The 72,089-nt window shown below is 43.8% G+C and overlaps 1 protein-coding gene across 2 annotated transcripts; it reads left to right on the top strand.

Moving 5' to 3' along the window:
* The first annotated feature begins 29,493 nt into the window (after positions 1–29,493).
* Positions 29,494–40,222, top strand: LOC123053856 (CLIP-associated protein). Of its 2 annotated transcripts, XM_044477439.1 has the most exons (21): positions 29,502–29,970; positions 30,601–30,756; positions 30,834–30,896; positions 31,249–31,317; positions 31,529–31,694; positions 33,064–33,225; positions 33,798–33,895; positions 34,084–34,158; positions 34,237–34,305; positions 34,382–34,467; positions 34,538–34,655; positions 35,496–35,594; positions 35,695–36,052; positions 36,204–38,005; positions 38,107–38,205; positions 38,603–38,707; positions 38,797–38,871; positions 38,970–39,038; positions 39,141–39,209; positions 39,471–39,572; positions 39,760–40,222. In XM_044477439.1, exons 1-21 carry the CDS (start codon positions 29,635–29,637, stop codon positions 39,919–39,921), a joined length of 4,338 nt encoding a protein of 1,445 aa, XP_044333374.1. In that variant the 5' UTR covers positions 29,502–29,634; the 3' UTR covers positions 39,922–40,222. The 2 variants fall into 2 exon arrangements, with proteins under 2 accessions (XP_044333375.1, XP_044333374.1); XM_044477440.1 differs by lacking the exons at positions 38,107–38,205; positions 38,603–38,707; positions 38,797–38,871; ... (2 more) ...; positions 39,471–39,572; positions 39,760–40,222 and having other exon boundaries at positions 29,494–29,970; positions 36,199–36,642.
* Positions 40,223–72,089: the final 31,867 nt, after the last annotated feature.

The raw sequence follows: 72,089 nt of genomic DNA, 5'->3' as shown, positions 1-72,089 counted from the left end.
GTTAGGTTTTTCTCTTGAACAAAGGCTTGTGACTTTTTGCCAAAAGAATGCTTGTAATGATGAATTGGTTGTGCAATATAAGGGGCCAAAGGAGGAACCCATACCTCCCGAGATTGATCTTGGGGACTTTTGTCCCATTAAATTCAGCCCTTTTGATTATTTTTGCTTGCCTCAAAGAAAACTTGCTGCTGAACGTAGAGAATATGAGAGAAGTTTTCATGATTTGCCTTATCACTATTATGGCAATACCTAGATCTATCCTTGCTTTTATGCCTAGCTAGGGGCGTTAAACGATAGCGCTTGTTGGGAGGCAACCCAAATTTATTTTAGTTTTTTGCCTTTTGCTCCTGTTTAGGAATAAATCTTTGATCTAGCCTCTGGTTAGATTTGTTTTTGTATTTTAATTAGTGTTTGTGCCAAGTTAAACCTATAGGATCTTCTCGGATGATAGTTATTTGATCTTGCTGAAAATTCCAGAAACTTTCTGTTCACGAAAACAATTGTTAAAAATCACCAGAAAGTGATAAAATACTGATTCCAATTGAAGTATATCAATAAACAAATTATCTAGGTCTTCCTATTTTGGTAGATTTTTCTGAGTTCCAGAAGTTTGCGTTAGTTACAGATTACTACAGACTGTTCTGTTTTTGACAGATTCTGTTTTTCGTGTGTTGTTTGCTTATTTTGATGAATCTATGGCTAGTAAAATAGTTTATAAACCATAGAGAAGTTGGAATACAGTAGGTTTAACACCAATATAAATAAAGAATGAGTTCAATACAGTACCTTGAAGTGGTGTTTTGTTTTCATTCGCTAAAGGAGCTCACGAGATTTTCTGTTAAGTTTTGTGTTGTGAAGTTTTCAAGTTTTGGGTAAAGATTTGATGGATTATGGAACAAGGAGTGGCAAGAGCCAAAGCTTGGGGATGCCCAAGGCACCCCAAGGTAAATCTAAGGACACCAAAAGGCCAAAGCTTGGGGATGCCCCGGAAGGCATCCTCTCTTTCGTCTTAGTCTATCGGTAACTTTACTTGGAGCTATATTTTTATTCACCACATGATATGAGTTTTGCTTGGAGCATCTTGTATGATTTGAGTCTTTGCTTTTTAGTTTGCCACAATCATCCTTGCTGTACACACATTTTGAGAGAGACACTCATGATTCGGAATTTATTAGACTACTCTATGTGCTTCACTTATATCTTTTGAGCTATATAGTTTTTGCTCTAGTGCTTCACTTATATCTTTTAGAGCACGACGGTGGTTTTGTTTTATAGAAACTATTGTTCTCTCATGCTTCACTTATATCATTTTGAGAGCACTACAAAACAGCATGGTCATTTTCTTAAATTGATAAATTAGTCCTAATATGATAGGCATCCAAGATTAGTAAAAACTTTCTTATAAGTGTGTTGAATACTATGAAAAGTTTGATGCTTGATGATTGTTTTGAGATATGGAGGTAGTGATATTAAAGTTGTGATAGTTGAGTAGTTGTGAATTTGAGAAATACTTGTGTTGAAGTTTGCAAGTCCCGTAGCATGCACGTATGGTAAACGTTGTGTAACAAATTTGAAACATGAGGTGTTCTTTGATTGTCCTCCTTATGAGTGGCGGTCGGGGACGAGCGATGGTCTTTTCCTGCCAATCTATCCCCCTAGGAGCATGCGTGTAGTGCTTGGTTTTTGATGACTTGTAGATTTTTGCAATAAGTATGTGAGTTCTTTATGACTAATGTTGAGTCCATGAATTATACGCACTCTCACCCTTCCATCATTGCTAGCCTCTTCGGTACCGTGCATTGCCCTTTCTCGCCTTGAGAGTTGGTGCAAACTTCGCCGGTGCATCCAAACCCCGTGATACGATACGCTATATCACACATAAACCTCCTTATATCTTCCTCAAAACAGCCACCATACCTACCATTATGCCATTTCCATAGCCATTCCGAGATATATTGCCATAAAACTTTCCACCGTTCCGTTTATCATGACACGTTTCGTCATTGTCATATTGCCTTGCATGATCATGTAGTTGACATCGTATTTGTGGCAAAGCCACCATGCATATTTTTCATACATGTCACTCTTGATTCATTGCCCATCCCGGTACATCGCCGGAGGCATTCATATAGAGTCATCCTTTGTTCTAGTATCGAGTTGTAATCATTGAGTTGTAAATAAATAAAAGTGTGATGATCATCATTCATAGAGCATTGTCCCAAAAAAAAGAGAAAGGCCAAAAAAAGAGAAGAAAGGCCACACAAAAAAGGGGGCAATGTTACTATCCTTTTTTCCATACTTGTGCTTCAAAGTAGCACCATGATCTTTATGATAGAGAGTCTCTTGTTTTGTCACTTTCATATACTAGTGGGAATTTTTCATTATAGAACTTGGCTTGTATATTCCAACAATGGGCTTCCTCAAATGCCCTAGGTCCTCGTGAGCAAGCAAGTTGGATGCACACCCACTTAGTTTCTTTTTGTTGAGCTTTCATGCATTTATAGCTCTAGTGCATCCGTTGCATGGCAATCCCTACTCCTTGCATTGACATCAATCGATGGGCATCTCCCTAGCTAGTTGATTAGCTGCGTCAATGTGAGACTTTCTCCTTTTTTGTCTTCTCCACATAACCCCCATCATCATATTCTATTCCACCCATAGTGCTATATCCATGGCTCACGCTCATATATTGCGTGAAAGTTGAAAAAAGTTTGAGATTACTAAAGTATGAAACAATTGCTTGGCTTGTCATCGGGGTTGTGCATGATGAGAACATTCTTGTGTGACGAAAATGGAGCATGACCAAACTATATGATTTTGTAGGGATGAACTTTCTTTGGCCGTGTTATTTTGAGAAGACATAATTTCTTAGTTAGTATGCTTGAAGTATTATTACTTTTATGTCAATATTAAACTTTTATCTTGAATCTTTCGGATCTGAGTATTCATACCACAAATAAGAGAATTACATTGAAAATTATGCTAAGTAGCATTCTGATGACCCACAAGTATAGGGGATCTATCGTAGTCCTTTCGATAAGTAAGAGTGTCGAACCCAACGAGGAGCAGAAGGAAATGATAAGCGGTTTTCAGCAAGGTATTCTCTGCAAGCACTGAAATTATAGGTAACAGATAGTTTTGTGATAAGATAATTTGTAACGAGCAACAAGTAACAAAAGTAAATAAAGTGCAGCAAGGTGGCCCAATCCTTTTTGTAGCAAACGACAAGCCTGGACAAATTCTTATATAGAGAAAAGCGCTCCCGAGGACACATGGGAATTATCGTCAAGCTAGTTTTCATCACGTTCATATGATTCGCGTTCGGTACTTTGATAATTTGATATGTGGGTGGACCGGTGCTTGGGTGCTGTCCTTACATGGACAAGCATCCCACTTATGATTAACTCCTATTGCAAGCATCCGCAACTACAAAAGAAGTATTAAGGTAAACCTAACCATAGCATGAAACATATGGATCCAAATCAGCCCCTTACGAAGCAACGCATAAACTAGGGTTTAAGCTTCTATCACTCTAGCAACCCATCATCTACTTATTACTTCCCAATGCCTTCCTCTAGGCCCAAATAATGGTGAAGTGTCATGTAGTCGACGTTCACATAACACCACTAGAGGAGAGACAACATACATCTCATCAAAATATTGAACGAATACCAAATTCACATGACTACTAATAGCAAGACTTCTCCCATGTCCTCAGGAACAAACGGAACTACTCACAAAGCATATTCATGTTCATAATCAGAGGAGTATTAATATGCATAAAGGATATGAACATATGATCTTCCACCAAATAAACCAACTAGCATCAACTACAAGGAGTAATCAACACTACTAGCAACCTACAGGTACCAATCCCAGACTTAGAGACAAGAATTGGATACAAGAGATGAACTAGGGTTTGAGAGGAGATGGTGCCGGTGAAGATGTTGATGGAGATTAGCCCTCTCCCGATGAGAGGAGCGTTGGTGATGACGATGGCGATGATTTCCCCTCCCGGAGGGAAGTGTCCCCGGCAGAACAGCTCTGCCGGAGCCCTAGATTGGTTCCGCCAAGGTTCCGCCTCGTGGCGGCGGAGTCTCGTCCCGAAAACTTGCTTATGATTTTTCTTCGGACGAAAGACTTCATATAGCAGAAGATGGGCACCGGAGGGCCAACAGGGGGCCCACGAGGCAGGGGGCGCGCCCCCCACCATCATGGCCAGGGTGCGGGCCCCCTCTGGTATTTATTCCGCTCAGTATTTTTTATTATTTCCAAAAATAACTTTCGTGGAGTTTCAGGACTTTTGGAGTTGTGCAGAATAGGTCTCTAATATTTGCTCCTTTTCCAGCCCAGAATTCCAGCTGCCGGCATTCTCCCTCCTTATGTAAACCTTGTAAAATAAGAGAGAATAGGCATAAGTATTGTGACATAATGTGTAATAACAGCCCATAATGTAATAAATATCGATATAAAAGCATGATGCAAAATGGACGTATCAACCCCCCCAAGCTTAGACCTCGCTTGTCCTCAAGCGGAAGCCGATAACGATAAATATGTCCACATGTTTAGAGGTAGAGGTGTCGATAAAATAAAATACGAACATGAGGGCATCAAGGTTAATCTTATAACAGCAACATATATGGATATTGTCATATGATTTCTTATGCTCAAGTAATAATCTATTCACAATGCAAAGTATGAATCAAAAACTTTATGGAGAACTAACAAACTATAATCTCAGTCATTGAAGCAATTGCAATTTATCATAACATCTGAAAGAGTCTATGTCAGAGCTTTTTAGCAAGTCCACATACTCAACTATCATTTAGTATTTCACAATTGCTAACACTCACGCAATACTTGTGGTTACGGAGTTTTAATCGGACACAGAGAAAGATAGGGGCTTATAGTTTCGCCTCCCAACCTCTTACCTCAAGGGTAATGTCAACAATAATAGTTCATGCTAACCCACATCCAATTAGATATATATATATATATATATCAGGATCTTTCCAACATCCTGTGCTTGCCAAAGGATAAAATGTAAAAAGGAAAGGTGAAGATCACCATGACTCTTGCATAAGGTAGAAGGTAATAATAAAAGATAGGCCCTTCGCAGAGGGAAGCAGAGGTTTCCATGCACTTTCAGGGTTGGATGCATAAAATCTTAATGCGAAAGAACGTCACCTTATATTGCCACTTGTGATATAGACCTTTATTATGCAGTCCGTCGCTTTTATTTCTTCCACATCACAAGATCGTATAAAGCTTATTTCCTCCACACCAATCAATCATACATATTTAGAGAGAAATTTTTATTGCTTGCACCGATGACAACTTACTGGAAGGATCTTACTCAATCCATAGGTAGATATGGTGGACTCTCATGGCAAAACTGGTTTAAGGGTATTTGGAAGCACAAGTAGTATCTCTACTTGGTGCAAAGAATTTGGCTAGCATGAGGGGGAAAGGCAAGCTCAACATGTTGGATGATCCATGACAATATACTTTATCTCAGATATAAGAAAACATAACCCATTACGTTGTCTTCCTTGTCCAACATCAACTCTTTAGCATGTCATATTTTAATGAGTGCTCCCAATCATAAAAGATGTCCAAGATAGTATATTTATATGTGAAACCTCTCTTTCTTTATTACTTCCTATTAATTGCAACAATGACCAAAGCTATGTTTGTCAACTCTCAACAAATTTTAATCATCGTACTCTTTCTATGTGAAGTCATTACTCTCCATAAGATCAATATGATCTCTTTTTATTCTTTTTCTCTCTTCTTTTATTCCCTCAAGATCATAGCAAGATAATCAAGCCCTTGACTCAACACTAATCTTTATTATATAACTCACGGACTCGATTACATAAAGGGATTATAAGGCAAAACTCAAAACTAAATTATACCAAAAACATTATTCTACTTTATCAAGATACTACTAAAAGGATCAAACTAAGAAAAAAATGGTAAAGATAGGAGTGTGATGATGATACGATACCGGGGCACCTCCCCCAAGCTTAGCAGTTGCCAAGGGGAGTGCCCATACCCATGTGATTATGTCTCCTTTTTCGGAGGTAATGATGATGGAGTTGTTGATGATGTAAATTGTGCTTTCAGCTTCTTCATATTGTAATTGAGGAGAGCAATTTCCTCCTTTAAATCATCGACCTCCGATTCCAACTTCAAGATCTTGTCACATAAATCTCCTTTGCTTTTCTGTCGAAAACGAGAAGGAATAGATTGGTTGTTAGATAGTTTAGCCCTCTTAGGGAGACTAGATTTCTTGAACTTGACGTGCATATCCCCAGGTTGAGGTAGAGGGACATCCTCCTCCTCCGAACTTGAATCATTGATCCTCATCAAATGAGCATCCTCCTCCTCATCCGTAGTTCGACCACAAGGAGATAGATCCCCATAGGTCTTTGGGTCGGCAATGAGGTGTGAGACATAGCTCTCTCCGTCGGAATCCTGAGATGACATCTTGCTTTGATCTGCTACAGAAACAGCTCGAAACAAAAACAGAGGATATTGCGTGATACAGGAGTCAAAACCTTCGGGAGATTATATAATGAATTTTTATCGACCAGAATACATATCGTGCAAAAAAACGGAGTCCGGAGAGCACACGAGGTACCCACGAGGCAGGGGGCGCGCCCTCCACCCTCGTGGAGGCCTCGTGTCCTTCCCGGACTGCTTCTTATTTTTCTATTTTTCTAAATATTCCAAAAATGAGAAAAATTGCCATTAGAGCTGTTTTGGAGTCGGTTTACTTACCGTACCACATACCTATTCCTTTTCGGAGTCTGAAACGTTCCGGAAAGTGTCCCTTATGTATTCCTCCGGGGTTACAGTTTCAATAACATTGGTTTCAACATTTATAGGATTACCTGAGATATAATGTTTGATTCTTTGGCCGTTCACCACCTTCGGATTTGTGCCCTCGAAGTTGTTGATTTTTATGGCACTGGAACGATAGACCTCCTCGATAACGTAAGGACCTTCCCATTTAGTGAGAAGTTTTCCTGCAAAAAATCTTAAACGAGAGTTGTATTGCAATACATAATCACCTACATTAAACTCACGCTTTTGTATTCTTTTGTCATGCCATCTTTTAACTTTTTCTTTAACCCATAGGATTTTTATATGCAGTTCTATAGGCCCATAATGCATCATCGAGTTTCTTGGACCAATTCTTTCTAGATCTATTAACAGTATTTTGCAAAATTAATTTGAGCTCTCTATTACTCAATTCTACTTGACCACTAGACTGTGGGTGATAAGGAGATGCAATTCTATGATTAACATCATACTTGGCAAGCATTTTACGGAAAGCACCATGAATAAAATGTGAACCACCATCAGTCATTAAATATCTAGGGACTCCAAACCTTGGAAAAATAACTTCTTTAAGCATATTAATAGAGGTGTTATGATCAGCACTACTAGTTGGAATAGCTTCTACCCACTTAGTAACGTAATCAACAGCAACTAAAATATGTGTATATCCATTAGAGGCAGGGAAGGGTCCCATATAATCAAAGCCCCAAACATCAAATGGTTCAATAACAAGTGAATAATTCATAGGCATTTCTTGACGTCTACTAATATTACCAATTCTTTGACATTCATCACAAGATAGGACAAACTTACGGGCATCCTTGAAGAGAGTAGGCCAATAAAAACCAGATTGCAATACCTTATGTGCAGTTCTATCTCCAGCGTGGTGTCCTCCATAAGCCTCGGAGTGACACTTGCGTAGGATATGTTCCTGTTCATGCTCAGGTACACAACGTCTAATAACACCATCTACTCCTTTATAAAGGTGTGGGTCATCCCAAAAGTAATGTCTCAAATCATAGAAAAACTTTTTCTTTTGTTGGTATGTGAAACTAGGTGGTATAAATTTAGCAACAATGTAATTAGCATAATCAGCATACCATGGAGCAGTACGAGAAGCATTTATGACATTTAATTATTCATCAGGAAAACAATCATCAATAGGTAGTGGGTCATCAAGCACATTTTCTAACCTAGACAAGTTGTCTACAACGGGGTTCTCAGCTCCCTTTCTATCAATAATATGCAAATCAAATTCTTGTAGCAAGAGAACCCATCTAATAAGTCTAGGTTTAGCATCTTTCTTTTCCATAAGATATTTAATAGCAGCATGATTAGTGTGAATAGTTACTTTAGAGTCAACAATATAAGGTCTGAACTTATCACAAGAAAATACAACTGCTAAGCATTCTTTTTCAGTAGTAGCATAATTTCTCTGGGCATTGCCTAGAGTTTTACTAGCATATTGAATAACATTTAATTTCTTATCAACTCTTTTCCCTAGAACAGCACCTACCGCATAATCACTAGCATCACACATAATTTCAAAGGATAAATTCCAATCAGGTGCCTAAACAATAGGTCCAGAGATCAATGCTTTCTTAAGTATTTCAAATGCTTCTACATAATCATCGTCAAAGACAAATGGTATATCTTTTTGTAATAAATTAGTCAGAGGCCGAGAGATCTTTGAGAAGTCCTTAATGAACCTCCTATAAAAAAACTGGCATGACCAAGGAAACTTCTTATACCTTTGATGTCCTTGGGGCATGGCATCTTTTCAATAGCATCAACTTTAGCTTTATCAACTTCAATGCCCCTTTCAGAAATTTTATGCCCCAAGACAATGCCTTCATTAACCATAAAGTGGCACTTCTCCCAATTCAAGACAAGATTAGTTTCTTCACATCTCTGCAAAACTCAATCAAGGTTGCTCAAGCAATCATCAAAAGAGGATCCATAAACGGAGAAATCGTCCATGAAAACCTCACAAATCTTTTCACATAAGTCAGAGAATATAGCCATCATGCATCTTTGAAAGGTAGTAGGTGCATTACATAAACCAAAAGGCATACGTCTATAAGCAAAAGTACCGAAAGGGCAAGTAAATGTGGTCTTAGCTTGATCATCAGCTAACACAGGTATTTGAGAGAAACCAGAATAACCATCTAGAAAGCAAAAATATGTATGTTTGGATAATCTTTCTAGCATTTGATCAATAAAAGGTAAGGGGTAATGATCCTTTTTAGTAGCTTTATTTAATTTGCGAAAATCAATTACCATCCTATAACCTGTAATAATTCTTTGCGGAATTAATTCATCTTTATCATTAGGAATGACAGTAATACCTCCCTTCTTAGGGACACAATGGACATGACTTACCCACTGACTATCAGCAACGAGATAGATTATACCTGCCTCAAGGAGCTTTAGTATTTCCTTTCTTACCACTTCTTTCATTATAGGATTCAGCCGTCGTTGATGATCAATAACTGGTTTGGCATCTTTCTCCAAATTTATTTTATGTTGACATAGAGTGGGACTAATGCCCTTAATATCATCAAGAGCATATCCAATAGCAACACGGTGCTTCTTCAGAGTTTTCAATATTTTTTCTTCCTCCTTCTCTGAAAGGTTAGCACTAATAATAACAGGGTATATCTTCTTTTCATCAAGATAAGCATATTTAAGAGTATCAGGTAATGGTTTAAGCTCAAACACGGGATCACCCTTGGGTGGAGGAGGATCCCCTAGGATTTCAACAGGCAAGTTGTGTTTCAGAATAGGACCCTGTTTAAAGAACACTTCATCTATTTCCCTTCTTTCATTCATAAACATATCATTTTCATGGTCTAGCAAATATTGTTCTAAAGGATCATTAGGAGGTATGGCAATAGAAGCAAGACCAATAATTTCATCTTTACTAGGCAATTCCTCTTCACGGTGTTGTCTACGAAATTTAGAGAAATTAAACTCATGAGACATATCACCTAGACCAATAGTGATAACATCCTTTTCGCAGTCTATCTTAGCATTAACAGTGTTTAAGAAGGGTCTACCAAATATAATGGGACAAAAGCTATCTTGTGGGGAACCAAGAACAAGAAAATCAGCAGGATATTTAGTTTTCCCGCACAAGACTTCAACATCTCTAACAATTCCAATTGGTGAAATAGTATCTCTATTGGCAAGCTTAATTGTGACATCAATATCTTCTAACTCAGCAGGTGCAATATCATGCATAATTTCTTTGTATAAGTCAATAGGTATTGCACTAGCACTAGCACCCATATCGCACAAGCCATGATAACAATGATCTCCTATTTTAACAGAAATAACAGGCATGCCTACCACAGGTCTATGTTTATCTTTAGCACAAGGTTTAGCAATTCTAGCAGTTTCATTACAGAAGTAAATAACATGCCCATCAATATTATCAGAGAAGAGATCTTTAACCATAGCAATATTAGGTTCAACTTTAACTTGCTCAGGAGGTGTATAAGTTCTAATATTGCTTTTACGAACCATAGTTGAAGCTTTAGCATGATCCTTTATCCTAACAGGGAAAGGTGGTTTCTCAACATAAGCAGTAGGAACAATGGGATCATCATAAGTGATAGTTTTTTCTTCAACTTTAATAGGTGCAGCTACTTTTACTTCTATGGGAGGATGATATTTAAACCACTTCTCTTTAGGGAGATCAACATGAGTAGCAAAAGATTCACAAAAGGAAGCTACTATCTCAGAGTCAAGTCCATATTTAGTGCTAAATTTACGGAAAACATCGGTATCCATAAAAGATTTAACACAATCAAACTTAGGTGTCATACCTGACTCCTTACCTTCGTCGAGATCCCAATCTTCAGAGTTGCGTTTAATTCTTTCCAATAAATCCCATTTGAATTCAATAGTCTTCATCATAAAAGAGCCAGCACAAGAAGTATCGAGCATGGTGCGATTGTTATGAGAAAGCCGAGCATAAAAACTTTGAATAATTATTTCTCTTGAGAGCTCATGATTGGGGCATGAATATAACATTGATTTAAGCCTCCCCCAAGCTTGAGCGATGCTTTCTCCTTCGCGAGGCCAAAAATTATATATATAATTGCGATCATGATGAACAAGATGCATAGGATAAAACTTCTGATGAAATTCCAATTTCAATCGTTTGTAGTTCCATGACCCCATATCATCACATGGCCGATACCATTTCAATGCATCTCCCTTCAAAGATAAAGGGAAGACCTTTTCTTGATAACATCATCGGGCATACCTGCAAGCTTAAATAATCCACAAACTTCATCCACATATATTAGGTGATCATCAGGATGTAATGTTCCATCTCCTGCAAAAGGATTAGCTAGCAGTTTTTCTACCATACCCGAAGGAATTTCAAAGTAGACATTTTCATTTTCAGTAGGTTGAGGAGCAACTCTTTGCTCTACTAGTCGGGGTGAAGATACCCCGAACAAGCCCCTCAGAGGATTACTTTCCATAGTAACAAGTGACAATAAATTTCAGCACACTATATAATGTTTTCCTTACCAAATTCCACCTACCAAAGGCGCTTCACTCCCCGGCAACGGCGCCAAAAAAGAGTCTTGATGACCCACAAGTATAGGGGATCTATCGTAGTCCTTTCGATAAGTAAGAGTGTCGAACCCAACGAGAAGCAGAAGGAAATGATAAGCGGTTTTCAGCAAGGTATTCTCTGCAAGCACTAAAATTATAGGTAACAGATAGTTTTGTGATAATATAATTTGTAACGAGCAACAAGTAACAAAAGTAAATGAAGTGCAGCAAGGTGGCCCTATCCTTTTTGTAGCAAAGGACAAGCCTGGACAAACTCATATATAGAGAAAAGCGCTCCCGAGGACACATGGGAATTATCATCAAGCTAGTTTTCATCACGTTCATATGATTCGCGTTCGGTACTTTGATAATTTGATGTGTGGGTGGACCGGTGCTTGGGTTCTGTCCTTACTTGGACAAGCATCCCACTTATGATTAACTGCTATTGCAAGAATCCACAACTACAAAAGAAGTATTAAGGTAAACCTAACCATAGCATGAAACATATGGATCCAAATCAGCCCCTTACGAAGCAACGCATAAACTAGGTTTAAGCTTTTGTCACTCTAGCAACCCATCATCTACTTATTACTTCCCAATGCCTTCCTCTAGGACCAAATAATGGTGAAGTGTCATGTAGTCGACGTTCACATAACACCACTAGAGGAGAGACAACATACATCTCATCAAAATATCGAACGAATACCAAATTCACATGACTACTAATAGCAAGACTTCTCCCATGTCCTCAGGAACAAAAGGAACTACTCACAAAGCATATTCATGTTCATAATCAGAGGAGTATTAATATGCATAAAGGATATGAACATATGATCTTCCACCAAATAAACCAACTAGCATCAACTACAAGGAGTAATCAACACTACTAGCAACCTACAGGTACCAATCCCAGACTTAGAGACAAGAATTGGATACAAGAGATGAACTAGGGTTTGAGAGGAGATGGTGCCGGTGAAGATGTTGATGGAGATTAGCCCTCTCCCGATGAGAGGAGCGTTGGTGATGACGATGGCGATGATTTCCCCCTCCCGGAGGGAAGTGTCCCCGGTAGAACAGCTCTGCCGGAGCCCTAGATTGGTTCCGCCAAGGTTCCGCCTCGTGGCGGCGGAGTCTCGTCCCGAAAGCTTGCTTATGATTTTTCTTCGGATGAAAGACTTCATATAGCAGAAGATGGGCACCGGAGGGCCAACAGGGGGCCCACGAGGCAGGGGGCGCGCCCAGGGGGTAGGGCGCGCCCCCCACCCTCATGGCCAGGGTGTGGGCCCCCTCTGGTATTTATTCCGCTCAGTATTTTTTATTATTTCCAAAAATAACTTTCGTGGAGTTTCAGGACTTTTGGAGTTGTGCAGAATAGGTCTCTAATATTTGCTCCTTTTCCAGCCCAGAATTCCAGCTGCCGGCATTCTCCCTCCTTATGTAAACCTTGTAAAATAAGAGACAATAAGCATAAGTATTGTGACAAAATGTGTAATAACAGCCCATAATGTAATAAATATCGATATAAAAGCATGATGCAAAATGGACGTATCACATTCCACATCAAAAATTCTATTTTTATCATTTACCTACTCGAGGACGAGCAGGAATTAAGCTTGGGGATGCTTGATACGTCTCCAACGTATCTATAATTTTTTATTGTTCCATGCTATATTATATTCTGTTTTGGATGTTTAATGGGCTTTATTATACACTTTTATATTATTTTTGGGACTAACCTATTAACCGGAGGCCCAGCCCAAATTGCTATTTTTTTTCCTATTTCAGTGTTTCGCAGAAAAAGAATATCAAACGGAGTCCAAACAGAATGAAACCTTTGGGAACGTGATTTTCGGAACAAACGTGATCCAGAGGACTTGGAGTGGACGTCAAGCAACAGACGAGGAAGCCACAAGGTAGGGGGGCGTGCCTACCCCCTGGGCGCGCCCTCCACCCTCGTGGGCCCCTCGTGGCTCCACCGACCTACTTCTTCCTCCTATATATACCTACGTACCCCCAAACCATCGAGGAGCACCACGAAAACCTAATTTCACCCCCGCAACCTTCTGTACCTGTGAGATCCCATCTTGGGGCCTTTTCCGGCATCCTACCGGATGGGGCATTGATCACGGAGGGCTTCTACATCAACACCATAGCCTCTCCGATGATGTGTGAGTAGTTTACCTTAGACCTTCGGGTCCATAGTTATTAGTTAGATGGCTTCTTCTCTCTCTTTGGATCTCAATACAAAGTTCTCCTCGATTCTCTTGGAGATCTGTTTGATGTAACTCTTCTTTTGCGGTGTGTTTGTCGAGATCCGATGAATTGTGGGTTTAAGATCAAGATTATCTATGAACAATATTTGAATCTCCTCTGAATTCTTTTATGTATGATTGGTTATCTTTGCAAGTCTCTTCGAATTATCAGTTTGGTTTGGCCTACTAGATTGATCTTTCTTGCAATGGGAGAAGTGCTTAGCTTTGGGTTCAATCTTGCGGTGTCCTTTCCCAGTGACAGCAGGGGCAACAAGGCACGTATTGTATTGTTCCCATCGAGGATAAAAAGATGGGGTTTATATCATATTGCATGAGTTTATCCCTCTACATCATGTCATCTTGCTTAAAGCGTTACTCTGTTCTTATGAACTTAATACTCTAGATGCATGCTGGATAGCGGCCGATGTGTGGAGTAATAGTAGTATATGCAGAATCATTTCAGTCTACTTGTCAAGGACATGGTGCCTATATACATGATCATACCTAGATATTCTCATAACTATGCTCAATTCTATCAATTGCTCGACAGTAATTCGTTTACCCACCTCAATATTTATGCTCTTGAGAGAAGCCACTAGTGAAACCTATGGCCCCCGGGTCTATTTTCTATCATATTAATCTCCCGTCAACAAGCTATTTCTATTACCGTTTATTTTGCTTTCTTTACTTTTAGTCTTTATCATAAAAATACCAAAAATATTATCTTATCATCTCTATCAGATCTCACTCTCGTAAGTGACCGTGAAGGGATTGACAACCCCTTTATCGTGTTGGTTGCGAGGTTTTTATTTGTTTGTGTAGGTGCGTGGGACTCGAGCGTGGTCTCCTACTGGATTGATACCTTGGTTCTCAAAAACTGAGGGAAATACTTACGCTACTTTATTGCGTCACCCTTTCCTCTTCAAGGGAAAACCAACGCAGTGCTCAAGAGGTAGCATATCTCCACGATGGGTGGAAGCTTGCTTGTCGGTGATCACTCGGCTTGGTGACATTGGTCATAGCACGTACTCCGTTCCCTTCATCTTGAAGCTATAGTGGTTAGTTCTTCCGTTGTGGATGACACCGCGGTCGAATTGCCAAGATCTTCCCAAAAGAAGATGGCACACGGACATAGGAACCACGTCGCACTCCAAGGTGTCCTCGTAGGCACCGATCTTGAATGAAACTTGCACCGTATGCTCCACTTGAATAGTGCCGGAGTCGCTTAGCCATTGCACCTTGTAGGGACGAGGATGCTTTTTCTTGACCAAATGCAGCTTGGAACATAGCTCTTCACTTGCCAAGTTGTGACAACTTCCTCCGTCTATGATGACTTTCACGGAACGGCCGTTGATGCCGGCCTTGGTGTGGAAGATGTGGCACCGTTGGTCTTCTTCTTGGTGATGTTGGAGCGTCAAGACCTTGGAGACAACGAGAGAGGGACTTGAATCGTTGTCACAATAGACTTGATCATCTTCATCTTCGTTCACGCGCCGGTGCATGGCCACGTGCTCAAGGCTTCCATTTCTTCTTCACTCATCGAGTTGTATGTGCCATCATCGTTGAAGATCATGGTGCGCTTGTTGGTGCATTCGAATGACTTGTGGCCTCGGCCACCACATGTGAAGCACTTGATAGAACTTGTCTTCACAGGGTCATTCGGTGGCGCCGAGATGAGGGAGTCTTGGATTTGTAGGTGCTTGCTGGAGGACGAGTCGAGGAAGGCGTAACTTGCTTGGAACTTGACTTGTCGCCGGTACTTGGTGATGCTCTAGTTGAGGTAGGAGGTGCCGAAGTCACGGGAGCTTGAGAGTAGGAGCCGTAGGTCTTAGACGAGTACTTGGTGTATTTGAAGTCATCTTGCACCTTGCCGCTTGGCCTTGGTCGCTTGATGAACTAGCTCGAGAAGGTTGGAGTATGGTTGGAAGTCGGCAATCCGCTTGATTGGGTGGTTGAGGCCGTTCAAGAAGCGTGCCATAGTTTGCTCGTCATCTTCCTTGACATTGGCCCGTATAATGGCAATCTCCATTTCTTGATAGTATTCTTCCACCGTCTTCGTGCCTTGCTTGAGGAGTTGCAACTTCTTGAAGAGATCACGGGTGTGGTGTGTAGGCACGAAGCGAGCTCTCATGACATCCTTCATTTCTCTCCAAGTTGTGATTGGTGGTTCGCCTCTTGTTTGTTGTTGCTCGATCACTTGTTCCCACCAAATGAGGACGTAGTCTTGAAACTCAAGGGAGGCCATGGCGATCTTCTTTTCCTCGTCGTAATTGTGAAGACGGAATATCTTGTCCACCTTCAAGGCCCATGAGAGATATTTTTTGGGATCATTGCTTCCGGAGAACTTGGGCATGGTGAATTTGAGCTTGCCATAGCGGAGTTCTTCATCATAGTGGCGGTTTTGATATCGCTCTTGCCGTGGAGGAAGGTCCTCAAATGCTCGTTCCTCAAGATGTCGCTCTTGGCGTGGAGGAGGGTCTTGAAGCGCTTATTCCCCTTGGTGTCGTTCTTGTCATGGAGGAGGACGAGGGATATGCGCTTGGTTTCGCCTTTCTTGTCGCTCTTCGCGTCGGGCAACTTCTTCTTTTCATGCTTGACGAAGTGCTTCCTCTTGTTCGCGCACTTGGTGGTTGCTCTCTTCGACGGCTCTAGTGGCCTCGCGGAGTGCGCGTTGCGCTTCGAGTGCTTGTGCTTGATGGATGGCATCATCATCTTGAGGTTCTTGACGTTGCACTTGTGGAGGTATTTGCTCTTGCTCCATTGCTTCTTGCGCTTGTTGTCGCGCCCTTTCACGTGCTCGTACTCGGTCTTGTAAGCCATTGCCATGAAATGGATTTTCTTGAGCTTGGCGATCTTGGGGGTCGTCATGTCGAGGAAAACGAGCTCGTGGAGGACTTGCATCGTAAGAGGAGTAGTCCGAAGATTGCCGACTTGAGCGGCGGCTTGAGTGGCGCCGTCTTGATGAAGAGGATGAGGAAGACGGGCATCACACGATCATGTTGCGGAGTTCTTCCATTTGTGTGGTGAATTTGTCATCGATGTAGTCACGGTTCCTTCTTTTCGATTGATGAAGGTCGGTAGCGAGTTGCTCGGGGCGTTCACCCAAGGCTTCACTTTCTTGATGGAGAGCTTGTTGCGCGATGAAGAAGTGGCTCTTGGTGACGTAGTCGCGATCAACACCTTGCTCTTCGAAGAGAAGGTTCGCCAAAGAACTTGGCCTATCCATCATAACCAAGTGGGGTGAGTAGGAAAATGAGAGAACAATACTGAAGTTACCTTTTCCGAGGATTGAGGATGTATCAAGTGTCACTCAATGTAATGCCACAATAGGAGAATTGGTACCGGGTTTGTTTCTCACACCTAGACAAGTAAAGCTTATGGAGTAGCTCGGTTAGGATGGTGGCAAAAAATTCAAGCAAATGTTAGTCAAGATATCGATAAGGTTGAGAAGGTTCAGAAAAGTGCAAGTAAAGCAAATAGATCAAACCCAAGAATATCACTAGGAACACACACACGGAAGATAGATGGGATCCGCACAACCAAGGAGTGAGCTCAAAATGTGTAACCACGGAAAATGCTCTCGTTGTACGGATGCTAGAGAGACGCTAGCTCGATTGCTCAAATGGGCAAGATACGCTTGTGCACCAACCTATGAGAGAAACGTGCTGTATTCAATCCCAACTATGCTATGTATGTGGTGACCAAGATGATATGTCGATGCAAAATGGCTCAATGATATTGCTTACAAGCTTTTTGTTTCTCCTCTTTTGCTTAAAAGATTTTCTTTCTTTCTTCTTTTTTTCACTATGCTTGATGCTCGAGCCAGGTATGATATGAGACAAGTATGTAAGATATGCACGGGAGAGACTTATGGCACAAAGATGATAGCAAGATCACTACGGTGCACAATAGCGTGGCCCGACAATTCTCAACTCGCTAGTCTCAATGGGTAAGTGACGCAAAATGGCTCGGGTTATCAATGCAAAAGCAAGGGTATGAAGTAAGTGTCGTTTAGGTTACCGTCCTTTCTTACGGTTAGCGGTGTCAACGGTGAAGATCATTGGTGAAGATGACTCTGAGGTGATGATGAATGGGGGTGATGTCGATTCACACGTTCCTAAGTAGCCGAAACACCTTAGGAAACGGAACCCGCAACTCAAAATCAGTCAAATGCAGAAGGTGGGTGCTTTTATGATGAATTTTTTGATGGAGGCTAATGGTGTTGGTAATGATATATGTGGATGGGGGATGTCAAGAGCTTCCAAACGAGCTCAGAACACGAAAAATGGACTTCGGGGGTGGAAGTTATGGCCAATATGGTGTTGTTGGTGGGCTGATTCGGGGGGGGTGCGGGCACCCAGGGGTGGGAGGTGCGGGTGCCCGGGGTGGTCAGCGAGAATTGGCCCTGGGGTGCGGGCACCCAGGGGTTCGGGGTGCGGGCACCCGGTGGTGGCCGATTTGGTCGGAAAATTTTGGGGAAAAGCATAATTCGGTGGATTTCGTGGTGGGAAGGGTGTGGATTGATGGGTAGGGGCTAGATCCACTTGCCAAACACCAAATCCATGGACCAAAACAACCAAATCTCACAAGATCCAACAAATTGCAAGAAAATTTTTTGGGGTTATTTTTGTGGGGATTTTCGAATTAGGACGAAAAACAACAAAATCAAGCTAGCAAATGGGGGATGGGACTCCAAGATGTGAATCAACCTTGCTCATGATACCAAGATGTTGTAGGGTGAAACCCTAGAGGGTATCTTTTCACACTTGGAGGGGGGGAAGAGCAAGAACACACAAGAACACGAGGAGGAAATCACTCTAACAAACCCAAATCACACATCTACTAGAGTAGCATACAAGAGATCCACAAGAATACATGAACAATTCAAGGAAAATAGCACTAGGTAAAGTTCTTCCCACTCCTAGGAGATGTGGTCTTGATGTTGATCTTCTCCAAGAGGAGGCCTTGATGATAATCCCCAAGTGCAGGGAATCATCATAGCAATTCCCAAAGGTGGAAGTGATGAGTATGGAGTGTCGAACCCACAAGGAGCTAAAGGTAAGATCAGTATTCTCTCAAGTCCTATCTGCCACTGATATGACTCTACGTACACCGAACGTTTGCTTCCAACTAGAAACGAGAAATAAAACTACGTTGTGGGTATGAAGAGGATAACTTTGCATGATATCGGAGAGCTAAAACATAAAAATAGGTGCTGTTATCATAAAGTTAGAATATATTACTAAATATTATAAATAGCGAGTGTGGAATAATGATGGATCGGTGTGCGGAATTGTCCTAGGCAATTTTTAACAAGACCGGTGGTCGTCATTGCAATTTCATATGAGGGAGAGGCATAAGCTAACATACTTTCTCTTCTTGGATCATATGCACTTATGTTTGGAACTCTAGCAAGCATCCGCAACTACTAAAGATCATTAAGGTAAAACCCAACCATAGCATTAAAGCATCAAGTCCCCTTTATCCCATACGCAACAACCCCCTTACTCGGGATTATGCTTCTGTCACTCAAGCAACCCACTATAAGCGAATCATGAACGTATTGCAACACCCTACAACGGGAATCCCTCACGCTTGCGCGACACGAAGGGCACAATAGGACAACACCAAAATAAAACATACAACTCATACCAATCTAGATCATCAATCAACCCAAAGACAAAGGATATCTACTCAAAACATCATAGGATGGCAACACATCATTGGATCATAATATGTGGCATAAAGCACCATGTTCAAGTAGGGACTACAGCGGGGTGCGAGAGAGTGGACCGCGTAAAATAGATGAGGATGGTGATGTTGATGAAGACGATCACCGCAACGATGATTCCCCTCCCGATGGCACTCCGGCGCCACCGAGAGAGAGGAGAAGAGGTTCTCCCCCTTGTGCTTCCTCCTCCATGGCCTCCCCCTAGATGGGGAGAGGTTCTCCCTCTGGTCCTTGGCCTTCATGGCGATGATGGCCCCTCCGGGATCCTCCTCCATGGCCTCCGGTGATGATGGCCCCCTCCGGCAGGGTGCCAGAGAGGGCCTAGATTGATTTATCGTGGCTACAGAGGCTTGCGGCAGCGGAACTTCCGATCTAGGTTATTTTCTGAAGGTCTCTGTATTTATAGGAATTTTTGGTGTCGGTTTCACGTCAGGGGGGTCTCCGAGCCGTCCACGAGATAGGGGCCCACGCCCAGGGGGTGGGCGCGCCCCCACCCTCGTGGATGGCTCGGGACTCTTCTGGCCCAACTCTTTTACTCCGGGAGCTTCTTTTGGTCCATAAAAAATCATCAAAAATTGGCACGTCAATTGGACTCCGTTTGGTATTCCTTTTCTGTAAAACTCAAAAACAAGGAAAAAACAGAAACTGGCACTGGGCTCTAGGTTAATAGGTTAGTCCCAAAAATCATATAAAATAGCATATAAATTCATATAAAACATCCTAGATGGATAATATAATAGCATGAATACTTCATAAATTATAGATACGTTGGAGACGTATCACTTGACAATCCAAAGGATTCTTCCCAAGGTGGGGGCTTGATCTCCAAGAGGAGGGGATACAAGGAGCAAAGCTCTCTAGTGTCTATCAAATACTTTGCTAACCTTCCAAATGAGCTAGGGAAAGAGTATATAAAGCCTAGGGATTAAATGTGAGGGAGAGAGGGGTACAAGGGTCAAAGACCCCAAGATGCACGCAGACATGCGGAGGGGTCCGGGCACCCGAGGTAAAGTGGCCCGGGCACCCGGACCGGTCAAAGCCACGCGCTCAGGAGGGACTGGGCACCTGGGGCGAAGGGGCCGGGCACCCGGCCTGGTTAGGGGCGGCAGGAGAGTGGCCAGGCACTCGGGGGTCCCAAGCCTGGGCACCCGAGGTGGCACCCAGCGGCTGGCGGGGCAGAGGCCGGGTACCCGGAGGTCCAAGTCCCGGGCACCCGGGGGGTGGCGGGCGGCTGGGCAGGGGCCCGGGCACCCGGAGCCAAGGGGCGGGGCACCCGGGGTAGGCTGGGGCAGCGCCCAGGTGGTGGTGGTCGGGTACCCGGAGTTGGAGAGGCCGGGCACCCGGGGTGCTCAGGGTTTTTTGCCTTCTTGCGTCCTTCTTCACTCTTCTTCTGCATGTGTGCTTCTGTCACCCTCGTGACTTCTTCATGGGTTTCTTCTTTGTACATAAGAATGAACAAGGTCTCCGCTTGAGGTAGAATCCAATTCTCGCGCGAATCCGAAGGAGACTCGAAGAGGAAAGAAGTGACCTCGTTCTCGATGGCGCGTGCACGTGCTCTTGTCATTGGTCCTCTCGGTGCTTGCGGTGGTGATGGAGTGTCCGTGTGGGTGGTCGAGGGATGGTCCGCATTAGACGTCCTCTACTTTGTTGTTGCAAGTTTTACGTGGTTGCTACGGGCTTCTAGCAAGAACCGTTCTTAACTACGCAAAAACCACAACGGTGATTTATCAAGTTTGCAGTTTTAACCTTCTTCAAGGACCGGCCGTAGTCAAATTCGATTCAACTAAAGTAGGAGAAACAGACACACGCCAGCCACCTTTATGCAAAACTAGTTGCATGTAAGTCGGTGGAACCGGTCTCATGTGCGTGGACATGTAAGGTTGGTCCGGGCTGCTTCATCCCGCAATACCACCAAATCAAAATAAGACGTTCATGGTAAGCAGTATGACTATCACTGCCCACAACTCTTTGTGTTCTACTCGTGCATATCATCTACGCATAGACCTGGCTCGGATGCCACTATTGGGAAACGTTGCATGGAAAACATTTGTTTCTACGCACACACAAGATCTATCCATGGAGATGCATAGCAACGAGGGGGAGAGTGTGTCTACGTACCCTCATAGACCGTAAGCGGAAGCGTTTAGTAACGCGGTTGATGTAGTCGAACTTCTTCGCGATCCAACAGATCAAGTACCGAACGTACAACACCTCCGCGTTCAGCACACGTTCTGCTCGGTGACGTCCTCGCCTTCTGGATCCAGCAAGACGGTGAAGTACTGGATGAGTTTTGGCAGCACGAAGGCGTGGTGATGGTGATGGTGATGCTATCTCCGCAGGGCTTCGCCTAAGCACTACGAAAAAATGTCCGAGGGACGAAACTATGGAGAGGGGCGCCGCACACGGCTAAGAGATTGTCGTGGTTATGTGTGGCACCCCCTTCCCACATATATATAGGTTGGGGGAGGGGAGGCTGCCAGGAGGTGCCCCAAGTAGGCCGAATCCTACTTGAGGTCCTTCGCTAGCCACGCCCCCTTTCCATATTTGCCGGAGGGGGAAGGAAAGGGGAGAAGAGGGAAGGAAGGGGGAGGCCGACTCCCCCTTTCCTTATCTCCCCAAGGGCTGCGGCCTTAGGAGGGGCGCGCCAGCCCCTTGTGGGCTCGTGTGTTCCCCCATTTTGGCCCATATGGCCCATTAACCTCCCGGGGTGCCCGGAACCCCTTCCGGTGACCCGATAACTACCTGGTATCTCCCGAAACACTTCCGGTGTCCAAATATCATCGTCCTATATATCAATCTTTACCTCCGGACCATTCCGGAGCTCCTCATCATGTCTGTGATCTCATTTGGGACTCTGAACATCATTCAGTCACCAAATCATATAACTCATATAACACTATATCGTCAACGAACGTTAAGCGTGCGGACCCTACGGGTTCGAGAACTATGTAGACATGACCGAGACACCTCTCCGGTCAATAACCAATAGCGGAACCTGGATGCCCATATTGGCTCCTATACATATTCTACGAAGATCTTTATCGGTCGAACCTTATGACAACATACGTAATTCCCTTTGTCCATTAGTATGTTACTTGTCCGAGATTCGGTCGTTGGTATCTTCATACCTAGTTCAATCTCGTTACCGAAAGTCTCTTTACTCATTCCGTAATACATCATCTTGCAACTAACTCATTAGTCACTTTGCTTGCAAGGCTTCTTATGATGTGTATTACCGAGAGGGCCCAGAGATACCTCTTCGATATTCGGAGTGACGAATCCTAATCTCGATCTATACCAACTCAACAAACACCTTCGGAGATACCTGTAGAACATCTTTATGATCACCCAGTTACGTTGTGACGTTTGATAGCACACAAGGTATTCCTTCGGTATCCGGGAGTTGCATAATCTCATAGTCGAAGGAATATGTATTTGACATTAAGAAAGCAATAGCAATAAACTGAAGGATCATATGCTAAGATAACGGGTGGGTCTTGTCCATCACATCATTCTCCTAATGATGTGATCCCGTTATCAAGTGACAACACATGTCTATGGTTAGGAAACCTTAATGATCTTTTGACCAACGAGCTAGTCTAGTAGAGTCTCACTAGGGACACGGTATTTGTTTATGTATCCACACATGTATTTAAGTTTCCGGTCGATACAATTCTAGCATGAATAATAAACCTTTATCATGGTTAAGGAAATATAATAATAACCATTTTATTATTGCCTCTAGGTCATATTTCCATCAATAGGAAGACAATAGGAGCGCGCAAAAGGTGCGAGAAAGAAGGAAACAACATACAAACCTTAGCATGACCAGCGCTACTGCGGTCATGACATCTTCCATGCATTAGTGGCCCCGCGTTGCCCGTCGTCGTGCCAGAGAATATCCGAGGACGACCATAGTATGTGCGTCATCTTTGCTCATCTACATTTGGATGGTGTAGTTGTTCTAGGATGATGGGGCGACCTGATGTTGGCAATGGTAAAATGAGATGGTGCAAATTCATGTTTGGGAGAAGTCTTGTGTTTTTGTAATGGTTGTGTGCTTATAGTGTTTTTTGTCATGGGGAGTTAGATTGTTAAGATTTCACCCTCGAGGTCCCATAGCTTATGTTTTTTTAGCAAATTTTGCTTAAAGCATGTCTTTGTGTTATCAATTTCATGAAAATTAAATTGGGGGCCTAGTGCTCCTTTTCTCTAAAACATAAACTCAAGAAATTCCAGGAGTATTGTAGGAGTAGGTTGAAAAATCCAGGAGTACTGTGGCTAGAGCTGTGTGAATCTTGAATTTTTTATGAATATTGGGGTACTGTTGGAGTAGGTTGATCCGGGTGAACTGTAAGTGATCCCAAATTTTATAAAAAGAAATGCAAGTTTTTCGTTACTATAACCCAAATCACATGGATCTTTTATAAAATGCAACTATAAGGTCACCAAGGTTGATTTGGGCGATCTGGTACTCCAACAAGTGATCTTATAGTGCAACACCAAGTGTACCGTGCAGGAGTAACTTGCTTGATGTACATTTTGTGGGAGTACATTTTGTAGTAGTTTGCTTGCATGCTTGTTGTATGGTTACTTGCATTACATTTTGTAGGAGTACTTGATGCTTGTTGTATGCTTGCTTGCTTGGCTTTGTAGGATGCTTTCAGAAACTTTGTGTTTTAGATGCTCTTGTGGGTCAAATTAAATTAAGAGCAGAGCAGAGCAAATCAATTGATTCTTCCTCTATTGGGAAACTTGGGTGTTGTTGTGTTTTGGAATTTTATTCAGAAGTTGTAACTCTATAAGATGTACTCTTGTTTATTGTAGGTTAAACAGGAAAAAGATGCAAAATTAACCCGAAATTGTAACTAAAAGCTTGAGTTAAAATTTGTAGGTGTACTCATGTTTATTGTAGGTGTACTTCGATTTATTGTACTCCATGCACAAGCTTTAGTTAAAGCTCATGTTTATTGTACTGGTAAATCATTCTTGATGTGTGTTCATGTGCTACTCTAGCACTCTAATCACTAACAATGATTAACCCAAAATCACTAACAATGTCTACTCTAGCACTCTAGGAGTAGATGTTGGAGTAGAGTACTCCGGCTACTCTAGCTCCAGTTTATTGTCATGGATGCAACAGTATACTTCTACTCTAGCTCTATCTATGCTCTAGGCATAGACATTGGAGTATTGATTTTGATACTCTAGCAACAATATACTCTTGTGCTGGATGTTGTACTATACTCTCCTCTCTCTCTTCTCTATAGGTTACTTCTCCCCTCTCTCTTCCCTCCTCTCCATTCTCTCCCATCCTCTCCTCTCTCTTCTCCCCTCTCCTCTCCCCGAATTCATAAATAACTTACTACAATAATGTAAACAAATACTCCATCTGAATTTCCTCAATTTTCCACAAGCACACAACATTTCTAATCCACTTGAATGTCATTACTCCATTTTCCAATATTTCTGTTAAATCCACTGAAGTGCATATAAATGCACTTAACTCGGTTTATATGCACTTAAGTGGATTTAAATCCAGTTAAGTGTATTTTAGTGAATTTATATGCACGTGAGTGCATTCAAATTCAGTTAAGTTGATTTTAGTGAATTTAAATCCACTAACTGGATTTGAATACATTGCATATAAGTGGATTTAAATCCAGGAAGTGGATCTTAAATTTAATTAAGTGGATTTTACTGAATTTATATGCACTTAAATTCAGTAAGTTCGTATAGATGTATTTAACTGAATTTAAATGAACTTAACTAAATTTATATGCACTTAAGTGGATTTAGATTTAGTTAAGTGGATTTTACTGAATTTATATGCACTTACTAAATTTATATGCACTTACTAAATTTATGTGCACTTAAGTGCATATACATTCAGTTAAGTGGATTTTACTGAATTTATGTTCATCCATGTTCTCCAAGTGCATAATTTCCCTAATTTTCTTGTTGCTTTGCTACTGCAGGTGTTCAACAATTACAGAGGCAAAGAAAATCACTAACAAATGAGCAGAGATATGCTGATTTCATGGCAATGCAAGACCTAAGTATGAAGAGAGGTAATGTTTTAAGCTATACTGCTATGCCATTTTCCATTTTTCGATGCCTTTTTGTGTGTTCTTCTTGTATATCCTGCACGGACTAGTTGGGGTCGCGGCCGCGCATGAGAGCATCTCCAGCCGCGCCCCCAACAAGCCCCCCGGCCACTTTTTCGGCGCCGGCGCCAAAAAAACGCCCTAGTCGCGCCCCCAGGACGACGAAAAGCGCCGGTTCGGCCTTTTTTTCCGCCCGGCGGTCGCAGGCCGAACCCGGTGCACTGGGGGGGTGGGGGGATCGAGGGCTCCGGCGCAAGGGAAAAGCGCGGCTGGCCCACACCGTCAGGTGAAAAGTCAAGATTTTCTTCTCCGACTCGCCTTCCACCCCCCGCGCCCTCGGCCGCCACTAGCTACATCCCGGCGCCGCCCGCCGCCCTTCACCGCTAGATATCCATTCCCCGCCGGAAAAATAGCAGAGGTTCGCCGCGGCAGCCCCTTCAACAGCAGTTGGGCGTTTCCGGCCGCGGAGGGGCAGTTTAGCGGCGGGTGCACGCCCACCGGGCGCAAGGTGTTCGGCGATTTGCCTGCCTCGGCGATGGACTCGGATGACGAGGAAGCGCTCGCCGTGCTGCTGGAGGAGGAAGCCGAGGCCGACGTCCAGGAAGAAGAGCATCTCATGGTGCTCGCCGCCCTCGCCCAGCTGCTGGCGAGCAATGAAAAGCTGCGGCAAGGTGGCTCGGCGCCGGGGCGGGTGAAAGCAAAGAACCGGCATCGTCTCGAAGGCTACTGCATGCTTTACTCCGACTACTTTGCCAATGCTCCACTTCACGACGACAAAACATTTCGGCACCGTTATCGGATGAGCCGAAAGCTCTTCCTCAGGATTGTGAATTCCATCCGAGAGTTCGACAACTACTTCAAGTGCGAGATGGATTGCACCGGCAAACTTGGATTCACCTCGATCCAGAAGTGCACGACAGCGATGAGGATGCTTGCATACGGAGCTCCCGGTGATTCACTCGACGACTATGGGCGCATGGCCGAGTCCACTAGCATAGAGTGTTTCTACAAGTTCTGTCGGGCAGTGGTGGCAGTGTTTGGACCGCAATACTTGAGAACACCCAATGCGAAAGACACTGCTCGGATCCTAGCACAGAATGCAACAAGAGGATTTCCTGGGATGCTTGGAAGCATCGACTGCATGCATTGGAAACAGAAGAATTGCCCATTTGCTTGGCAGGGGATGTACAAAGGCGCCAAAGGCGGTTGCAATGTGGTACTTGAGGCGGTGGCCACACAGGACCTCTGGATTTGGCACTCCTTCTTTGGTATGCCAAGAACTCACAATGATATCAACGTGCTGCAGTGCTCTCCTGTCTTTGCCAAGCTTGTTGAAGGTCATTCTCCTCCGGTGAACTTCGAGATCAATGGGCGGCACTACAACAAGGGGTACTACCTAGCTGATGGCATCTATCTGAGATGGTCTACATTTGTGAAGACTATCTCAAACGCTGTGCCAGGAGGCAAGAAGTCCCACTTTGCCAAGGTGCAGTAGGCTTGCCGGAAGGATGTCGAGCGAGCATTTGGTGTGCTCCAATCTCGATTTGCTGTTGTCCGGTACCCTGCTCAGACCTGATCGAAAAGATCAAATGTGGGAGATCATGACTTGCTGTGTCATCTTGCACAACATGGTCATCGAGAGCGAGCAAGAAGACCCAGTGTTTGACACTGAACCATACTACAGGCAGGGTCCTCTAGCCGAAGTTGATCACCAGCTACCGGCAACCTGGACTGCCTACCTCAGTATGCGTCAGGAGATCCGAGACCCACAGGTGCATCATCAGCTGCAACATGATCTGGTGGAGCACCTATGGAGGCTCAAGGGCGACGCCGGGCGCGACGTGTGATGAAATATGAATTTTTATTTGTTGAACTATATAATTTGTATTGAACTATTTGTTGTTGTACTATTTTGTTGAACTATTTGATTTTTCTGTAATGAAATATGTGATAAAAAAATATTTATGTTCATAATTCAACGAGGAGCAACGGCGAACCACGCCGAATATGGGCCTACGCCCATATGAACCCTTTATTCGCCGAAAGGGGGCTGAAAAATGGGCCAATATCGGCACCTGGGGCGACGACTGGACGCAAAACCGCCCCAGCGCCGATTGTATAGCCGGCTCGCCCCAGGGGCGATTTTTATGCGTCCTGGGGAGGCCAACGGCTGAAAATGCTCTGAGGTGCGTCGACACGAGGCCGCCCCAAACCGTACATGAGCGCCCGTTTTCCCAGGTCAAACGGTTCAAATCCAAACCAAACAAATGTACGTTTAAGGTCGCGCGTTGGAGTTGGCCTAAGCTCAGCCGCCGAGTCCAATCGCCGAACTGCGGTGTTCACCTTTTTGCACGACACAATCGACGCAGAAGCTTTATCGGGATCGATGCCCGACATCGGTTGCAGCCGCGCAGCCTGCACCGGCGGTCCCTCAACGGCAGCATCGCCATGACTGAGGCCGGACCTCGGCCCTCGATCAGGTCCAGCGATGCCACGGACAAGTCGCAAGGGGACACCGGCGGGGAGGGGAGCGTGCGGGCGTGCGTCCAGGCTAGTCCAGACTGTGATCCCGTGTTCGTGGGGTAAAAAGTAAGAAAAGAGGCGATGGAGGAGGGATGGATTGGGTAGCGTGCGGGCGACAGCATGAGCGCCCCACTATTGGCAAAAGCGGGCTCGCAAAAATGATGGCCTCAGTAGATTATCATTGTTCCAGCGATGAGCCCCAGGAACGGCAAGGACCGGAAGCCAGCCTGTGCGCGAGCTCACTTGAAGCGTTGGTGAGAAAGAGATGGATGTTTTCGTTTCACGCACTGCCAGATGATGAGATGAGACTGTAAATTAAGCAAATACTTGACATAGTACTCCTTAATTAGCAGCTCGGAACTGAATATTTATGCGGAAAACTCGATTATAATTTGTGCTAGCATGCCATTATATTCCTACTAGAATGCACTTGTAACGTGTACTATCACATTATTCTCCCAATATTTTTGTACCAGGAGTAGGTTCGTTGTTGTACACATAAGGTACTAATTAATTAAACAGCGTGGCGGATCAGCTGCATGCATCAATGCAACGCAGCCATCCGGGATCCGACGGATAATGATAGCCGCCCTCCCTGCAACTCGATCGCATGGTCCACGTACTACGTAACATAACATTTCCGCTGGTAAGAGACAACGACGCAAGGGAGTTTAAGGCGGAGGATGATTAGTTCAGGTGTAACATCACGCACACGTACTGCTGCTAGTTGGTGCGAGTAGTTGCCATTACCATACGTACATCAAGCAGCTAGCTCTGCGTGGACCATATTATCTCATTATCTCAAACGAGACATGTTTTTGTTTCCTTGTGGTTAGTATAATAATGCTCTACAATATAGCGTCTCATACTCCCTAACATATAGATATAGTATACCATCAATGTGGAGTCCTATATATTGTAGTGTACGTGATGGGGACACTCGAGTTCAAAAACGACGCTGTTGCTCTCTAAACTCTCAGTTAATCACGGGGGCAAGGACTTGACTATACGTACGTAACGACGTTTTGGCATGGATGGCGACGTTATGCTATGTCGTCTCTCGGCCCCTGATTTTCAAAGTCATTTTTCGGTCGCAGGAATTTCTCCTCCGTGTTTCTTCCCTAATCAACGTATAGTTTCCCACGTAGCAGAAAGTATACGTTGAGTTTTTTTGAGAATGTTACGCATTGAGTTGAATTTAAATACTTACTTGAGAAACAAACACAAAAGTTTGCGGATTTACGATCCATGCCACGCCCATATCCCACCCAAAATTCGGTAACGTGCCCCGCTTTCCCGGACTCCAGTTCATAGCACGCTTTTCAAGAAAGAAACACAAAAGTTTTCATACCGTAGCCTCCGTGTATCCAAACGGAGGGCATAGGCGTGAAAGGTCGCAGCCAGCCAGGGGTGTCATTGCACAAACCCACCTAAAGCCCCAACCACCCTACCTCTCAGCATCCGTGTACGCTCTCACACTCCCCTCCCCCTCCCCTCGCCTCCGTCCCCAGATCCGACCACCCCCCTCGCCTCGCCGCCGGCCCCCCCTCCTCGCAACCGTACTGCCACACGGCGGACTCTTCGGGGCCCGCGCGCCGAAATGGAGGCGGCGCTGGAGGCGGCGCGCGCCAAGGACACCAAGGAGCGGCTGGCCGGGGTGGAGCGCCTGCACGAGGCGCTCGACGCGGCGGCCCGCCGCGGCCTCTCCCCGGCCGAGGTCACCTCGCTGGTGGACACCTGCGTGGATCTGACGCGGGACGCCAACTTCCGCGTCGCACAGGGGGGCCTGCAGGCGCTCTCCGCCGCCGCCGTGCTCGCCGGGGACCACTTCAAGATCCACCTCAACGCGCTCGTCCCCGCCGCCGTCGAGCGCCTCGGCGACGGCAAGCAGCCCGTCCGCGAGGCCGCGCGCCAGCTCCTCGTCACGCTCATGGAGGTGAGTCGCCTGCCCTTTCGGTGGCGATCCTGTTTAATCTATTATATTCTGGGGGAATGTGGTTGCTTTGGAACTTAGCTGGGGTTTTGAATTTGGTCCAATTATCTATCAAGATGAATTTGTTTTAGGATTTGTGTGATGATGTGCTATTGAGCTACAATGCCGTTTCATACTTCAACAATCAAGGGATTAGCTTTCTTATTTTTTGGGTCAAGTTTGGTTTGTAGAAACGGTAAAATGTGGGTGGGTATCAAACGAAGATTTAAACTTCTCATATGCAGTTTGGTTTTTGCTCGACTGATTTAAGAACCATTTACCCTCAAATATGCTGCTAGTTCACATGTAAAGATCGCTCTTTTCAGGTGTTGAAATTAACTATATATGCCTAGTTGTTGTAAATTACATAATTTTTTTCTTAATGCTTTGATTTTTATACAGCATAAATATCAAAATATGTGTTGTCTTTTCTCTTTTGACAATGTTGTTTGTTACTACTATGTTACCATTACTTTTACATGTAGACTTCTGTCCAATGGATATCAAGGTAAGTATGAAGCCAAGCATGCTCGCCTTGTTCTCAATGTTTTAGATTTATTACTAGGCAGCCTTCTGATTTTATCCATATCTCAGGTTTCTTCACCAACAATCATTCTTGAAAGGGCCGGAAATTATGCATGGACTCATAAGAGTTGGAGGGTTCGGGAAGAGTTCGTACTTACAGTGGCAACTGCAGTTGGGCTTTTCGCTTCTACGGAGCTTCTCATGCAAAGAGTTTTACTCTCACCCGTGAGTCTAGTATTCAAGTCGATTTATTATCTCAGACTTTGTGTTTGTGCATATGCTGAGACTATCTGGCTTCACAGGTCTTGCAGTTGATGAATGATTCGAACCAAAGTGTCAGAGAAGCTGCTATATCTTGTATTGAGGTTAGCTGGTTTCATACCATTTTTACCTGCTTCAGCTGATGCAAAATTCGTCTTACTCAATTTCGCAATAGTTCTGTCCCACTCCGCGAGTTGGATAGGCTGAACCTTTCCTACAAAAATACTCGAACAATCAATGTAGTCCCGGTGCCCTTTGCTTCTAGCTGCTTTTCACTACTCCCTTGCGCTCAGTTTTATCTAATTTTGTGTGTTTTAAAAGTAGTTTATCCCATGCTTTCAAACTATTGGTGTAACTAGTAGCAACTGTCCACACTAACTAATTGCAGCCTGTACCCGCTATCCAGGCTATGTAAAAATTATACGGCAATCCTAATATCACTTTTTTCGATCACAGGAAATGTACAAGAACATGGGATCTCAGTTCCACGAAGAGTTGCAGCGCCATAATCTGCCTACATACATGGTAGTGTGTTTGGCCATCTAGTTGTTTTTGGCAGTTGTCTTTTGCTTGCTAGAAGTCCTCTTGTCTAGTGTATCACTCTTAGTACATCTGTGTATTTTGGACTAGTATCTGGTACTACTTTATATGATTGAACTTTACGTGTCCATTTTTAAAGGTCCGCAAAGCAGTAAACCTGGATTATCCTAATTCGTGTATTGTCTGATACCTGCAGCTAAAAGAAATAAATTCAAGATTGAATAGAATTGAACCGAAGGTTCCCGCATCTGATGGTACTGCAACACAGCATAAAGTTGCAGCATCTAGATCCGTTAGTGTTAACCCCAAAAGAGGCAGCCCACGGACAAAAAGCACACCGAGGGAAAGCACATTATTTGGAGGTAAGCTCTATATTTTTGTCAGAAGTTCTCACTTGATCATTCAAATATATGTATTTGCATTCAACTATAGTTGCAAGCCAAGACGATCTATAACTGCAATTTGTCAGTCTAGGTACTGTTTAGGCACCAAGAGATGTCCTTTTTCCATGTTTATATGGGTGAACATTTGCGAATGCCAGAATGCTCCTAACCAGCTCATGATAATATGATGGACTTACACATGAAGGGGATTCACTTTCAAAACCAAAACAATCAGCACTGTAGCTGTCTAGCTGATCGTGTGCTGTAGTTCTAGTCTTACTTTGGCAACAAATTAAAACTGAAGTCCAGCTTTTGAGTTACATATACGGGAATTGCACCCAGTCAAGTCATGTCCCCACCACATGTAATAAACATTCGAACCACCTATTCACTCGCCCCAAGTATGTTAAAGTGGCTCTCCAGAGATCCTAATGAGATCTTGCATGATTTCAGTGCTTGCGTGGTGTCATCCAGTAAGGAGTGCCCACATGCCAGACACCCTTTCTTCTTCCTGTTCCTTCTCTCCCATTTTCTTCCCGTCACTGTCAGCTTCACCACTCTCCTTGCTGCTACTCTCCGACATGAGCACGGAGCCCTGCCCTGAGTTCTTGGGCCACACCTGACCAGAGTCAAGGTTCAGTGATAGTCGTGAAAGAACTGACAACAGGGAATGAGATAACGAGATCAAAGTCACCATTGGAGGCTTGGGGCTTACAAAGATCTTACTCGGTGTGTGTGCCCAGACCAGATCCATGCGCACCACGGCTGAGAGTGGTCCTGCTGATTAGATGACACATTGTGCCCTGTCAACATGCCACATAAGTGGCCAGAACTAGCAAAACCAGATCTGAGAACTACCCGTGTACCCTGTTAACAAATTTAGGTGGTGAATCTCTGGTTTCAGAATTTGTGGACCTTAGTGACCAGGACGTGCAAGTTCGAGAATTCGTTCATACAATTACTGTGAAAACATATGATATATTCTTAATTTCGAAATGCAGTGATAATATGCACAAAAGGTCTTTGAATTCATTATCTGAAAGTAATCATGAATGGTACAACATTTGAAGTCCATTTCATGTGTTGAGATGCATCATTTTTTTTATCCAGGTCAAGTTCTGCTATATTTGTTTCTTTATTTATTTTCTTCTTACTTTTGCTCAGTGTATAATCCAGAAGCCTTTAGTTGAGCCATGTTCCCTGAAACTTCTTTTTCAGCATGTAATCTATTAGACTTAGCAGAAAATTGCATTTTCTGACAAGTCAATGTCTTTCTGGTTATTCTGATAGTGGAACCTGCCACACGGACAACATGTTTCTCTACAGTAATTTGATGTTTTATTTACAGGTGACACTGATATAACTGAAAAACCAGTGGAACCAGTAAGAGTCCACTCAGAGAAAGAATTACTACGGGAGTTTGAGAAGATTGCAGCCACTCTTGTTCCAGAGAAGGACTGGTCAGTTCGTATTGCTGCCATGCAAAGGATTGAAGCACTGGTTTATGGAGGTATGTCCACATCTATTCCTATTTTTCTTGACAAAGCTTTATGCAATTACGCTCGGCGTTAATTACCTCTGTAGCCATTAGCAAAGAAAAAAAAACATCTGTAGCAAAGATTTTGCAGTACGTCTTTGATTGCACAGCCAACTAATATTTTGTCTACCTAGAAAGGGACCCCCATTACTAGGACTGATGACTAGGACAGAAACACTTCCCCTTTATTTGCCGATAAGTGAGCTTTTGAAGTATGCAGTGAAGTGAAATAAACAGAAGGTCCATCTTTTATAAAAATGAACATCTTTTATTATAAACATCCTATTGTGTAGTAATATTGGCTCAAAGAACAGAGCAATGGTGCAACCTGCAGTTTTGATGACATACCTTACTGTTTCGCAAGGCCTTCATCATTTGACTCAAAAGGGAAAAGATTATCACAGTCCAGTTACACATAATAATATAATATGGGGTTATTTGAGAATTAGTCCGTCAACATTCTTAGCATTTATGTTGGTAAATTACTCCTTGATAATTTGATGTTGTATGCTTAGTTTTAAAATGTTCTATTTATGTTTCTCCAGGAGCTATTGATTACCCATCGTTTCTGACACTCTTGAAGCAGCTGATTCCTCCATTGTCTACTCAGCTAGCTGATCGACGGTCTACCATTGTAAAACAGGTATCCACCCATTTATCTTCTTTTGATAAGCATCTTTTATCAAGAAACCTATTTTGATAAGTATCAAATTGATTATCTCCAACGCTTGTCTTTCCCTCTATTTTCTTGCTGTAAAACGAGCTGAATACTTGATCAGATGAATGTGCTCAAATTGAAAACTTACTTCCTGTCATGTTTTTTATGCCCAGGCATGCCATTTACTTAATGTGCTGTCCAAAGAACTCCTTGGTGACTTTGAGCCATGTGCTGAACAATTTATTCCGGTAAATGATGCAAACAGTTTTTTTCTTCTGTTTTGCTATACTGTTTTAATAAATCTAAAATATTTGTCAAATTTTCAGATGCTTTTTAAGCTTGTTGTCATAACTGTGCTTGTCATTGCTGAATCTTCAGACACCTGCATAAAAACTGTGAGGAAGTTTTATTTCATTGCACTTCATGGATGCCATTTGTTTAGTCTCTTTGCTGATATGGGACATCTTGCAGATCCTGCGAAACTGCAAGGTTGCACGAATTCTTCCTCGTGTAGCTGACACAGCCAAGAACGACCGAAGCGCAATTCTCCGTGCTAGGTATGCATGTTCACACCGTCCAGTGTACATGTTTCTTCAAGCTACTCAAGCTTACATTTTACTGTACCAGGTGCTGCGAATACGCGCTTCTAATATTGGAATATTGGGCTGATGCCCCGGAAATACAACGATCAGCTGATTTATATGAAGATCTAATAAAGTGCTGTGTAGCAGATGCTATGAGTGAGGTATGATCTGTTCGCTGACCTATGGTGCATATAGTGTGTCCATTTTCATTTCAAATCAGGTAGTTAAATAAATTATTCAATATGTCGCACTATCAGACACACGGCAACTTCTCTGTGTGGTATGCTAGTGTTTGTACTTCGTAGAATCAAAGAGTCCAGTCATAGTTCCATTCTGTTGAAATCAAACCAAGCAGAATGTTGATTATTTGCAGCACACGAGAGCGAAACAACAAAACTTGCTGCTTGAGCAGCAATGCTGCAATGATACCCACTAGGACCCTGACTCAGCCCTTACATTTTAACCTATCCCCAACTGGCTGTCTACATGACTGGAGAGGCATCAATATGACATTGCCCAGAGAGAATCTATGTCGTGCTGGTTTGCGTTCTGTTTGCAGATACACACATGAAACAATGTATCCATTTGGAAATACGGCAGCTTGTTTGGCATGATAATGAAGAATATATGTTGCTTTCTGTTCATAATGTGTATAGAGTAATAAGCAATCTGTTTCTGAGAAACCAATAAGATTACGAGGGATTCTACTTCATACGGAACCGGTGCCTTTTTTATCCTCTTACCCTGGCATGCTACCCAAAAAAAGTTAAGGAGACAATAATGTAGCAAATGGCAAGTCCACATTCTGAGTTCATGCGTTATATTGGTAATATATGATGATATACCTGTTTATTGATGGACATAACTGTTAAAACTAAAAGGTTCTTGAGTTATCTCACCTCTGACCTCTGTGCAGCTGCCTGCTGGTATGCTGGGACCATTGCGGTTCTGTCCACATTCATTCTGATTATTTTTGTGTTCCATGCCGTTTCTGCAACTAGGTCCGTTCAACTGCAAGAACTTGCTACAGAATGTTCACGAAGACATGGCCTGAGCGCTCTCGCCGTCTTTTTATGCAATTTGATCCTGCTATACAGAGGGTACGACATGCTGCTTTTCTCTTTGTGTTTCTTCGGATCTTACATTTTTTGTAGCTGTAACACAGCCTAAATTCTAATGTACAATTGGCAACTGTTGCAGACAATAAATGATGAGGATGGTGTGCACAAACGTTATGCTTCTCCCTCACTTCGTGAGAAGGTTCTGCAGCCTTCTCGCACTTCATCTCATGCAAGTGGCACTCATATGCCTGGATATGGCACTTCAGCTATTGTTGCAATGGACAAGAGTGCAGCTATTTCTTCAGATTCATCTCTGCCATCAAACCATCTTCGTTTATCACAGTCAAAGACGACCAGCAGAGTTTCTGATAGAAGCCTAGAAAGTGTGCTCAGTTCAAGCAAAGAAAAGGTTTCTGCTATTGAAAGTTTGCTGAAAGGTGTTAGCATATCAGATAGGCAAAATTTCTCAGTTGCACGCTCAACAAGCTTGGACCTTGGTATTCTTTAATCCACATATACCTTTCTTTGAAGAATTTGAATGCTTTTTATAGTGTATTCCTTAGAAATCACCTGACAAAATTAGCATTTCTACTTTCTCTACTTACTATTAGAATTCTAGTTTTTTATTATTTTTTAATCCTAGTGCAGGGGTTGATGCTCCATCATCTCGCGATCCTCCTGTTCCTCTTGCAGCACCAGCTTCAAATCATCTATCTCTGCAGAACTCAGCATTCTTGGATTCAACCATTCCTAGCATCAAAAGTTCTAGTACACGAAATGGAGGTTCCCGCGCATTGGATACAATGACAACACAGTTGGCCACCAAAGAGCGATCGAGGTCACCATATTTGAGTAATCTATCATCCGAGTCCATGACAGGCTTATCACTGCCTTATGTAAGAAGATCTTCAGAGAGGCTTCAAGACGGAGGCCACATGGATGAGAGTAATGATCTGCGGTCAACCAGGCGGTTTCCTCAAATGCACACAGAAAAAAACTATGTTGATATGCCTTATAGGGATGCTGCTGCTCACAGAGATTCACATAATAACAATGTCCCGAATTTCCAGAGACCTCTTCTAAGAAAGCAAGTAATGTCAAGGCCTTCTGCAAGTAGCCGGGACAGGTTTGATGATAGTCAAGTACCTTCTAATGATGTATCTAGATATACAGATACTCTGGCTACTCTACACGATGCACTTTCTGAGGGTCTCAATCCTAGTTCTGACTGGGTAGCAAGAGTCTCTGCTTTTGATTTTATTCGGAATGTAGTGCAACAAGGTCAGAGAGGTACTCAAGAAATTATTCAGAATTTTGAAAAGGTCATGAAGCTATTTTTCCGCCATCTGGATGATCCTCATCATAAGGTTGCACAAGCCGCTTTCTCTACGCTTGCAGAGATTATTCCTGCTTGCAAGAAGCCATTTGAGAGTTATGTCGAAAGAATTTTGCCACATGTCTTTTCCCGCCTTATTGATCCAAAAGAGTTGGTAAAAAAACCATGTTCTTTGACTTTGGAGATTGTTGGTCGATTATATGCTATCGATATGTTGCTACCTGCCCTAGTACGCTCACTAGATGAACAGAGGTCGCCAAAGGCAAAGCTGGCTGTTATTGAATTTGCAAACAGATCGTTCAGTAAGTACACGGTAGATTCTGAAGGTTATAGTAACAGCGGCTTCCTTAAGCTATGGCTTTCAAAATTGGCACCTTTAGTGAATGAAAAGAATGCAAAACTGAAGGAGGCATCTATTTCTGGTATCATATCTGTGTATTCTCAGTTTGACTCTACGGCAGTGTTAAATTTTATTTTAAGTTTATCAGTTGAAGAGCAAAACCTATTGAGGCGTGCCCTGAAGCAAAAAACACCTCGTATTGAGGTTGATCTGGTGAACTACTTGCAGAGCAAGAAAGAACGGCCACGCCCTAAATCTTATGACCAGGCAGATTTTGGAACTTCTTCCGAAGATGGTTATGCACAGACATTGAAGAAGAGCTATCCTTTTGGGCGGTATTCTTCTAGTTCCCTTGACGCTGAAGTGGGAAAGAGGACCACTACAGTGCAAGAACCAACATTACATAATGTCTCTATGGCCCGAACAACTTCAGATATGAGTGCCGGTACTAATCAAAGCCTGGAACCGGCCTCAGGAACTGAAGTATTTTTAAATAGAAGTAGAGAATCAAAGAATAATATTAGCTCAGCTGTGGAAGATAATCGTTCTTGGACAAACTACCCTGAAAAAACCGATGCCTCCTTAGATGGTGAAACCGCTATGAGCACTCCGCGCTTGGATTTCAGCCAACTGCACAGCCCTGATGGGCATAATGCTGTTGGTTCAACTACAGGAAAAGATGTTCAAGAGACAGATATGGTTGTAAACCTTAGTTCTATAAAGACCAGCATCCATGCTGACAACGGCTTGAGCATACCACAACTTCTTCATCAGGTACTGATGAAAAATCCTTTTACTTGATTGTGTGTACTGCTGTGTTTTTTTCTTTTCTAAATCTTTGTGAAGGGCTTTAATTTATTTTTCTCACTTTGTAGATAAGCACCGATACAGAAATATCAAGTTTGGAAAAGCACGAAGCATTACAACAGTTGATTAAGGCTTCGCTTGGTAATGACAGCTCCATTTGGTCAAAGGTTTGCAACCTGATTTCCTTACAAAATGTACCTTATGTTAACCCCACAGTTACTAGGGGAAACCAAAGTGCTTAATTTTAGAATAGTCCAGTTTATTTTTTCTAAAGCATATTCTGCTAATTTCTCAGCAAAGAATAATGGGTATTTGAAAAACAGGGTTGCATTTCAACTTATTTTAATTCTCAGCGGCATTTGCAGTTTTGCATATACAAATGCCACAGCAGCATGTTATGTTACCTTCTCTTGCCTTTTTTCATTGCATAAATATGTGAAATCATTATTTCATTACCAGCTGTGTTACCAGAGGTGTAAAGTTAAAATGGAATATATACTAAGCTAGAGCCGAGAGGTTTCAAACTATTTGCATTCTAATTCCAGCCTTTCAATTTTCCAACAGTATTTCAATCAAATATTAATGACCGTACTTGACGTGCTGGGTGACTCCGATCCATCTACTAGGGAGATTGCTTTGTCTTTAATTGCTGAGATGCTCAACAATCAGGTCCACTATCCATGCCTATGCACATTACGATTAGTTTAATTAATTGCCGCTTCCTTTTTTGATAGTAATATTGCTTATTTTGCTCTCAGAAAGACGCTATGGAAGAATCTATTGAGATTGTTCTTGAAAAACTTCTGCATGTGACGAAAGATGTGGTGGCAAAGGTATACCTGCCTTTATTTTCCTCGCTATAACACCACTAGATCTGTTCTTTGTTCAGCTTTGGTGTTTTATTAACTTAATATTCTTTCTGGGCATGCAGATTTCAAATGAAGCGAACAGATGCATAAATGTTTTGTTGGCAAAATACGATCCTTTCAGATGTCTTGCTGTACGCACAAATCATTTTTCTTTATGTATCACTGTTACTACTTTTGTTTCTGCTTGGTATATTTAACTTTATTACTTCTCATGGTCATTGGTTGTACTGCAGGTTGTAGTACCTCTTTTGGTCAGTGATGATGAAAAGATGCTCGTTGTGTGTATCAACTGTTTGACAAAGGTATCTCATATAGTGTTTTTTTTTTGCGAATGTCATATACAGTGTTCTAAAAGACAATAGACCCTTGCAACCCTAGGCAGGCTGCTGTAGTGCGTTTGCATTTCTCATTATAGATGCATCATGTGTGAAAATCTACTTAAATTCTTCGTTTTTTTGTAGAGTAGTTCCGGCCGGCCTATTAGGAACATATATAAACCAAACATATCTAATATCTTGAGCAACCAGTTTTGACTGTTACCTTTCCTGTGATAATCTCTGCAGCTTGTCGCGCACCTTCCCCAAGAGGAATTGATGGATCAGCTGCCTACATTTTTGCCAGCACTGTTTGATGCTTTTAGTAACCAAAGTCCAGATGTTCGAAAGGTGGGTACTGACTAATCTAGTGCAGATATTATCATGGCGGAATTCCTTTCTATTTTATTTATGATTAGTACAAAACTGCCAGTAGATGCAGACTGCAGTTGCTGACTGGCATGGGAATTGCATGTGCTTGGAATGGATTTTTCTTGTGCATGAATTCATAACTGATACTTATCTACACATTTTTTAGAGTGTTGTATTCTGCTTGGTGGACATCTACATCATGCTGGGGAAAGCGTTTGTGCCGTACCTGGAAGGGCTGAGCAGCACACAGCTGCGCTTGGTGACCATCTACGCGAACCGGATTTCGCAGGCAAGGTCCGGCACGGCGATTGACAGCGCTAACCAATGAGGTGTAACATTCTTCTGTTTTATATGGACATTTTGTTTGGTAGGGGAGTGAGATTTTTGGGGGGTCCCGTTTGTTTGTGTAGGTTTGTGTATAGTATATAAGCAAACGATTCCCTTGTATTTGGGTGTTTCCTGGCTTTGGTTCTTTGTGTGATTATGTATTCCTTTTAACTTTTTCTTTTTCTTTTGGTTAGCATGTGGAGAGGAGTGTTAGCGAGCTTGTGTTGTCTTGGGTTGTACAACTAGGTGACAATGTACAAAGAAAGGAAATGTAACGTAATGGAGAAAGTGTGTGCAAGTTTTGTCTTGGCCTTTGAATTACAATATTGTTCATGAATTCCCAGCTGTGGACTTGTGCTGTTCTGGTTCTTGATTTTAGATCCGTTATAAAAGGGCTGGTCTGGTTCTGGATTTTAGATGCGTAAAGAGGGATCTGAAGGACTGAAATATCATCAAAGAATTAGCCATGGAGAGGGTGTGCCGAAGTTAGCTATCCATGTGCTAGAACCATGGTTTGATTTCGAGATCTTATGGGTTCAACTTGTTTGAGCCTACTACTTCAGCTTGTTTGAGACCGAAAGGCTTTGTTGCCGTCGATAAGGGCAAGCCCCGTTTGTGTTCCGCGGCTACTTTTTGCGGGGATTGGAGAGATTCCTTTTTACAAGGTGTAGAAACGTGCAGTCAGCATCAGCCAACTGCTACACCCTCGTTCAATTCTGGACAATAGTGCATCCACGCCTCACCGCAACCGCCCTCGTTCAATTCTTCTGATCGCGAAGAAAGCAGCGAACAGTCAATTTCGTTGACAGGCAGACCTGTTTGATGAGGAGCAGGCGTGGTAAGCAAAGCTCGAACCTCTGTCAAAAATCAGGTATGTCTCTGGAAGCACGAGCTCCGCTTTCTTGCATTGACCAGACCGACAAGTCTTTTTGCCTACTCCTGCGTCTCCTCGGCCGTGTCAAAATATTGGACCAGCACCTCACCGTAACAATCAGATTGAAGAAAAATCGGCGGGGAGGTTCGTCATCGTCCGGTGACTAATGACTCACACGCCAAGCAGAGAAAGACCTTGGCATTACCAGGTGCATGCATTGATGTGTCTGCCTCGCCGTGCTCAGCCGTTGAAACCCACCACACACACGCACGCTCTCGCCTTCCACTGGACGGCGGTGATCGCGCTGACGAGTTTGTATCCGCGGCAGGGCTCCATCAAGCGACGAGGATCTCATCTCGGTCGTGCTGGGTGTGCCGGCACCGGTCACGGTCACACTCACACCTACCTTAGAGAATCTCCACCCGTCCCCCGGAAGGCCTCCAGGAGCACTTTTTCATCGCCGGCGGACGAAAAAAGCCCCACGCACGCCCCACGAGCTCGATTAGCGCCGGATTTGGTCAAAAATAGAGCCGGCGACCCCAACGCAAACCCAGGGAGCTGGGGGGCGTCTGGGGGGCTATTTTTGTCGTTTTGCAGGTGCTGGCCCACCTGCTAGTATCTCTCTCCTCTCTCTTCCCTTTCCTTCCCTGGCCCACCACGTGCTCCCCTCCACACACGCCCATCCCCCCCTCTCTCTCTCTCTCACAAGCCCGTCGGCCGCTGCCTCGCCGCTACGCCCAGCGCGTCGGCTCCGGCGCCCCCGTCTACCTCGTCGCCGTCCTCGAGTACCTCGCAGCTGAGGCAGCACCCACATCGTGCCGGGGAAGGGAGCGGGCGGCGGACCAGCCGGCGCGGGCGTCGCAGGCGCATGGAGGCGGGTCGCCGCAAGGAGAGGAGCAGCGCGGGAGCTCGGAGGGAAGGAGCACCCGGCCGCGAGGGGAGGAGTGTTGGTTTGATCTGACGGCTTAACATGCCAGTTAGATCTATTAGTCTAACAGAAAAAGGGAAGATAACGTTAATGAAAAGGGCCCACGCACCAACGTACGTGGGCTTTTTATCCCAACTGAGGCGCCCTGATCGGGGGCACCCAAACCAACTGATGGTTTAGGTCCCCTGTCGCCAGCGCTAGATAAAAGGGGGTACGGGAGAGGGTTGGTAGCCTGTGCGATCACAATTCTCGTACGGTTTCACTCCCCTCCCGATATTCTCTCACCCCATCCGATCAGGGGGAGCGCTGTAGCAACGGGAAGACCTACTCCAGCCGCCGCCGCTACCGTCCCCAGCCAGTCCCGGTGGTGTCCTGAAGGAATCAGGACGTCGAGGAGAACCTCTGCTTCGACTACATCACCCCTGCATCACGCCTGCACCGAGCAGGCGATCATGTCCACTCCCGTGACATGTAAAGGATCTCTGAACCCTTCTCTGTTCATGGTTATTGGGTGATCTAGATGCAATTTGATCCTGCTAATGACATCCCATAGATGCATAATTAATCCAACAATGGTATCAGTCGCCAATCTTGATTGCAATAGACCCCTTTATTGTTGATCAGTAGATCATTATCATGTTTAGATCAATGTCAGGTTTAGGGTTCATGATCAAGATTGAAAGTTTTAGCCCCTGGTTAGCCCAAATATGCATGCTACTGTCTTGATGCCCTCTGTAAATCATCATGTTTTAATTCTAATTTGCTACGGATCAGTACTGCCACCTATGTTCATATTTTTTAATTAATCTAAGTTAAGATCTAATGCTCACCTTCATGTTAAGTTAATTAAAATTGATCATGTTGAAGTCCTGTTTCCATATGCATTAGCAAAATAGAAGGCAGAGGGATACACGCAAGTCAACAGTAGCAACCCCTCATGTTTAAGAACCCTAGCATTTATCCCCAATTTCGGTAGAACCCTAATTCTTCAATTAGGCCTTGTTTTTTCACCAATTAAGCACTGATGAATACGATTTTGGGGGAGAATGAGAAGAAATGCTCACTCAATGCGCCGCGTAGCCGCCTTTTTCCTTCGGGGCCCGCACGATGCCCACCGCTGCGTGATGTCTACTACACAACCTTCTTCTTGTAGATGTTGTTGGGCCTCCAAGTGCAGAGGTTTGTAGGACAGTAGCAAATTTCCCTCAAGTGCATGACCTAAGGTTTATCAATCCGTGGGAGGCGTAGGATGAAGATGGTCTCTCTCAAGCAACCCTGCAACCAAATAACAAAGAGTCTCTTGTGTCCCCAACACACCCAATACAATGGTAAATTATATAGGTGCACTAGTTCGGCGAAGAGATGGTGATACAAGTGCAATATGGATGATAGATATAGGTTTTTGTAATCTGAAAATATAAAAATAGCAAGGTAACTAATGATAAAAGTGAGCACAAATGATATTGCAATGCGTTGAAACAAGGCCTAGGGTTCATACTTTCACTAGTGCAAGTTCTCTCAACAATAATAACATAATTGGATCATATAACTATCCCTCAACATGTAACAAAGAGTCACTCCAAAGTCACTAATAGCGGAGAACAAACGAAGAGATTATTGTAGGGTACGAAACCACCTCAAAGTTATCCTTTCTGATCGATCTATTCAAGAGTCCGTAGTAAAATAACACGAAGCTATTCTTTCCGTTGGATCTATCATAGAGTTCGTACTAGAACAACACCTTAAGACACAAATCAACCAAAACCCTAATGTCACCTAGATACTGTTGGGGAACGTAGTAATTTCAAAATTTTCCTACGCACACGCAAGATCATGGTGATGCATAGCAATGAGAGGGGAGAGTGTTGTCCACGTACCCTCGTAGACCGACAGCGGAAGCGTTATCACAACGCGGTTGATGTAGTCGTACGTCTTCACGATCCGACCGATCAAGTACCGAACGTACGGCACCTCCGAGTTCTACACACGTTCAGCTCGATGACGTCCCTCGAACTCCGATCCAGCCAAGTGTTGAGGGAGAGTTTCGTCAGCACGACGGCATGGTGACGATGATGATGTTCCACCGACGCAGGGCTTCGCCTAAGCTCCGCAACGGTATTATCGAGGTGTAATATGGTGGAGGGGGGCACCGCACACGGCTAAGAGATCTCAAGGATCAATAGTTGTGTCTCTGGGGTGCCCCCCTGCCCCCGTATATAAAGGAGCAAGGGAGGAGGAGGCCGGCCCTAGGAGGGGGCGCACCAAGTGTGGAGTCCTACTAGGACTCCCTATATGGAATAGGAAAAGAGGAAGGGAAAAAGAGAAGGAAGGAAGGGGGCGCCCCCCTTCCCTAGTCCAATTCGGACCAGACCAAGGGAAGGGGTGCGGCCACCCTTGAGGCCCTTTTCCTTCTTTCCCGTATGGCCCAATAAGGCCCAATACGTATTCCCGTAACTCTCCGGTACTCCGAAAAATACCCGAATCACTCGGAACCTTTCCGAAGTCCGAATATAGTCGTCCAATATATCGATCTTTACGTCTCGACCATTTCGAGACTCCTCGTCATGTCCCCGATCTCATCCGGGACTCCGAACTCCTTCGGTACATCAACATACATAAACTCATAATAAAACTGTCATCGTAACTTTAAGCTTGCGGACCCTACGGGTTCGAGAACTATGTAGACATGACCGAGACACGTCTCCGGTCAATAACCAATAGCGGGACCTGGATGCCCATATTGGCTCCCACATATTCTATGAAGATCTTTATCGGTCAGACCGCATAACAACATACGTTGTTCCCTTTGTCACCGGTATGTTACTTGCCCGAGATTTGATCGTCGGTATCTCGATACCTAGTTCAATCTCGTTACCGGCAAGTCTCTTTACTCGTTCCGTAATACATCATCTCGCAACTAACTCATTAGTCACAATGCTTGCAAGGCTTATAGTGATGTGCATTACCGAGTGGGCCCAGAGATACCTCTCCGACAATCGGAGTGACAAATCCTAATCTCGAAATACGCCAACCCAATAAGTACCTTTGGAGACACCTGTAGAGCACCTTTACAATCACCCATTTACGTTGTGACGTTTGGTAGCACACAAAGTGTTCCTCCGGTAAACGGGAGTTGCATAATCTCATAGTCAGAGGAACATGTATAAGTCATGAAGAAAGCAATAGCAACATACTAAACGATCGGGTGCTAAGCTAACGGAATGGGTCAAGTCAATCACGTCATTCTCCTAATGAGGTGATCTCGTTAATCAAATGACAACTTATGTCTATGGCTAGGAAACATAACCATCTTTGATTAACGAGCTAGTCAAGTAGAGGCATACTAGTGACACTCTATTTGTCTATGTATTCACACATGTATTATGTTTCCGGTTAATACAATTCTAGCATGAATAATAAACATTTATCATGATATAAGGAAATATATAATACTTTATTATTGCCTCTAGGGCATATTTCCTTCAGATACTCCAATGTCACCTCAAGTATCCGTGGGTATGATTATACGATATGCATCACACAATCTCATATTCATCTATTCAACCAACACAAAGAACTTCAAAGAGTGCCCTAGAGTTTCTACCGGAGAGTCAAGACGAAAATGTGTGCCAACCCCTATGCATAAGTTCACGAGGTCACGGAACTCGCGAGTTGATCACCAAAACATACATCAAGTGGATCACGTGATATCCCATTGTCACCACAGATAAGCACATGCAAGACATACATCAAGTGTTCTCAAATCCTTAAAGATTCAATCCGATAAGATAACTTCAAAGGGAAAACTCAATCTATTACAAGAGAGTAGAGGGGGAGAAACATCATAAGATCCAACTATAATAGCAAAGCTCGCGATACATCAAGATCGTGCCAACTCAAGAACACGAGAGAGAGAGAGAGATCAAACACATAGCTACTAGTACATACCCTCAGCCCCGAGGGTGAACTACTCCCTCCTCGTCATGGAGAGCGCCGGGATGATGAAGATGGCCACCGGTGAGGGATCCCCCCTCCGGCAGGGTGCCGGAACATGGTCCCGATTGGTTTTTGGTGGCTACAGAGGCTTGCAGCGGCGGAACTCCCGATCTATTGTGTTTCCCGATGTTTTTAGGGTATATGGACATATATAGGCGAAAGAAGTCGGTCAGGGGAGCCACGAGGGGCCCACGAGGGTGGGGGGCACGCCTAGGGGGGGTAGGGCGCGCCTCCCTACCTCGTTGCTTCCTCGAATTTCCCTGACGTCCACTCCAAGTCTCCTGGATTGCTTCCGTTCCAAAAATAACTCTCCCGAAGGTTTCATTCCGTTTGAACTCCGTTTGATATTCCTTTTCTTCAAAACACTGAAATAGGCAAGAAAACAACAATTTGGGCTGGGCCTCCGGTTAATAGGTTAGTCCAAAAAATAATATAAAAGTGTTTAGTAAAGCCCATAAACATCCAAAATAGATAATATAATAGCACGAATACTTCATAAATTATAGATACGTTGGAGACGTATCAGCATCCCCAAGCTTAATTCCTGCTCATCCTCGAGTAGGTAAATGATAAAATAAATAATTTATGAAGTGTGAATGCTAGCAGGTGCACAAGTTTGATCAATGATAATTTCAATCACCTTTTCTAGCATCATTATATGTCATAACAGTAGCTCAACTCATAAATTTTTTCAAGCTATTCACATGTTAAAGCATAGACCATAAACTTTCTTGAAAACTAACAAACTATGTTCTCAGTCATCAAACAATTGCAATTCATCTTATTTTTAGGAAGGGTCTATGTAAGAGCTTTGATTTAGCAAATCCCACATACTCAACTATCATATAGTCTTCCATGATTGCTACCACTCGAAGCATATTTTTAGAACAAATAGTATTCATCGAACACAAAGAAAGATAGGGGCTTAATGTTTCGCCTCCCAACCTTTTACCTCAAGGGTAATGTCAACAATAATAATTCATGCTCAAATATATTTGAATGGCCATATATGCTTAGATCTTTCTCCACCACATGATGCTTGCCACCTAAAAAGTAGGTTGGAATGAGAAGGAATACTACTAACTCTTGCATAAAAGTAAAAGCTAGACCCTTCGCAGAGGGAAGCAGGGATTTGCAGAGGTGCCAGAGCTCGAAGCTAAAACAGAGATGAAAATAATTTTGAGAGGTATGCGTTCATTGTCAACATAATGACCAAGAGTTCCCAATATCTTCCATACTAGATACATTATAGGCAGTTCCCAAACAGAAAGGTAAAGATTTTACTCCCCCTCCACCAACAATCACACTCCACGGCTTGTCCGAAACAACGGGTGCCGTCCAACTATCAACAATCCTGGGGTAGTTTGTTTAAATTATTTGCGAATTTGTTTTTGATCTTTTGATCATAGGACTGGGCATCCCAGTTACCAGCCATTTTCTCGTGAATGGTGAGCGGAGTCCACTCATCGTGAGAATAACCCACCTAGCATGGAAGATACTGACAGCCCTAGTCGCTACATGAGCGATTCGAGCATACAAAACAGATTATTATTTGAAGGTTTAGAGTCTGGCACATGCAAATTTACTTGGAACGACAGGTAAATACCGCATATAGGTAGATATGGTGGACACTCATGGAAGGAACTTGGTTCAAGGATTTTGGATGCACAAGCAGTATTCCCGCTTAGTACAGATATTTTGGCTAGCAAAGGATTCTAAATAGCAAGCACCACATGTTAGAGGATCCATAACAATATAGCTTCTATACAAATATACCCAAGCATAACTCATTATGTTGTCTTCCTTGTCCAACTTCAACTAATTTGCTCAGGTTTGAAAATAATTAATGGGGATCACAATCATAGAAGATGTCCAAGATAGTATATTTATATGTGAAATCTCTCTTCCTTCAATATTCTTTCATGAATTGTTCAAGTGACCAATACAATGTTTGCTAACCTTCAAAAAATTTACCACCTCTACTTCTTATATGTGAAGGCATTACTCCCCATGGGAAGGGCACATGAAACATATATAATTTCAGATTTATGACATTCAAATCATTCAACCATTTACTCATAGGGTATAAGTGAATCACACGAGTAAATGAAAAACTACTCCAAAAAGATATAAGTGAAGATCAATAAGTAGTTAAATAATTATGTAGCTATGTGAGGACTCTCTCTCATTTAAGAATTTCAGATCTTGGGATATTATTCAAACAACAAGCAAACCAAAATAAAACAACATTTCAAGGATAGCACTCATCATGTGAAGAAGCTAAAATTTAGGCTCAACCGATACTAACCGATAATTGTTGAAGAAGAAAGGTGGGATGCCTACCGAGGCATCCCCAAGCTTAGATGCTTGAGAATTCTTGAAATATTATCTTGGGGTGCCTTGGGCATCCCCAAGCTTGAAATTTTGCGTCTCCTTAATTCCTTTTATATCACGGTTTCCTAAATCTCGAAAGCTTCATCCACACCAAACTCAACAAGAACTCGTGAGATAAGTTAGTATAAACCAATGCAAAAACCTTATCATTTTCTACTGTAACAAATCACTAAAATTATTATTCAACATTGTATACTAAATACCTTTGCATATTTAATACTCCTATCCTCAAATAGAATCATTAAACAAGCAAACATATGCAAACAATGCAAGCATAACAGCAATCTGCCAAAACAGTACAGTCTGTAAAGAATGCAAGATTCATCATACTTCCCTAACTCCAAACATTATGAAATTCTACCACACTGTATAAAATTTATCATAGCTCAATATGCAAAAAGTTTCAACATTTTATCATATTCTGACTTTTCTAGGGAATTTTTGCAACAGCGGTAAACTTTTTGTTTTGAAACAGCAACATGTATACTTGCAAAATAAGCATGGTAAAGGCTATCCTTGACATTTTTATTGAAAATAGAGATGCAAAACATTATTCTAAATAACATCAAGCAAATACTAACAAAATAAAATGATGCTCCAAGCAAAACACATATCATGTGGTGAATAAAAATATAGCTCCAAGTAAAGTTACCGATGAACAAAGACGAAAGAGGGGATGCCATCCGGGGCATCCCCAAGCTTAGGCTCTTGGTTGTCCTTGAATATTACCTTGGGGTGCCCTGGGCATCCCCAATCTTAGGCTCTTGCCACTCCTTATTCCATAGTCCATCGAATCTTTACCCAAAACTTGAAAACTTCACAACACAAAACTCAACAGAAAACTCGTAAGCTCCGTTAGTATAAGAAAATAAATCACCATTTAGGTACTGTTGTGAACTCATTCTAGATTCATATTGGTGTAATATCTACTGTATTAAAACTTATCTATGATTCATACCCTCCGATACTACTCATAGATTCATCAAAATAAGCAAACAACATAATGAAAACAGAATCTGTCAAAAACAGAACAGTCTGTAGTAATCTGTATCAAACGTAAACTTCTGGAACTCAGAAAAATCTGCCAAAATAGGAAGACCTAGATAATTTGATTATTGATCTACTGCAATTGGAATCAGTATTTTATCACTTTCTGGTGATTTTTAACAATTGTTTTTGTGATCAGAAAGTTTCTATCTTTTTCAGCAAGATCAAATAATTATCATCCAAGAAGATCCTATAGGTCTTACTTGGCACAGACACTAATTAAAATATAAAACCACATCTAACCAGAGGCTAGATGATTTAGTTATTACTAAACAGAACCAAAAAGCAAGAAACAAAAATAAAATTGGGTTGCCTCCCAACAAGCGCTAACGTTTAACGCCCCTAGCTAGGCATGATGATTTCTATGATGCTCACATAAAAGATAAGAATTGAAACATGAAGAGAGCATCATGAAGAATATGACTAGCACATTTAAGTCTAACCCACTTCCTATGCATAGGGACTTTGTGAGCAAACAACTTATGGGAACAATAATCAACTAACATAGGAAGGTAAAACAAGCATAACTTCAAGATTTTCAACACATAGAGAGGAAACTTGGTATTATTGCAATTCCTACAAGCACATGTTCCTCCCTCATAATAAATTTCAGTAGCATCATGAATGAATTCAACAATATAACCATCACATAAAGCATTCTTTTCATGATCTACATGCATATAAATTTTATTACTCTCCATGTAAGCAAACTTCTTCTCATGAATAGTAGTGGGAGGAAACTCAACAAAATAATTATCATGTGAAGCATAGTCCAATTGAAAATTAAAATAATAATGACAAGTTTCATGGTTATCATTTTTCTTCATAGCATACATGTCATCACAATAATCATCATAGATAGCAACTTTGTTCTCATAATCAATTGGAACCTCTTCCGAAATAGTGGATTCATCACTAAATAAAGTCATGACCTCTCCAAATCCACTTTCATCAATATAATCATCAAAAATAGGAGGCATGCTTTCATCATAATAAATTTGCTCATCAAAACTTGGGGGACTAAAAATATCATCTTCATCAAACATAGCATCCCCAAGCTTGTAGCTTTGCATATCATTAGCATCATGTATATTCAAGGAATTCATACTAACAACATTGCAATCATGCTCATCATTCAAAAATTTAGTGCCAAACATTTTAATGCATTCTTCCTCTAGCAATTGAGAACAATTATCGGAATCCTTATTTTCACGAAAGATATTAAAAAGATGAAGCATATGAGGTACCCTCAATTCCATTTTTTTGTAGTTTTCTTTTATAAACTAAACTAGTGATAAAACAAGAAACTAAAAGATTCAATTGCAAGATCTAAAGATATACCTTCAAGCGCTAACCTCCCCGGCAACGGCGCTAGAAAAGAGCTTGATGTCTACTACACAACCTTCTTCTTGTAGACGTTGTTGGGCCTCCAAGTGCAGAGGTTTGTAGGACAGTAGCAAATTTCCCTCAAGTGGATGACCTAAGGTTTATCAATCCGTGGGAGGCGTAGGATGAAGATGGTCTCTCTCAAGCAACCCTGCAACCAAATAACAAAGTCTCTTGTGTCCCCAACACACCCAATACAATGGTAAATTGTATAGGTGCACTAGTTCGGCGAAGAGATGGTGATACAAGTGCAATATGGATGATAGATATAGGTTTTTGTAATCTGAAAATATAAAAATAGCAAGGTAAATAATGATAAAAGTGAGCACAAACGATATTGCAATGCGTTGAAACAAGGCCTAGGGTTCATACTTTCACTAGTGCAAGTTCTCTCAACAATAATAACATAATTGGATCATATAACTATCCCTCAACATGTAACAAAGAGTCACTCCAAAGTCACTAATAGCGGAGAACAAACGAAGAGATTATTGTAGGGTACGAAACCACCTCAAAGTTATCCTTTCTGATCGATCTATTCAAGAGTCCGTAGTAAAATAACACGAAGCTATTCTTTCCGTTGGATCTATCATAGAGTTCGTACTAGAATAACACCTTAAGACACAAATCAACCAAAACCCTAATGTCACCTAGATACTCCAATGTCACCTCAAGTATCCGTGGGTATGATTATACGATATGCATCACACAATCTCAGATTCATCTATTCAACTAACACAAAGAACTTCAAAGAGTGCCCCAAAGTTTCTACCGGAGAGTCAATACGAAAACGTGTGCCAACCCCTATGCATAAGTTCACGAGGTCACGGAACTCGCAAGTTGATCACCAAAACATACATCAAGTGGATCACGTGATATCCCATTGTCACCACAGATAAGCACATGCAAGACATACATCAAGTGTTCTCAAATCCTTAAAGACTCAATCTGATAAGATAACTTCAAAGGGAAAACTCAATCCATTACAAGAGAGTAGAGGGGGAGAAACATCATAAGATCCAACTATAATAGCAAAGCTCGCGATACATCAAGATCGTGCCAACTCAAGAACACGAGAGAGAGAAATCAAACACATAGCTACTGGTACATACCCTCAGCCCCGAGGGTGAACTACTCCCTCCTCGTCATGGAGAGCGCCGGGATGATGAAGATGGCCACCAGTGAGGGATCCCCCCTCTGGCACGGTGCCGGAACAGGGTCCCGATTGGTTTTTGGTGGCTTCAGAGGCTTGCGGCGGCGGAACTCCCTATCTATTGTGTTCCCCGATGTTTTTAGGGTATATGGAGATATATAGGCGAAAGAAGTCGGCCAGGGGAGCCACGAGGGGCCCATGAGGGTGGGGGGCGCGCCCAGGGGGTAGGGCGCGCCTCCCTGCCTCGTGGCTTCCTCGAAGCTTCCCTGACGTCTACTCCAAGTCTCCTGGATTGCTTCCGTTCCAAAAATAACTCTTCCGAAGGTTTCATTCCGTTTCGACTCCGTTTGATATTCCTTTTCTTCGAAACACTGAAATAGGCAAGAAAACAGCAATTTGGGTTGGGCCTCCGGTTAATAGGTTAGTCCCAAAAATAATATAAAAGTGTTTAGTAAAGCCCATAAACATCCAAAACAGATAATATAATAGCATGAATACTTCATAAATTATAGATACTTTGGAGATGTATCACTGCGTGAGGGCGGAGACGCCGCAACGCCGTCGTGCCCTGGCCGACGCGCGGAATGCTCCTGCGCCTTGACGCCGTTGTTACGGACGCGTGCGTGTACGGGCCGTCGCCCTGCACATCGCCGTCGACCCCAACAGCCGCGGTGGCCGGCGCACCCCTCACCCACCGAATGAAGCGCCATCTGCGCGGACGCCGGGGCCACGCTCGACGGGGTAGCGCGCGGGATTCATCCTGCTGCACGCTCCTCCGGCGAGCGCAGCCGCCGCGTCGCCATGGCCGGCGCGCCTCGAGCCGCCGTCGAACGCCATCGCCGCTCCCTGTACGAGCGTGAAATGCGGGGGGGGGGGTGGGGGGGTCAAGGGGGAAATGCGCTAGGGTTCTGGCCGGGCGGCTGTTTTGTTCCAGCCGCGATCGACGCGGACCGTCCATTCCCATCGGGCGGCTGGCAGCAATGCTCGGCTCCGCGCAGGCCTGGGAGCGCTTAATGGGCCATTTTCGGCCACAGGCTTCAGCCCAGGTTGCCTAAGCCCAGCGCGTTTTTTTTCTCTTTACGGTTTTCGCTGCTGGGTTGGGCCGTTGTATAACCGTGGGTATTTTGGTGTAACGCCCACGATGCGGCTATATCTCCCACGTGTCGAGGCACCACTTAGAGGCATAACCACATTGTGGTTTTGTCGCCAGAAGGGTCATCTTCACACAATCCCATGTAATGAACAAGAATGGGATAAAGAGTTGGCTTACAATCGCCACTTCACACAATACATAAATAAATCATACATCAATCAGAGTACACACATAGGTCCGACTACGGAACCAAAATAAAAGAAGACAACCCAACTGCTAGATCCCTGATCGTCCCAACTGGGCACCACTACTGATCAATATGAAAAGAAACAACAGAATGAACAAGATCTTCATCGAGCTCCCACTTGAGCTCAGTTGCGTCACCTGCACTGGTATCAACGGCACCTGCAACTGTTTTGGAAGTATCTGTGAGTCACGAGGACTCAGCAATCTCACACCCGCGAGATCAAGACTATTTAAGCTTATAGGAGAGGATGGTGTAATGAGGTGGAGCTGCAGCGGCAATAAGCATATATGGTGGCTAACTTGCGCAAAAGAGAGCGAGAAGAGAAGCAACGGAACGGTCGTGAACTAGCAATGATCAAGAAGTGATCCTGAACTCTTACTTACGTCAAACATAACCCAGAAACCGTGTTCACCTCCCGGACTCCGCCGAGAAGCGACCATCACGGCTACACACACGGTTGATGCGTTTTAATTAAGGTTAAGTGTCAAGTTCTCTACAACCGGACGTTAACAAATTCCCATCTGCCACATAACCGCGGGCACGGCTTTCGAAAGATAAAACCCTGTAGGGGTGTCCCAACTTAGCCCATCATAAGCTCTCACGGTCAACGAAGGATAAACCTTCTCCCGGGAAGACCCGATCAGTCTCGGAATCCCGGTTTACAAGACATTTCGACAATGGTAAAACAAGACCAGCAAAGCCGCCCGATGTGCCGACAAATCCCGATAGGAGCTGCACATATCTCGTTCTCAGGGCACACCGGATGAGCAAGACGTCGGGTTGGCATAGACCCTGGTTGCCCAGGGGGCGCCGGACATCGCTCGGTTTGGACCAGCACTCGAAGGAGAACTGGCCCGGGGGTTTAAAATAAAGATGACCCTTGAGTCTGCAGAACCCAAGGGAAAAAGGCTTAGGTAGGCAAATGGTAAAACCAAGGTTGGGCCTTGCTGGAGGAGTTTTATTCAAAGCGAACTATCAAGGGGGTCCCATAAATCACCCAACCGCGTAAGGAACGCAAAATCAAGGAACATAACACCGGTATGACGGAAACTAGGGCGGCAAGAGTGGAACAAAACACCAGGCATAAGGCCGAGCCTTCCACCCTTTGCCAAGTATATAGATGCATTAATTAAGATAAGAGATATTGTGATATCCCAACAGAGTTCATAAAATCCATGGTCCAACAAGGAACAAACTTAATCTTCACCTGCAACTAGCAACGCTATAAGAAGGGGCTGAGCAAAAGCGGTAACATAGCCAAACAACGGTTTGCTAGGAAGGGTGACAAAGGTTAGAGGTTCATGGCAACTTGGGAGGCTTGATAAGCAAGTGGTAGGTAGCGCGGCATAGCGATAGAGCGAACAGCTAGCAAGCAAAGATAGAAGTGATTTTGAGGGTATGGTCATCTTGCCTGAGATCCCGCTAGGAAGAAGAACGAGTCCATGATGAAGACAAACGAACGTAGTCGAACGAATCCTCACAACTCTGGAATGAAACCGAAGCTAACGAGAGAAGCAACCCGGAAAGAAACAAACAACAAAGTAAACAAACCACCACATACACATGGCATGATGCAAAAAAAAACAAATATGATGCATGTCCGGTTTAAATATGCATGGCATAGCAAAGTGCAACAAACAACACTACAAATTAAGTGGAGCTCAATATGCAACGAGTTGCATATTGACGAAACACCACATTCGAGTCATTTAGTTCGCTCTTGTTTAAGTAACCAACAATATTAAATGTTATTAACCATGGCAAGAGGTGAAGCATAAGGAAACTACCTATTTAAGCAAGTTAAATGAGGCCGGAAACAAACAACAACAATTCCGGAAAATCCTCATGTCCATATATTGGGATTGGTAATGTTCTGCCATAAACGCAATTTTAATATTGTTAAACAGCAAAATGAAGTGCACCAAGTTAAACTAGGCATTTTTCTACCCCATTTACATATAAAGTTTATTATAATCCGAGCTACGGTTATTTAGTTATGAAATAAATCATTTTAACATATTATTCGAGCAAATCTAATCAAACAACATTTTAAACAATTTTAACATGGGTGAAAGTGGCATATTATTAAAATACACAAATTTCTGAGCATTTTACATGTTAAAATCATTTTAATCCGATGCACCATTTGTGAGTTATTATATGCATGAAGTTCAAGGGTTTTTCTGCAAATCTGTAATCTCCTGGATAAATGCGAAAATCACCGCAGCAGAAAAAAAATACTACGGGCCGAAACTTGCTGGGCGCTGGGGTGCTCACCATGGGCCAGGCCCAGTTCGGTGGGGAGGAGGCTGGGCAGGCCACGAAGGGGCGCGCTTGGCCTTGGCGCGGAGGAGGCCGACCCGCGGGTGTTCAGGTGTCGTGGATCGGTGCGGTCAACGCGGCTGGGACGGGCGTCCTCTGCTCGACAGGGAAGCAGAGCAGCGGCGACAGGGACTTGGCGCCGGCGAGCAGGGGCGTGAGCGAGGCTGGCGAGGCAGCAGCGGGAGGGCTGGATCCGCAGCGGATCCGGTCGGAGACGGTCGGTTCTCGCCGGAGGCGGACGACTGCTGCTTGGGACTCCATGGGCGCCATGGCTGGGTCTACGGCAGCGTCGTGGGGTTCCTGAAGAGGAGAGAGAGGTGAGGGAGACGGGGAAACAGAGTGGCCATGGGAGAAGAGAGAAAAGGGAAGGAGAGGGACTTGACCGGCAGCACGTGAAGGACGAGGTCGCCGGAGACGGGCACGCGCGGTGGAGCTGCTGGTCCTGTGGTGCTGCGAAGAAGACGGAGGGCGACGAGAACAAGTGGATGCACGCACGGGAGTTCGAGGCGGCGGGGTCGCCGTGCTCGGGAACGAGGGCGCCATGGGAGGAGCACGAGAGGAACTCGGGGTGGCTGGGTTCGCCGGCGGCGACGACGCCATGGAGAGAGGAGCAAACGGGAGAAGCTCGCTCTCGGTCGGGGCAGCAGGGATCTCTTGGTGGCTCCGATCGAAGGAGCTCGGGCTCGGGCGCTGGTTGGATGGCTGCGGGTGCGGGTAGGAGGAAGGTAGCTAGGCTGATTGGGGATGGATCCCGAGGGGAATTTGGGTGGAGTGGCGGCGGAGGCGACGGGTGGATGGGACAAGATCCCTAGGTTTTAGGGTTAGTCTATTTAAATAGGTAGGGGATTAGGGTAGGGATTAACTCGGTCCGTCCGATCGTAATCGGGCGGTCGAGAAAAATAGATATGGAGTCCAAATAAGAAAACGGAGATGTTTTGTAGATGTTAGGGGATGATCCGGACCCAACGGTAACGATAGTCCGGTTCGGGTTCGGGGAAGTTTCGGACGCGCGAGAGGGGTCGAAGCACTGTGCAGAAAGGTTCAAATGGCCGGACAACAAAAGAACAGTTGGACTGAGAACGGTCAACGGAGGCGACAGGGAGAAGCAGGAACTACGAATGGATGCAAGTTTTAAGAAAACAAGCGGATGCAATGCGGATGATGCAATGATGAATGCAACAAACAAATAAAACACACAACGACAACGAAGAACATTGAAGGCTTCTGGAGCATCGGTCTCGGGGAGTTACAACACTCCACCACTACAAGAGGATCTCGTCCCGAGATCTAGGACGGCACCGGAGAAAAACGGAAGAGGAAGAGAAGAGGTAAAACTAAGTTGCTTCTTTGACAAACGAGTGAAACCAAAGAACCTTGAGAGGTTGCAAAGCTTGAAGAAATGACACGACAGAGGTGAACAAAATTGAGAAGACTCCGGTAGACAAGAGAGACAAGGAACACCATGAGAACCTTGAGGTTAAGTGACACAATAGATATTTAAACCACTCCGGTTAAAACAAGATAGAGAAGGAATAAGAATGATATAATTTGGGCAGCACTCCGACTTTAAATGGAAGGAATTGAACATGATCTTGACAAGATGAGAGGATACTCGATGAAATTAACAACACATTGCCTCCGGAACTAATGCTAGAATGGCACAAGGGGTAAGAAAGATTTCAGACAGCACTCCGGTTGAGGAAGGAGACAAAACTTGATAAGATGAGAGAACTCGAATGAAAACATGACACTCCGGCTAGACGGATAAGAAAGGAAAAATTACATGATCTTGACAAAACAAGATGATTGGTCGAAGAGAGCAACATCACAAAGCCTCTGGTAGAAATGAAAGAATGCAATGAAAAGAACGGAGAAGAATGGAGTTGTTGAAAAATCAACAAAGAAAGGATATGAGCTTCGTGGGCTTATGGAGACATCTCGAAACTTGAGGAGCAATTCTGCCACTAACGAAAACAATTGCTTGCTTGAGATCAACGAAGAGATGAAAACTTCTCTCGCCGAGAGGATAGGAGAAATTTTGGATCATTGATAGACACCATAATAGCAATATTCCTTAGGGAAGGCTTTAGGTGAAACATGACACAAGATAGATCCAACGAAGAGATTAAAGGATTGAAAAGATCTCGTGAACGAATTGAAATTGATGGTTTTAAAATATGTCATTCCGGACAACATGTGAATCATGAACCATGAAGGGTAATTATCAAGAATGATATAACACCATCTCGAAAGATAAGATAGAGAGAATTGCATTTCGGAATGCAAGATGAAGAATGCTTGAACTCCTCAAAACAAGACATGTGTTGAACACCATGTTTATCTTTGAGTATAGCTTGGCGGATCTTGACTTCAAGAGAAATCTTGAAGAACAATTGAAAAATGAAAGGAATCCTTGACGAACCACCATGTAGAGCCTTCGTGAGAACTCCCGTAATAGAAGGATGATAAAAGAAGGAGAAGTTGAAAGAACAGGATGAATCCTTGCAATGATTTAGATGGATCTTTGAAATGATATAATTGAAATAACTTGGAGCTCCGGAAAGAAAAGATGAACAACTTGGAACCGAGAGTTTGATATCGTGAACGAACTCCAAAAGAAGGGATTAAACACTAGGATGAAACAAGAATAAGAATTACGTTATGCGTATCCTTCACCAATTTAAATTGATGACAAGCAACGGATCTTGCATACTACTTATTCTCGTAGAAAGGATTAACATAGATATTGCGCAAACTTGGGAAGGTCTTCATCGCACCACCGGTAGGATTGAAACAACGAATAAATTGATATGATAACGAAGGAAGATAAATCTTGAACGAACCACCGTAAGAATTGAAAATGAAAGTAGCAAAGGCACAATTCAACGGAAAGAATTAGAAAATGAATGAAGATACTTGACAGAATTTAGATACACGAGAAGGAAGATATCATGAACTGATTAGAGGAAATTTGAGTGATGCACCGGGAGAATATGGAGAAGAACGAAGAGACATCAATTTAGAATAATTGGAGAACGAAGCTGATAACTTAGAACGAAGAAATCTTCTGAGATGATGGCCTTCGGAGAATCAAACTGACAAGACTCCTGAAATGCTCCAGATGGGTAACAAAAGAATTCTCGCAATCGAAAACAATTATGAGAGGATGGCATAAGCTAGAACTATGAATCTTGAAGAGAATGGAGCAATATTTAAGAGAAACTCTTCTTCGGTCTTCAAATGTTGAGAATGACGATGAGAAACACCACCATGAATTGTTGAGGCACTCCGGAATGAAAATTAGAAATGTTGAACCAATGATTAAAAGAATTTAAAAGATCTTGGAGAAAGACATTTAACTGATGATAATTCATTCTTACGTCAAATTTTGCAATGAATTTGAGAATAACTCCAAAAAATTAGAAGAGTCAGGTAAGATCCTGGAAAAAGACCTGTGGGATATGGGCCCACTCAAAAGAAACACCGTTGGAATGATTTAAAAGAGAGATCGTACTAGTTGAATTAAATGGCTTGAATGAGATAGCATCCTCAAAAGAACTTGAGAGAATTGAGACTGGAAACTTGAATCTTCTGAGATATCTTCATCACTCCGGAACAATTGAATAGCAAGCGGGGAATGATTAAGAGATGCACCGACATAAGAAAGCATTTGAAACGAGGAAAAGAATACGATCACCACTGAAAGCTTGACTTGAGTCCACCGGAGAAGAAAAAGAACGAAGAATAAAAAACTTGAAGAACAACTTCATGAGAACCACCGGGTAAGCACATTGATTGAAAAGAATGAAGGGGCTTCACATGACTAGAATGGATACTTGATTAAGAAATCTGAGTCCTTGAAGAAAAAGGGTGGGAGGGTGGGAAAACAAAGACAACTTGGGTCGGATGAAACGAACACCGTTGAGAAAAGCTTAGAATCGATCTTGCGAACGTTGGAATGACTGGATGCACTTGAAAAGAAACACGCCGGTTGGAAAAGAATTAACATGACGATCTCGATGATCAAGAAGGATTAGTAATCACATAGCAATATGAGAACACCGTTTAGGGAAGGTATGGATTCAACATTTGACTTCGAAGCAACTCGAATACCACAAATAAAAACAAAACAAAGGATTGGCTCACAGAATAAGCCGGAACAAACATATGATAGAAATTTCATCTGAAGTTTTCATGGTGGGGCCCACACGGGCTCAATCGTACAGCACCATCATGTAGAAGGCAGTGCACATGACATACGAAGCGTCCCCGAGTCGGCATAGCCAAGGACTCTTTAAGACACTACGAGACCACTGTAAAACCAATAGTGTACAGGCGGACCACTAGACGTCAAACCCCAATCTCATATCATGCGTCTGTCGGAAAGATATCCTAGGAGCTACTTGAATTCCCACTTATAAACTCCCGAAACTTTCTGGTTATGCAGTCAGGTGTTGGGGATACAGGGGACACAAAATATATCACCCAAACTAACAATACCTAGATCCAGCTGTATCCATCCTTCAACACATAACCAAGAAACCTTCGAAAATCGTTTACCTCAACCTTCGAAAAGCATCCGTTATACGAGTTATGGCAATACTCCCGAACTCCCACCCCAGTACTGGGTGGCGTCGAGGTGATCTCACCAACAACTGCATAAAAGAGATTTCGATGTCGGCAAAACTCAGGTATTCCAGAACTGCAACGATAAAATTGTGACGACAACACCTCGGAGCTCAACTCCCCAGGACACTGCCACAACCCCTAAATGTCAGGAGGCACCAAGAACAATGTTCTCGTCACAAAACCATCGGAACGATTCCAAGATACCCGCGTGATCCTAAATTTTTTTTAGTGAAATTTGAGGAGAGAAAAGTCAAAACTTCTACGTCAGGAGGCCTCACCAGAGCAACGAAGGGACTGAGGAGTAAAAAGAATCCTACTCTCCGATATATATAGTCCTAAGACTCAAAACATTTTTGTTCTAGACTCAACAACGCCAGCGATTCGATCAAGCAGGGGGCTCCTAAGTCGGGGATGGCTCTGATTACCAACTTGTAACACCCATGATGCGGCTATATCTCCCACGTGTCGAGGCACGACTTAGAGGCATAACCGCATTGTGGTTTTGTCGCCAGAAGGGTCATCTTCACACAATCCCATGTAATCAACAAGAATGGGATAAAGAGTTGGCTTACAATCGCCACTTCACACCATACATAAATAAATCATACATCAACCAGAGTACACACATAGGTCCGACTACGGAACCAAAATAAAAGAAGACAACCCAACTGCTAGATCCCTGATCGTCCCAACTGGGCTCCACTACTGATCAACATGAAAAGAAACAACACAACGAACAAGATCTTCATCGAGCTCCCACTTGAGCTCAGTTGCGTCACCTGCACTGGTATCATCGGCACCTGCAACTGTTTTGGAAGTATCTGTGAGTCACGAGGACTCAGCAATCTCACACCCGCGAGATCAAGACTATTTAAGCTTATAGGAGAGGATGGTGTAATGAGGTGGAGCTGCAGCGGCAATAAGCATATATGGTGGCTAACTTGCGCAAAAGAGAGCGAGAAGAGAAGCAACGGAACGGTCGTGAACTAGCAATGATCAAGAAGTGATCCTGAACTCTTACTTACGTCAAACATAACCCAGAAACCGTGTTCACCTCCCGGACTCCGCCGAGAAGCGACCATCACGGCTACACACACGGTTGATGCGTTTTAATTAAGGTTAAGTGTCAAGTTCTCTACAACCGGACGTTAACAAATTCCCATCTGCCACATAACCGCGGGCACGGCTTTCGAAAGATAAAACCCTGTAGGGGTGTCCCAACTTAGCCCATCATAAGCTCTCACGGTCAACGAAGGATAAACCTTCTCCCGGGAAGACCCGATCAGTCTCGGAATCCCGGTTTACAAGACATTTCGACAATGGTAAAACAAGACCAGCAAAGCCGCCCGATGTGCCGACAAATCCCGATAGGAGCTGCACATATCTCGTTCTCAGGGCACACCGGATGAGCAAGACGTCGGGTTGGCATAGACCCTGGTTGCCCAGGGGGCGCCGGACATCGCTCGGTTTGGACCAGCACTCGAAGGAGCACTGGCCCGGGGGGTTAAATAAAGATGACCTTGAGTCTGCAGAACCCAAGGGAAAAAGGCTTAGGTGGTAGCAAATGGTAAAACCAAGGTTGGGCCTTGCTGGAGGAGTTTTATTCAAAGCGAACTGTCAAGGGGGTCCCATAAATCACCCAACCGCGTAAGGAACGCAAAATCAAGGAACATAGCACCGGTATGACGGAAACTAGGGCGGCAAGAGTGGAACAAAACACCAGGCATAAGGCCGAGCCTTCCACCCTTTGCCAAGTATATAGATGCATTAATTAAGATAAGAGATATTGTGATATCCCAACAGAGTTCATAAAATCCATGGTCCAACAAGGAACAAACTTAATCTTCACCTGCAACTAGCAACGCTATAAGAAGGGGCTGAGCAAAAGCGGTAACATAGCCAAACAACGGTTTGCTAGGAAGGGTGACAAAGGTTAGAGGTTCATGGCAACTTGGGAGGCTTGATAAGCAAGTGGTAGGTAGCGCGGCATAGCGATAGAGCGAACAGCTAGCAAGCAAAGATAGAAGTGATTTCGAGGGTATGGTCATCTTGCCTGAGATCCCGCTAGGAAGAAGAACGAGTCCATGAAGAAGACAAACGAACGTAGTCGAACGAATCCTCACAACTCCGGAATGAAACCGAAGCTAACGAGAGAAGCAACCCGGAAAGAAACAAACAACAAAGTAAACAAACCACCACATACACATGGCATGATGCAAAAAAAACAAATATGATGCATGTCCGGTTTAAATATGCATGGCATAGCAAAGTGCAACAAACAACACTACAAATTAAGTGGAGCTCAATATGCAACGAGTTGCATATTGACGAAACACCACATTGGAGTTATTTAGTTCGCTCTTGTTTAAGTAACCAACAATATTAAATGTTATTAACCATGGCAAGAGGTGAAGCATAAGGAAACTACCTATTTAAGCAAGTTAAATGAGGCCGGAAACAAACAACAACAATTCCGGAAAATCCTCATGTCCATATATTGGGATTGGTACTGTTCTGCCATAAACGCAATTTTAATATTGTTAAACAGCAAAATGAAGTGCACCAAGTTAAACTAGGCATTTTTCTACCCCATTTACATATAAAGTTTATTATAATCCGAGCTACGGTTATTTAGTTATGAAATAAATCATTTTAACATATTATTCGAGAAAATCTAATCAAACAACATTTTAAACAATTTTAACATGGGTGAAAGTGGCATATTATTTAACTACACAAATTTCTGAGCATTTTTACATGTTAAAATCATTTTAATCCGATGCACCATTTGTGAGTTATTATATGCATGAAGTTCAAGGGTTTTTCTGCAAATCTGTAATCTCCTGGATAAATGCGAAAATCACCGCAGCAGAAAAAAAATACTACGGGCCGAAACTTGCTGGGCGCTGGGGTGCTCACCATGAGCCAGGCCCAGTTCGGTGGGGAGGAGGCTAGGCAGGCCGCGAAGGGGCGCGCTTGGCCTTGGCGCGGAGGAGGCCGACCCGCGGGTGTTCAGGTGTCGTGGATCGGTGCGGTCAACGCGGCTGGGACGGGCGTCCTCTGCTCGACAGGGAAGTAGAGCAGCGGCGACAGGGACTTGGCGCCGGCGAGCAGGGGCGTGAGCGAGGCTGGCGAGGCAGCAGCGGGAGGGCTGGATCCGCAGCGGATCCGGTCGGAGACGGTCGGTTCTCGCCGGAGGCGGACGACTGCTGCTTGGGACTCCATGGGCGCCATGGCTGGGTCTACGGCAGCGTCGTGGGGTTCCTGAAGAGGAGAGAGAGGTGAGGGAGACGGGGAAACAGAGTGGCCATGGGAGAAGAGAGAAAAGGGAAGGAGAGGGACTTGACCGGCAGCACGTGAAGGACGAGGTCGCCGAAGACGGGCACGCGCGGTGGAGCTGCTGGTCCTGTGGTGCTGCGAAGAAGACGGAGGGCGACGAGAACAAGTGGATGCACGCACGGGAGTTCAAGGCGGCGGGGTCGCCGTGCTCGGGAACGAGGGCGCCATGGGAGGAGCACGAGAGGAACTCGGGGTGGCTGGGTTCGCCGGCGGCGACGGCGCCATGGAGAGAGGAGCAAACGGGAGAAGCTCGCTCTCGGTCGGGGCAGCAGGGATCTCTTGGTGGCTCCGATCGAAGGAGCTCGGGCTCGGGCGCTGGTTGGATGGCTGCGGGTGCGGGTAGGAGGAAGGTAGCTAGGCTGATTGGGGATGGATCCCGAGGGGAATTTGGGTGGAGTGGCGGCGGAGGCGACGGGTGGATGGGACAAGGTCCCTCGGTTTTAGGGTTAGTCTATTTAAATAGGTAGGGGATTAGGGTAGGGATTAACTCGGTCCGTCCGATCGTAATCGGGCGGTCGAGAAAAATAGATAGGGAGTCCAAATAAGAAAACAGAGATGTTTTGTAGATGTTAGGGGATGATCCGGACCCAACGGTAACGATAGTCCGATTCGGGTTCGGGGAAGTTTCGGACGCGCGAGAGGGGTCGAAGCACTGTGTAGGGAGGTTCAAATGGCCGGACAACAAAAGAACAGTTGGACTGAGAACGGTCAACGGAGGCGACAGGGAGAAGCGGGAACTACGAATGGATGCAAGTTTTAAGAAAACAAGCGGATGCAATGCGGATGATGCAATGATGAATGCAACAAACAAATAAAACACACAACGACAACGAAGAACATTGAAGGCTTCTGGAGCATCGGTCTCGGGGCGTTACATTTGGGCCATCGCATTTTTCTGTAATTTCCAGTGCACAGTAAGTTAATATCTTTTATGTTTTGCACTGTTTAAAACAGAAAATGCCTAAAAATATAATGAACACATTATTATTCTGGGTAAAATTGAACCAACGAGATATTTTGTTCAGGATTTATTATTTGTTTGCATGATGAATTTTTTTAGACATAAAAAATAATGATATTTTTCTTATGTTGATGTCTAAATTGAGAATGAAATGACTCTGATTTTAATTCGGACCAACGTTGTTTTATTATTATGAGTCATCACTTATGATATTTTAATTCCATGTTTTTTCTGCCCAACGCTGTTTTGACATGGAGTTGAAATTAAATACATGGCATGTCTATTTTGACGTAAAATTTCATGTTCATGTCAATTACTCATAAACTCTTTCATGTCCATTACAGCTTCCCTTGCGTTTACTGTCGAACCGTTGACAGGTAGTAACTTCCCTCATTGGAAGAACTCGATGGAATTATGCCTAGCCGTCCATCAGTTTGATTATGCCTTAGGGGAGGATAAACCCGTGGCTCCCGCTGCTGGTGTCACGGGGTATGCTGAACTAAAGAAAACTTATGATTCCAAGATGGAGATATGGGAAAAGTCAAATCACATTGCTATGCTTGTGATGAGATCATCCATATCACCTGACATAATTGGGGCACTACCCAAGAAAGATACTCCTAAGGAATTCATGGCAGCCCCGGAGGAGCAATTTAAAGGCTCCGACAAGGTTTATGCGCAAGAACTTTTTCACAAGCAAGTATAATAATGATGGTGATGTCAGGGCTCACATTTTAAAGATGGTGAATGCTTGTAACAAATTGAAGGCATTACAATGTGAGCTCAATGACAATCTCCTTGTCATCATGATCTTGGACTCCCTCACTAAAGAGTTTGATCAATTTAAGGTTAACTATAACTCTCTTAAAGAGAAATGGACAATCGCGGAGATATCTCCAAGAATTGTCGAGGAAGAAGAGAGGATTAAGAGGCAAGGAAAGGACCAAGCCTTTATGGTTGGCTCCTCCAAGAGAAAACACGATGGAGCAAGCTCTTCTAAGCAACAACCACAAAAGAAGTTCTTTAAGAAAATTCATCAAACTCATATAAAGCAAAGGAGAAGGTGGACGATAAGCCTAAAGACAACAAGTGCAACTTCTGCAAGAATGAGGGCCATTATCAGAAAGACTGTCCAGAATTCCTCAAATGGTTGATGAAGAAAGGTACTGATGAAATTACTTTCGTTGATGAAATGTTATATGTTGATTACTCTACTACCTCTTGGTGGATTGATTCAGGTGCAACTTCTCATGTTGCTAATTCTATGCAAGACTCAAATATAATCCAAACCATGGCAAAGGGGGCAAGAAGACTTAAGGTGGCAAATGGAGTCGAAGTTGATGTTGAAGCCATAGGGTCAATCACCTTAGAACTCCACACTGGCTTCCGTCTTCATTTAAATAATGTTCTTTATGTCCCTACCTTAAGTAGGAATTTGATTTCTGTCTCTTGCCTAGATGATAACATGTTTGAGAGCAAGTTTGGGAACAAACAATTCATTTTGAATTATTGTAATAAGAACGTAGGCCTCGGTGTCAGACAAGGCCAATGATATATGTTATCATTGAATGATTATATCCTGCATGTGAGTGATGTATGTAATATTGAGAAGAAATGGAAGGGTACGAGTACCTCTTTGAAATTGTGGCATCGTCGTTTAGGCCACATTTCGAGGGGGAGAATTGAAAGACTTATTAAAAATGACGTACTCCTCCCATTAGACTTCTCTGATGCAGACAAATGCATTGACTGTATAAAAGGTAAATACGCAAAAACGGTTAAGAAAGGAGCGGTAAGAGCCACGGGTGTCCTTGAACTCATACACACTGACATATGTGGACCCCTTAATATTAAGTCTATGGATGGTTTTGATTCGTTCATTACCTCACAGACGACTTTTCTCGATACGGATATATTTATCCTATACGTGATCGATCGGAAGCTTTGGACAAATTCAAAGTGTTCAAAGCCGAAGTTGAGAACCAACTAAACACTAAAATAAAAGCTGTACGATCAGATCGCGGGGGAGAGTATTATGGTAGGCATGCCCCTTATGGGCAAATTCCAGGACCTTTTGCTAAGTTTCTCTCTGAGAATGGAATTGTTGCCCAGTATTCAATGCCTGGTGAACCTCAACAAAATGGCGTGGCTGAACGCCGAAACCGCACACTTATGGACATGGTGCAAAGCATGCTCAGTCATGCAAGTTTACCACTCAGCCTATGGATGGAGGCATTAAAGACGGCCGCACATGTGCTAAATCTCGCTCCTACTAAAGCAGCACCGAACACACCTTACGAGATGTGGACGGGAAAGAAACCGAGCTTGAATTACTTACGTGTATGGGGCTGTCCCGCGAAGGCTAGAATTTTCAATCCACAACTTAAGAAATTAGATCCAAAGACAGTTAGTTGTTTCTTCATTGGATACCCTCATAGGGGAAAGGGATACCGTTTCTATTGTCCGGGTCACACCACCAAGTATGTGGAGACTCGACAAGCAGTACTTTTTGAGGATAACGAAGCCACCGAAATAAGGGAGATCAATCTTGAGGAGAAACAGGCGTGTGTTCCATCCCCGACTATCCAAGAGATTGTTTTGCCACTACAAAGTGTAGTGACGTCTCATGCTAATCCTCAATCTAGTACTTCAGGTCCTGAGGCTGATGGTGATCCTGAAACTAATGTCAATCCAGAAGGTGAAGAGGATCACCAGTCGGGTAATGAAGATGACCCTCAGAACAATGATGCTCCTCCACCACCTCCTCCTGTGGGCAGGCCACGTCGTGAGAGAAAGAAAGCCATATCAGATGATTATATCACATACATGATTGAGGATATGAATGATCTGGGAAAGGTGGAGGATCCAACCTCTTATAAGGAAGCCATTAAAAGCGAAAATTCATCCAAGTGGTTGGTTGCCATGGAAGACGAGTTGAAGTCTATGGGCTCAAACTACGTTTGGGACTTAGTAGAAGTTCCCGATGGAGCTAAGAAAGTAGGCCGCAAGTGGGTCTACAAAACCAAGTATGATTCCAAAGGGAATGTCGAACGGTTCAAGGCAAGGCTAGTGGCAAAAAGGTATACACAAAGAGAATGCATTGATTATAAGCAAACCTTCTCTCATTTGTCAACCAAGGATTCTTTTAGAATCATAATGGCATTAGTAGCTCATTACGACCTAGAACTACACCAAATGGATGTTAAAACGACATTTCTGAATGGTGACTTAAAAGAAAACGTTTACATGGCTCAGCCAGAAGGCTTTGTTATGGAAGGGAAGGAACATTTAGCATGTCGTCTAAAGAAATCAATTTATGGCTTGAAGCAAGCTTCAAGAGAGTGGTACCTCAAGTTTGATAAAATTATCAAAACTTTTGGTTTCACCGAAAATGTTGTGGACAACTGCATATACGTTAAGTTTAAAGGCAGTAGGTTCACATTTTTAGTCCTATACGTTGATGACATATTGTTGGCATGTAGCGATAAGGATATGCTGCATGAGACCAAGAATTTTCTGTCATCCAGTTTTGATATGAAAGATCTTGGTGAAGCCTCGTATGTCCTCGGCATCGAGATTCATTGAGATAGGTCCAGGGGAACGTTAGGACTATCTCAAAAAGCATACTTTGTGTAACACCCCGCATGTAACTTGCCATATTTGTAACTCCGACTCTTGCCATTTTCGGCTATGTGATATGTTTTTCCCTCCGTTGTCGGGTTTTGTTTTTCGTTTTGTATTTTGTCATGTCTTGCATTTTCATATCATGTCATCATGTGCATTGCATTCGCATACGTGTTCGTCTCATGCATCTGAGCATTTTCCCCGTTGTCCGTTTTCCAATCCGGCGCTCCTATCTCCTCCGGTGCACCCCTCTAGTTTTCTTTCGTGTGCGTGTGTCAAACTTTCTCGGAATGGACCGAGGCTTGTCAAGTGATCTTAATATACCACCCGGAGACTACCGGTCAAGTTTCGTTCCATTCGGAGGTCGTTTGGTACTCCAACGGTTAACCGGGCATCCGCAAAGTCCATTTGAGTGTCCAGCAAAAACCCGCTCCAAAACCAGCCCAAAGCCCACCAAACTCTCTTCCATGCTCTAGGTCGTTCGATCACGATCGTGTGGGCGAAAACCGCACCTCATTTGGAGTCTCCTAGCTCCCTCTACCTATTTATAAGTGGGCATCCCGAAAAACGGATTCGCAGACAAACCCTAGCGTTTTTCCCACCGCGCCGCCGGACGCGTCCGTCCGCGCCGGACAACGTCCAACCGCCACCGCCGCCGGCCCGCGGGCCCGTTCCCGGCCCCCGCGGCCCAAGCTGCGCCGCCGCCCGAGCCCGCGGCCGCACCGCGCCTCCGCCGCCGCCATCACCGCCGGCTGCCGCCGCGGCGCCCGTCCCGGCCGCCGCCTTCGCCGCGCGCCTGCCCCGCCGCCGGCCGCCGCCTCCGGTCCAGCCCCGCCGCCGGCGACCGCCTCCGGCCCCCTCGCCCCTCGCCTCGTCGGCCCCTGCCTCGCCTCCGGTCGAGCCCGAGCTCGGGAGCTCGATCCAGATCTGTGAGCCCGTTGATTTCTCGCCCCTCTGTATTTTTCTATCCGCATGTGCTCCTGTTTCCGTTGCGATAACTTTGTGCATGTAGCTCCGATTGGCGCGTATAATATGTCAAATTGTTCATCTCGTGATGCTCTTCATTTTGTTCAATTGCACCATTTTCATTAGAGGTCATCTTGATGCCCAAATCTTCGTTGGAAGAGGGCTAGTTGCTGTTAATCTCTGGTTCTTGTCAGAACTTGGAGATTTGTCATTTTTGTATCATTTATTCTGTGCATCTTTTGAGCATGAGATCTACATGTGTTTTGAAGTATGCCATGCCATATTTCCAGTGGTGTAGTCCATGTATTTTGGTGATCTTTGTGGTGACTAGCACAAGCATGCAAAGTAGGCCCCGTAATATTTCTGATTTCAGGGACTTAGTGATTTCTGTCTTGTCTGCTGTAATTTTGTTGCCATGTAAACTTGATGCTACAGAGAGATCCATGCATATTTTGGAGATGTTAAGTAAGGATGTTTTGTAGCTATAGTTGTAATTGATCCATTCCTGCAATTGTTTGAAATTTTAGAGTGCCATAGCATGACTCAATTTTGCTCTACGTTTGCTATAAAATATTTCTGGCAGATTCTTAACATGATTTGCAATCTTGCCAAGCTTATTGTAATTGATCCATACATGCTATGCAATTGTTCTTGATATGGATAGCTTCATAGACATGCCATCTTGCTGTAGGTATGCTTGGTTTGTGATGCATTGCTCTGTAGTGAGTGCATCAAGCTCACAAAGAGGACTACATATTAATATTTCTGCCATGCTCTGTTTTCTGCTAAGTCTGAAACCTGATAACGAAACTTGCTATGTTTACATGCTTGCCATCATATCTTCTGATCCTTTTTGGCTTATGGTCAGTAAGGGACTTTTGTCGTGTGCATTTAGTAGAACACTACCATGCCTTGTTTTGCTATGTTAAGTTCCTGTAGCATGTTGATTTCGTGCTCTGAACATTGCTACCTGATGATGATTTCTGCCATGTCCAGTTTTTCACCAAGTCTGTGAACCTGTAATCTTTTGCACTTTTGCCATGCTTGTTTGAGCTTGATATGTTGTGAACTAGCCGTAACTCAGTGTTCATCTTTTGTCAAGCATCTCCTGTAGATTACTGCCATGTGCTTTGTTGCTATGTTGGGGTGCGGTAGCTTTATTGTTTGTTGCATTTTAAGTGCTATCTTGCTGTTTATCGCAGATTAGTGTCATTCTTGTTTTGCTTGTCATTTGCAAACCGTGCATCCGATTCCGGTGATCTTTATATCGATTTCGACCGAAATCATCTCATCTTTCCAGTGGCATGCTTGGTTTGCCAAGTTACTGCCATGTTCATCATTTTCCTTCCGGAGCACGCATATGCATCGCAGACCATATCTTGCATATCATACATGTTTTGCATCATGTTGCTTGCGCATTTCTCGTTGTTGATTGTGGTTCCGTTTGTTTGTGTTCTTGTCTTGGGTAGAGCCGGGAGACGAGTTCGTGAACGAGGAACTTGTCGAGTACGCTTACGAGGATCAAGCTTTCGACAACTCTGAGAACCTTGCAGGCAAGATGACCACCCCTCGAAATCACTTCTATCTTTGCTATGCTAGTTGTTCGCTCTATTGTCATGCTCGCTACCTATCACTTGCTATATCATGTCTCCTATTTTTAGCCATGTCAGCCCCTAACCATCCTTTCCTAGCAAACCGTTGTTTGGCTATGTTACCGCTTTTGCTCAGCCCCTTTTATAGCGTTGCTAGTTGCAGGTGAAGTTGAAGTTTGTTCCAGGTCGGAACATGGATATGTTGGGATAGCACAATATCTCTTATTTAATTAATGCATCTATATATTTTGGTAAAGGGTGGAAGGCTCGGCCTTATGCCTGGTGTTTTGTTCCACTCTTGCCGCCCTAGTTACTGTTATACCGGAATTATGTTCCTTGAGTTTGCGTTCCTTACGCGGTCGGGTGATTTATGGGACCCCCTTGACAGTTCGCCTTGAATAAAACTCCTCCAGCAAGGCCCAACTTTGGTTTTACTATTCGCCGCCTAAGCCTTTTCCGCCGGGTTTTCGCGAGCCCGAGGGTCATCTTATTTTAACCCCCCCCCCGGGCCAGTGCTCCTTCGAGTGTTGGTCCGAACCGAGCAGCCTGCGGGGCCACCTCGGGGAAACTCGAGGTCTGGTTTTACTCGTAGCTTGACTTATCCGGTGTGCCCTGAGAACGAGATATGTGCAGCTCCTATCGGGATTTGTCGGCACATTCGGGCGGCTTTGCTGGTCTTGTTTTACCATTGTCGAGATGTCTTGTAAACCGGGACTCCGAGACTGATCGGGTCTTTCCGGGAGAAGGTTTATCCTTCGTTGACCGTGAGAGCTTATGATGGGCTAAGTTGGGACACCCCTGCAGGGTATTATCTTTCGAAAGCCGTGCCCGCGGTTATGAGGCAGATGAGAATTTGTCAATGTCCGGTTGTAGATAACTTGTCACTTGACCCAATTAAAATACACCAAGTGCGTGTGTAACCGTGATGGTCTCTTCTCGGCGGAGTCCGGGAAGTGAACACGGTCTGTGTTATGTTTGACGTAAGTAGGTGTTCAGGACCTCTTCTTGGTCATTGCTAGATGACGTCCGTTCCATTGCTTCTCAGCCTTATGATTCTGGAATAAGAGGACCATTAAAATAAACCACTCCCCAATTACCAAAACGTTTTCCATTTCGAAATAGGCGGGTGTGCTATAAGTGTTGAGGTTCTATGGCGTTTCGAGCTGTTGTAACACCTCACTTTGGTACATCATTCCTATGTAGAATGGGCGAATGAAGTTAAGCCTAACGATCAAGGGGGAGAATGTTGGTTTGATCTGACGGCTTAACAGGCCAGTTAGATCTATTAGTCTAACAGAAAAAAGGAAGATAACGTTAATGAAAAGGCCCCACGCACCAACGTACGTGGGCTTTTTATCCCAACTGAGGCGCCCTGATCGGGGGCACCCAAACCAACTGATGGTTTAGGTCCCCTGTCGCCAGCGCTAGATAAAAGGGGGTACGTGAGTGGGTTGGCAGCCCGCGCGATTACAATTCTCGTACGGTTTCACTCCCCTCCCGATATTCTCTCACCCCATCCGAATAGTGGGAGCGCTGCAGCGACGGGAAGACCTACTCCAGCCGCCACCGCTGCCGTCCTCGGCTAGTCCCGGTGGCGTCCTGAAGGAATCAGGACGTC

Source organism: Triticum aestivum, chromosome 2D (genome assembly GCF_018294505.1).
Source record: "Triticum aestivum cultivar Chinese Spring chromosome 2D, IWGSC CS RefSeq v2.1, whole genome shotgun sequence".
Classification (NCBI taxonomy): domain Eukaryota; kingdom Viridiplantae; phylum Streptophyta; class Magnoliopsida; order Poales; family Poaceae; genus Triticum; species Triticum aestivum.
Note: the sequence above shows the minus strand (reverse complement) of the source record. Positions and strands in the feature narration are given on the sequence as shown.

Coding starts and splice junctions, on each gene's coding strand:
- LOC123053856 (XM_044477439.1), top strand. CDS start 29,635: ATGGAGGCGGCGCTGGAGGCGGCGCGCGCCAAGGACACCAAGGAGCGG. Junction 31,318..31,528: donor ATAATCTGCCTACATACATG/GTAGTGTGTTTG, acceptor TGATACCTGCAG/CTAAAAGAAATAAATTCAAG. Junction 38,006..38,106: donor TACCACAACTTCTTCATCAG/GTACTGATGAAA, acceptor CTCACTTTGTAG/ATAAGCACCGATACAGAAAT.